Raw genomic sequence first — 72,089 nt, 5'->3', positions numbered from 1 at the left:
TTACTGCGCTGAAGCTGCATTTCCTGTATTTTATTTATGTTTTCTATTTCAATTGCTTCTATTTGTCTCATTATTACGCTTTTAAGTGTTGTTCTGTTTAGTTTATTCGCCTCATGTGAAATCCTTTGGATTGCCTCTTTATTTGAAATGTATACAGATTTACTTGCCTTTATAATAAAACAGTGAGATAATAATGATCAAGCAATTAAAGCAGCATAACTGTCATTAAGGAACACCTCGAGGGGAGAACAGGTATACTTGAAGGACAGATACAGAATTTGGTAGCTGACACTCTGAGGGCTGTAAGACAATGTCGCCTCGGCGAGTAACTCTCTCTCTCTCTCTCTCTCTCTCTCTCTCTCTCTCTCTCTCTCTCCATGTTTCTGAGCAGCGTAATTTGAGTAAATGACAGGGGAACATCTGCTGTGCATAAGAGAGAGGCCAACACTTTAACATGCAGATGTCTCTCTCCATCTGCATTAATTCAATAATTACCGCAATGGAGGGAGGGGAAAAAATCTTTTTTTATAGCTTAAGACAATGTTATCTGTGCCAGTTGGTATGGGGAGGGCAAAAGGGAGGGGGGTGAGTGTGTGTGTGTGTGTGTGTGTGTGTGGGTATGTGTGCATGTGCTGCTGGAGGTTTGTGAGAGGAGGGGTAGATTATTACACCATTTAGCCAGAGCAAGCTGTCACATTGTGGAGAATCTCACTAATTCCATTGTGCCCTTGGTGAGTCACTGGCAGACTCCAAGTGACCGATGATGCCCCAACGCCACCACTTTGTCACCGGACGACCAACATTTGTTATGTGTGTGTGTGTGTGTGTGTGTGTGTGTGTGTGTGTGTGTGTGTGTGTGTGTGTTCTTGCACGTGTAAATGCATGACAGTCGACCTGCTTCAATGTAGTGTTTGTGTGTGTGTGTGTGTGTGTGTGTGTGTGTGTGTGTGTGTGTGTGTGTGTGTGTGTGTGTGTGTGTGCGCGCGCAGTCCAGCGGCCGAGGTCTCTGAATCCCCAATTAAAGGGAATTTGAGGATGACAGGTCGAGGCTTTGACATTCCGCTGAATCAGTCCTGGTGACATTTCAAATGTCAGGCAATCATATTTTGGTTGGCACCATCAATTACAATAAAAATATTGGGCCAAGGAGAGCATTAACATGTAATGGTTTCCATTTAAATAGAGCTAATTACTTTATTGAGAGGTGGGCTCCAGTATCTCATTTTCATCAAAAGCATTTATAAAGCAATCAGACAAATCTGATTATAATGTCCTTGTTGGATGAGGGGAAGAGTTGACGTGTGAAAAATGGTTTCAATGATATTAAGAGGTTACTTTTTGCACAGTATAACTAGAAGTTTTGTTTGAGTAGTTTACCTGGAGATCTACACAGTAGCAGGTTGTGCAGTAGATTGATGAGTTCCATCAGAAATCAAACCGATGCTCCAACCACCTTTGACAGAACATGACCTCTCAAAGTACAGCTCACAAACAATTAAAGGATGTTTCACTGTACATATACGATTACACACACAAATACACATACAACCTGACATAATACCCATGAGCATGCACACACACACACACACACACACACACACACACACACACACACACACACACATATCGGACTCGTAGATGCCTGCCAAACATAGGGACAAAGGAAACTATTTGTATACTGAGCAGGCCAACTTCCTTTGATTACAACAGTGCTGCTGTAGGAAACAATGCACAGGCAGGCACTATTAATACACCAAGGAGAAAGAGAATTCCTCTTAGAGGAAAGCTCAAAGGAGCCATCGGCCGAGCTATTTGCAGACTTACTGACTGATTGGATGACTGACTGCTCTATACTTACTGTAGTCTCCGCATCTTGTCTTACTCGACTTCCTTCTTCAAGGACTCCGACATGCTGACACAATATGTGGCGCGTTAGCGGGTCGGTGGTGCATATTCTTGCATATATTTTCTTTTAGACATTTTCCTGACTGTTGTGGTTGTGACAGTTCCAGTTTATTCCAGATATCTCATTGAAGCGAGTGCATGAGAAATGTAACAGATCTCTTCCACTGCTGTATCGCCACCACAGGCTTGTGACATTTGACTGTTGGTAAATAGCTGCCCGGCCACACTTATGACCGCCTATCCTTTCTAAAAGTGCCCAGTTAAAGAGCATCAAATCCCCACTCGCTAAACCCACACAAGCCCAACCTTCATTAGCATAGCTAACAAACTCCCTGAAAGAGCAACAGTGAGGAGAGAGAACAATGGCAGTCTATTAAAGGGGGAGATGAGGGGGTGAGAAGAGGAGACGAGGGGCGAAGCTATTGTTCTGGTCTTATTTAGCCCTTGGTGTCACCCTGCAACTGTTGTCACTTCTAAGTTTAGCCGGACGGCTGAAGAGGACAGGGAAGAGAAGGAGGAGGAGGAGGAGGAGGAGGAGGAGGAGGAGGAGGAGGAGGAGGAGGAGAGAAAGATGGAGAACGGAGGGAGGGTGTTGGTGTGAGGAGAAAGAGGGGAGGATGAAGGGTGGAGGGTAAAATGGAAGATGGAAAGAATGCAGAGTGAAGTGATGTCAGTCTCTGTAACTCAGACATGTTCACAAAATCATGACTCAAGTGTCACGTTGGACACTTTAGTGATGTCACCATAACATTTAGGCTTAACAATATGATCTCTATTTATAGTCATTTCACAGCAGATGAATTGTTTCCCAGTAAAAGCAATTCATATTAGTATATATAAAGAATGCAGTCAGGATACAATTAACAGCCTTATTTGTTTACTGTTTCTTTGAATTGACCAAAGAACCGAAATGTCCGTATTGCTCTTTTCATTAATATGAGCAAAACCCTTCAGCTTCGGTCTCTTAAGCTACACAAACGTTAACAAGCAGCTCAGTGGAACACCTGAAACACTGACCTAGTCCTGTTTAGGGTCGCAGCGATCAGCTGATCATTTTCACAATTATTTGATTCATCTTTGTTTGTCTAGATGACCTCTTCAACTTTGACCAACAGTCCCAAACCAAGATGTTCAGTTCACCATCATATATGACAAAGATAACCCTGAAATGATCAGATTCAAGAAGCTGAAGTTCAGGTGCACCAAGTGTTACACATAATGTGTTACAGACATCACACACAACGTACCTCACATTACTTATTACTCTTTTAGAGAGTCACAGTCATTGTTAACAAGTCAAAGCCAACTCAATAAAGATGAATTTTAGTCGTGCAAAGCTGATTTAGTTGTGTTGTCCTGATGAGCCCAGGACCAAACCGGTTGATCTCCGGTGATTCCCTACTCTCATGGTCTTTCTGAACTTCCTATTGAGTCAGTAAAAAAACGCATAGAGACATGAAAATGGAGAAATAGTGTGTTTGTGTACCGTGGAAACAGAAACGGCAGTGTCAGTGTTTAGACGGCATGAGAGCAAACTAGGATACAAACAGACGACAAAAAAAAAAAAAGAGATGAGGCAAGACCCAAGGAGAAAGAAAGAGGGAGACAGATTAGCTCAGCTGTCTGCTCATAAAGCGGCCGAGGGGTGAGGCGCTAAGCCCTACAGTGAAAGCAGAGCTTAGGTGGGTGACACAGGGCAGTGGACCCCACTCAGCCCACAGTGGTCCGCAGCACAGGGCCTGAGCCAAAGCAAAGACACATGGATAAACAGTGGGAGATGAGGCTCCGCGCTCGCAAAGCCCACCGGGCTAAGACGGCCGAGCAGGCGGGCGTCACATTCCCCCCCCCCCCCCCCAGCCAGGAGTGGAGACAGGGGGGTTAAGGCTTAAGGCTTGGCTCCCTAACTGACTGACAAGGGACGAGGCGGGACGGCAGACATTGTCTCAGTCAGTGAGTTCATCAGAAGGAATGTAGATTTATCGTATATTGCTTGGGCTCGGCTCAGGAGAGTAGAGGCACAGTTACACAGGGTCTTGGCATGCACCCCCTCTCCAAACACAGCCCAGAATGATCACTTACTCTCTCCCCGCTCTCTCCACTGGACGCAAACACACAGCACCGTCCATCTCTCAAGCCGTGCCCCGCCGATGACCCCTAGTTAGCGCGGCAGCCTGGGAATGGCCTGTGATGACAAGGTCATCGGTGTGAGGTGAGGAGGCCTGGTTCACCACTACTGCAGGACCCAAAGTGGCACGGGGTCTTTAACCGCTCTGGATTTCACACACAACCCTCGTCCCCGACCTCGTGGCAATTGAGGCATTAGCAGCTGCTGTTTTATGAGGTTTCCCAAAGTGACAATGTACATCCATCAACAGTGCGTCATAAGTTATACCTACAGTGTATTCTGAGAGAGTGTTTACGTTGTTTAATCCTTGAAGAGTTGCAGGGTGAAGAGAGCTCTGACATGTGCAGATAAATTATGAGACAATAAAAGTGTAGATTTGCAATAAGCCTTTTAACACCGTTTATCTTTCCTTGGATATTATTGATAATATATATATATACAGAGAATAATACTGGTACTGCAAACCATTACATGTTTTCACTGGTTTACTTATGTTAACAGTACCACCTACCTTGATCAGCACAAGGCTCAGAAGGACTCCTCTCTGCTGTCTATAACTGAATGGTCAGTAAAGTAGGATGCCCCCTGTTGTCTGCGACGGTCCTCGTCTGCGTGTCGTCGTGTCATGTCTGCTTTGATTTCCAGCATCATTTACTGAAGTGAAGACCTGTTCTTCACGGCTTTGAGCTTTGAATACAAGGACTGAAACGTTGGACCTGGAGCCCATTCCTATCACACTCCGGTAAAAAGGCAGGAAAACAGCATTTCATCAACGTTTCTCACACAAAATTGAATTTGCAAATGATTGACGCTCACGTAAAAGGTGTCCCTATATATCTCCGGCATTACCGTGGACATACTCACCTGTTTCTGGCCGCTACTAAAATATTTTGATTAATCTGTTCATTATTTTCTGGAATAATAAAAGAATGATTTGGTCTATAAAAATAGTAGAAAACGGTATTCACAATTCCCTCTTCTACGACTGCAACTAGCAAATATTTTGATGAGTGATCCGCGTTGTTTTTATTTGTTGTTGGTTTGGTTTATTAAAATGGTTTAATCACAGTTTACATAGCCTGAAGGAATGTCTTCAAATGCAGTCCAATCAGCAGCTTAATATCCAAACGTAGTCCCTTCATTATGATATACGATGTGGAACACAGCTGATCCTCACTTTGGAAAAGCTGCTGCTACAGAAGCGGTTTTGCTTGAACGATAGCTTAAATATTTAATGCAAAAAGATGAATCAATTAATCAACTTAATCTTTGCAGCGCTACTGCTATCTGTAAATAAGGTCAAACTTTGGAACAACATAACTTTGAGTGTCAAATGACTTTGATATGAAATTTGTAATAACTGTGTTTAAAACAACGTCTGAACCATTAGAAATGTCACGGATTCATTCATTTGAGTTATGGCCGACTGTATCTATTTAATACCTCTGTCCTGTATCTTTTCTGTTCCGTCTCTTATTCCGTTGATTTCCCCTAACAGGGTTTCCTTGAGAACTAAATCTACTTAGGATTTATTGTTTCTTATTATTTCTCATCATTGGAAATAATAATCCTTTCACCTAATCCCCCACTCCCTCCCTCTTTTTCAGATCATATTCATCGAGATCATCCCCTCTGACAAAGCAAGAAATCAGCACAGTGGGGAGGTCTAGCAGATCGCGTACTGGAACATGGGGGCTTCTTCCAAATCAAATCAGGTTCCTCTGATGTAATCAAGACGAGACGCCAAAGACGACGACATAATCTCCCAGGGACATGCCTCTCTTGCTTGCACATTATTAAAAAATGAGGAGGAACAAATCTTTAGATTGAAAGACTGGAAAAAATGAAATTATAATGAATTGGGGGAAACTGGGGCAAGGTTGGATAAAGCCTTCAGACACAGATGATGGACAAATCTTCACTGTGGTTTGTGTGTGTGTGTGTGTGTGTGTGTGTGTGTGTGTGTGTGTGTGTGTGTGTGTGTGAGAGAGAGAGAGAGAGAGAGAGAGAGAGAGAGAGAGAGAGAGAGAGAGAGAGAGAGAGAGAGAGAGAGAGAGAGAAAGAGAGAGCAGACCCCGGTGTAACATGTTTGCATAGTTGCTTATATTTAATATTTCAATTTACTCAAGATCAAGTGTCTACCTCTGTGTACATCAGGAGAGCAGTCGTCCCACTAGAAGACTCTTACTGTTGTCGGACAATCTCTGTGTCTAGAGTGAGTGGGGGACTGTGATGCATCATGGATGGGCTTCTCGGTCATTGGAGGGTGCACTTGCAATCAACACCCACATGATGGCACAATATGACAAACGTGGACACCAGCTGTAGGAACTTGAGGGCTCTGACCTGATCTCTCAATGATGAACAAAGTACCACATGTGATGCATAATGGAATCAAGCCCAGTGTTGTTACAGTTACACTGAACGTTCATTTTGTGAGCTGATCTACAAACGCACAGCTGTCACAACACAGATAATTGTAATAGAGTAGGCATTAACTGCAATGGTATTTCTTGGCCTTCACCACCAGGTGGCCTGATCTGACCTTACCTTAAGCATCAACGCTGTGGAGGTATGTATGTTGGTTTTTGTTTTTAACACAACCTAAGCATTACTTGACACGGCAGCGGATGTTTATGGTGGAAGTTTAATGTCTGAGTGTAAAAAACAAATATTGGAAAATCATTACTGCTGGCGGTCTGCCTGCAAGTGCACGGTTTATTTGCTAACACGTTTTTTTTGACATGGTGACCTTATTATTATGGCCTGGGATTCTTGGTGCATGTCATTTCTTGTCCTCTCTTCCTTAATGTTTGTTTTGTATGGTTTTGTATGGTTGTAATGCCTTGTTGTTGTTATAATGCATGACACCACAATATGGAGGCTTTTATGAACAGTTTTTCAGCTAGTTTGGTGGCATTGTATATCTTATAGAGCACTCAAAGAATCTCTTAAGAATACTGTGGTGCTTTCTGTAACCAGAATGGATGGAGAGCGTCACAACTCCTTCATGACAACTCATTGTTGTGAAGTTAGGGTGAGCTGATATGGAGCAAACACGCCATACGGCTCAGAAAGAGGACATGGACATCATGGCATTTGCTAAACCTGAAACTAGTGCCCACATTCACAACGCCAGTGATGAGTATATCGGCCTACAGTATATGATACTTGATTTAAAATGATTTAGCTAATATTTGATTCACTGCATTAACAAAAAATATTGACACATTTACACAAAACTGTGTCATGACAAAAAAGTCATACTAAAGAATGTATTGAAAAAAGTCATACTATAGCAAGTCACAGAAAATGATATTGTATACTATGTCATAAAAACTGTATTGTTTGAGTTTGAAGTTTTAAAAAGTTGAATAAAGTCATAGTATAGGATGTCAAAAAAAGTCATAGTATAGTATGTTAAAAAACCCCATAAAAAGTCATAGGATAGCATGTCGAAAAAAGTCATAAAAAAGTATGTCAGAAAACGCCCCAAAAAAGTCATAGTATAGCATGTCGAATAAAGTCATAACATAGCATGTCGAAAAACATCATAGTATAGTATGTTGAAAAAAGTCATAGTATCACATGTCGAATAAAATCATAGTATAGCATGTCGAAAGCAGTCATAGTAAAGCCTATCGAAAAAAGTGAAAAACGGTCAGAGTATAGCATGTCGAAAAATGTAAAAAAAACGGTCATAGTATAGCATGTCGAAAAATGTAAAAAAACGGTCATAGTATAGCATGTCGAAAAAAGTAAAATAACAGTCATAGTATATTATGTTGAAAACAGTCACATTATAGCCTGTCAAAAAAATTTAATAAACGATCATAGTATAGTATGTCGAAAAAAGTGAAAAACAGTCATAGTATAGCATGTCGAAAAAAGTGAAAAACGGTCATCGTATAGCATGTCGAAAAAAAGTCATAGTAATAGTATTTTGGGGTTGAGACTAGCATAGCAGGAGCCGGGAATTGAACCAACAACCCTCTAATTGACAGACAGCCCTGCGCTCCACTTAGCCATTGACAGCATTTATTATATATCATGTAGAAAACAGTCATAGTATAGCTTGTCGAAAAGTTGAAAAACGGTCATAGTATAGCATGTCGAAAAAAGTGAAAAACAGTCATAGTATAGCATGTCGAAAAAAGTCATAGTATAGCCTGTCGAAGAAAGTAAAAAACGGTCATAGTATAGTATGTCGAAAAAAGTAAAAAAACAATAATAGTATAGTATGTCGAAAACAGTCATAGTATAGCCTGTCATAAACAGTCATAGTATAGCATGTCGAAAAAAGTGAAAAACAGTCATAGTATAGCATGTTGAAAACAGTCACAGTATAGCCTGTCATAAAAATTTAAAAACGATCATGGTATAGTATGTCAAAAAAAGTGAAAAACAGTCATAGTGTAGCATGTTGAAAACAGTCATAATTTAGAATGTCGAAAAAAGTGAAAAACAGTCATAGTATAGCATGTCGAAAAAAGTGAAAAACAGTCATAGTATAGCATGTCGAAAAAAGTGAAAAACAGTCATAGTGTAGCATGTTGAAAACAGTCATAGTATAGCCTGTCAAAAAAAGTGAAAAAAAGTCATAGTATAGCATGTCGAAAAAAGTGAAAAACGGTCATAGTATAGTATGTCTAAAAAAAGTCATAGTAATAGTATTTTGGGGTTGAGACTAGCAAAGCAGGAGTCGGGGATTGAACCAACGACCCACTAATTGAGAGACAGCCCTGCGCTCCACTTAGCCATTGACAGCATTTATTATATATCATGTAGAAAACAGTCATAGTATAGCTTGTCAAAAAATTGAAAAACGGTCATAGTATAGCATGTTGAAAAAAGTGAAAAACGGTCATAGTATAGCATGTCGAAAAAAGTCAAAAAACAGTCATAGTATATTATGTCGAAAACAGTCATAGTATAGCCTGTCGAAAAAAGTGAAAAACGGTCATAGTATAGTATGTCTAAAAAAAGTCATAGTAATAGTATTTTGGGGTTGAGACTAGCATAGCAGGAGTTGGGGATTGAACCAATGACCCACTAATTGAGAGACAGACCTGCGCTCCACTTAGCCATTGACAGCATTTATTATATATCATGTAGAAAACAGTCATAGTATAGCTTGTCAAAAAATTGAAAAACGGTCATAGTATAGCATGTCAAAAAAAGTCAAAAAACATTCATAGTATATTATGTCGAAAACAGTCATAGTATAGCCTGTCGAAAAAAGTGAAAAACGGTCATAGTATAGTATGTTGAAAAAAGTGAAAAACGGTCATAGTATAGCATGTCGAAAAAATTCAAAAAACAGCCATAGTATATTATGTCGAAAACAGTCATAGTATAGCCTGTCGAAAGCAGTCATAGTATAGCCTGTCGAAAAAAGTGAAAAACGGTCATAGTATAGTATGTCGAAAAAATGAAAAATGGTCATAGTATAGCATGTCGAAAAAAGTAAAAAAACAGTCATAGTATATTATGTCGAAAACAGTCATAGTATAGCCTGTCGAAAGCAGTCATAGTATAGCCTGTCGAAAAAAGTGAAAAATGGTCATAGTATAGTATGTCTAAAAAAAGTCATAGTAATAGTATTTTGGGGTTGAGACTAGCATAGCAGGAGCCGGAAATTGAACCAGCGACCCTCTAATTGAGAGACAGCCCTGCGCTCCACTTAGCCATTGACAGCATTTATTATATATCATGTAGAAAACAGTCATAGTATAGCTTGTCGAAAAATTGAAAAACGGTCATAGTATAGCATGTCGAAAAAAGTGAAAAACAGTCATAGTATAGTATGTCGAAAAAAGTCAAAAAACAGTCATCGTATATTATGTCGAAAACAGTCATAGTATAGCCTGTCGAAAAAAGCCATAGTATAGCCTGTCGAAAAAAATGAAAAACGGTCATAGTATAGCATGTCGAAAAAAGTCAAAAAACAGTCATAGTATATTATGTCGAAAACAGTCATAGTATAGCCTGTCAAAAGCAGTCATAGTATAGCCTGTCGAAAAAAGTGAAAAACGGTCATAGTATAGTATGTCTAAAAAAAGTCATAGTAATGGTATTTTGGGGTTGAGACTAGCATAGCAGGAGTCGGGGATTGAACCGACAACCCACTAATTGAGACAGCCCTGCGCTCCACTTAGCCATTGACAGCATTTATTATATATCATGTAGAAAACAGTCATAGTATAGCTTGTCGAAAAATTGAAAAACGGTCATAGTATAGCATGTCGAAAAAAGTGAAAAACAGTCATAGTATATTATGTCGAAAACAGTCATAGTATAGCCTGTCGAAAAAAGCCATAGTATAGCCTGTCGAAAAAAATGAAAAACGGTCATAGTATAGTATGTCGAAAAAATTGAAAAACGGTCATAGTATAGCATGTCAAAAAAAGTCAAAAAACAGCCATAGTATATTATGTCGAAAACAGTCATAGTATAGCCTGTCAAAAGCAGTCATAGTATAGCCTGTCGAAAAAAGTGAAAAACGGTCATAGTATAGTATGTCTAAAAAAAGTCATAGTAATGGTATTTTGGGGTTGAGACTAGCATAGCAGGAGTCGGGGATTGAACCGACAACCCACTAATTGAGAGACAGCCCTGCGCTCCACTTAGCCATTGACAGCATTTATTATATATCATGTAGAAAACAGTCATAGTATAGCCTGTCGAAAAAAGTGAAAAACGGTCATAGTATAGTATGTCGAAAAAATTGAAAAACGGTCATAGTATAGCATGTCGAAAAAATTAAAAAAACAGTCATAGTATATTATGTCGAAAACAGTCATAGTATAGCCTGTCGAAAGCAGTCATAGTATAGCCTGTCGAAAAAAGTGAAAAACGGTAATAGTATAGTATGTCGAAAAATTGAAAACCGGTCATAGTATAGTATGTCTAAAAAAAGTCATAGTAATAGTATTTTGGGGTTGAGACTAGCATAGCAGGAGCCGGGAATTGAACCAGTAACTCTCTAATGGAGAAACAGCCCTGCACTCCACTTAGCCATTGACAGCATTTATTATATATCATGTAGAAAACAGTCATAGTATAGCTTGTCGAAAAATTGAAAAACAGTCATAGTATAGCATGTCGAAAAAAGTGAAAAACGGTCATAGTATAGCATGTCAAAAAAGTCAAAAAACAGTCATAGTATATTATGTCGAAAACAGTCATAGTATAGCCTGTCGAAAGCAGTCATAGTATAGCCTGTCGAAAAAAGTGAAAAACGGTCATAGTATAGTATGTCGAAAAAAAGTCATAGTAATAGTATTTTGGGGTTGAGACTAGCATAGCAAGAGCCGGGAATTGAACCAGTAACTTTCTAATAGAGAAACAGCCCTGCACTCCACTTAGCCATTGACAGCATTTATTATATATCATGTAGAAAACAGTCATAGTATAGCTTGTCGAAAAAAGTGAAAAAAGGTCATAGTATAGCATGTCGAAAAAAGTAAAAAACAGTCATAGTATATTATGTTGAAAACAGTCATAGTATAGTATGTCATAAACAGTCATAGTATAGCATGTCGAAAAAAGTGAAAAACGGTCATAGTATAGCATGTCGAAAAAAGTCAAAAAACAATCATAGTATATTATGTCGAAAACAGTCATAGTATAGCCTGTCGTAAACAGTCATAGTATAGCATGTCGAAAAAAATGAAAAACGGTCATAGTATAGTATGTCTAAAAAAGTGAAAAACAGTCATAGTATATTATGTCGAAAACAGTCATAGTATAGCCTGTCAAAAGCAGTCATAGTATAGCCTGTCGAAAAAAGTGAAAAACGGTCATAGTATAGTATGTCTAAAAAAAGTCGTAGTAATGGTATTTTGGGGTTGAGACTAGCATAGCAGGAGTCGGGGATTGAACCGACGACCCTCTAATTGAGAGACAGCCCTGCGCTCCACTTAGCCATTGACAGCATTTATTATATATCATGTAGAAAACAGTCATAGTATAGCTTGTCAAAAAATTGAAAAACGGTCATAGTATAGCATGTCGAAAAAATTTAAAAAACAGCCATCGTATATTATGTCGAAAACAGTCATAGTATAGCCTGTCGAAAAAATTGAAAAACGGTCATAGTATAGTATGTCGAAAAAATTGAAAAACGGTCATAGTATAGCATGTCGAAAAAAAGTCATAGTAATGGTATTTTGGGGTTGAGACTAGCATAGCAGGAGCGGGAATTGAACCAGCGACCCTCTAATGGAGAGACAGCCCTGCGCTCCACTTAGCCATTGACAGCATTTATTATATATCATGTAGAAAACAGTCAGAGTATAGCTTGTCGAAAAATTGAAAAATGGTCATAAAAAAAGTGAAAAACGGTCATAGTATAGCATGTCAAAAAAAGTCAAAAAACAGTCATCGTATATTTTATCGAAAACAGTCATAGTATAGCCTGTCGAAAAAAGTCATAGTATAGCCTGTCGAAAGCAGTCATAGTATAGCCTGTCGAAAAAATTCAAAAAACAGCCATAGTATATTATGTCGAAAACAGTCATAGTATAGCCTGTCGAAAGCAGTCATAGTATAGCCTGTCGAAAAAAGTGAAAAACGGTCATAGTATAGTATGTTGAAAAAAGTGAAAAACGGTCATAGTATAGCATGTCGAAAAAAGTCAAAAAACAGTCATAGTATATTATGTCGAAAAAAGTCATAGTATAGCCTGTCGAAAAAATTTAAAAACGGTCATAGTATAGCATGTCAAAAAAATTGAAAAACGGTCATAGTATAGCATGTTGAAAAAAGTAAAAAAACAGCCACAATATATTATGTCGAAAACAGTCATACTATAGCCTGTCGAAAGCAGTCATAGTATAGCCTGTCGAAAAAATTGAAAAACGGTCATAGTATAGCATGTCGAAAAAATTGAAAAACGGTCATAGTATAGTATGTCGAAAAAAAGTCATAGTAATGGTATTTTGGGGTTGAGACTAGCATAGCAGGAGTCGGGGATTGAACCGACAACCCTCTGATTGAAAGGCAGCCCTGCTCTCCACTTAGCCACGGACAGCAATTGAGAACCACTGTCATAGTATCTCTATAAAAAGTTATATTATATATCATGTAGAAAACGGTCATAGTATAGCCTGTCAAAAAAAGTCAAAAAACAGTCATAGTATATTATGTCGAAAACAGTCATAGTATAGCCTGTCGAAAACAGTCATAGTATAGCCTGTCGAAAAAAATGAAAAACGGTCATAGTATAGCATGTCGAAAAAAATGAAAACGGTCATAGTATAGTTTGTCGAAAAAAAGTCATAGTAATAGTATTTTGGGGTTGAGACTAGCATAGCAGGAGCTGGGAATTGAACCAGCGACCCTCTAATGGAGAGACAGCCCTGCGCTCCACTTAGCCATTGACAGCATTTATTATATATCATGTAGAAAACAGTCAGAGCATAGCTTGTCGAAAAATTGAAAAATGGTCATAGTATAGCATGTCGAAAAAAGTGAAAAATGGTCATAGTATAGCATGTCGAAAAAATTGAAAAATGGTCATAGTATAGCATGTCGAAAAAATTGAAAAATGGTCATAGTATAGCATGTCAAAAAAAGTCAAAAAACAGTCATCGTATATTATATCGAAAACAGTCATAGTATAGCCTGTCGAAAAAAGTCATAGTATAGCCTGTCGAAAAAATTTAAAAACGGTCATAGTATAGCATGTCAAAAAAATTGAAAAATGGTCATAGTATAGCATGTTGAAAAAAGTAAAAAAACAGCCACAATATATTATGTCGAAAACAGTCATAGTATAGCCTGTCGAAAGCAGTCATCGTATAGCCTGTCGAAAAAATTGAAAAACGGTCATAGTATAGCATGTCGAAAAAAGTGAAAAACGGTCATAGTATAGCATGTCAAAAAAAGTCAAAAAACAGTCATCGTATATTATGTCGAAAACAGTCATAGTATAGCCTGTCGAAAGCAGTCATCGTATAGCCTGTCGAAAAAATTGAAAAACGGTCATAGTATAGCATGTCGAAAAAATTGAAAAACGGTCATAGTATAGTATGTCGAAAAAAAGTCATAGTAATGGTATTTTGGGGTTGAGACTAGCATAGCAGGAGTCGGGGATTGAACCGACGACCCTCTGATTGAAAGGCAGCCCTGCTCTCCACTTAGCCACGGACAGCAATTGAGAACCACTGTCATAGTATCTCTATAAAAAGTTATATTATATATCATGTAAAAAACGGTCATAGTATAGCATGTCAAAAAAAGTCAAAAAACAGCCACAATATATTATGTCGAAAACAGTCGTAGTATAGCCTGTCGAAAGCAGTCATAGTATAGCCTGTCGAAAAAAGTGAAAAACGGTCATAGTATAGTATGTCTAAAAAAGTGAAAAACAGTCATAGTATATTATGTCGAAAACAGTCATAGTATAGCCTGTCAAAAGCAGTCATAGTATAGCCTGTCGAAAAAAGTGAAAAACAGTCATAGTATAGTATGTCTAAAAAAAGTCGTAGTAATGGTATTTTGGGGTTGAGACTAGCATAGCAGGAGTCGGGGATTGAACCGACGACCCTCTAATTGAGAGACAGCCCTGCGCTCCACTTAGCCATTGACAGCATTTATTATATATCATGTAGAAAACAGTCATAGTATAGCTTGTCAAAAAATTGAAAAACGGTCATAGTATAGCATGTCGAAAAAATTGAAAAACGGTCATAGTATAGCATGTCGAAAAAATTAAAAAAACAGCCATCGTATATTATGTCAAAAACAGTCATAGTATAGCCTGTCGAAAGCAGTCATAGTATAGCCTGTCGAAAAAAGTGAAAAACGGTCATAGTATAGTATGTCGAAAAAATTGAAAAACGGTCATAGTATAGCATGTCGAAAAAATTCAAAAAACAGCCATAGTATATTATGTCGAAAACAGTCATAGTTTAGCCTGTCGAAAGCAGTCATAGTATAGCCTGTCGAAAAAAGTGAAAAACGGTCATAGTATAGTATGTTGAAAAAAGTGAAAAACGGTCATAGTATAGCTTGTCGAAAAAAGTCAAAAACCAGTCATAGTATAGTATGTCGAAAAAAAGTCATAGTAATGGTATTTTGGGGTTGAGACTAGCATAGCAGGAGTCGGGGATTGAACCTACGACCCTCTGATTGAAAGGCAGCCCTGCTCTCCACTTAGCCACGGACAGCAATTGAGAACCACTGTCATAGTATCTCTATAAAAAGTTATATTATATATCATGTAGAAAACGGTCATAGTATAGCCTGTCAAAAAAAGTCAAAAAACAGTCATAGTATATTATGTCGAAAACAGTCATAGTATAGCCTGTCGAAAACAGTCATAGTATAGCCTGTCGAAAAAAATGAAAAACGGTCATAGTATAGCATGTCGAAAAAAATGAAAATGGTCATAGTATAGTTTGTCGAAAAAAAGTCATAGTAATAGTATTTTGGGGTTGAGACTAGCAAAGCAGGAGCCGGGAATTGAACCAGCGACCCTCTAATGGAGAGACGGCTCTGCGCTCCACTTAGCCATTGACAGCATTTATTATATATCATTTAGAAAACAGTCAGAGTATAGCTTGTCGAAAAATTGAAAAATGGTCATAGTATAGCATGTCGAAAAAAGTGAAAAACGGTCATAGTATAGCATGTCAAAAAAAGTCAAAAAACAGTCATCGTATATTATATCGAAAACAGTCATAGTATAGCCTGTCGAAAAAAGTCATAGTATAGCCTGTCGAAAAAATTTAAAAACGGTCATAGTATAGCATGTCAAAAAAATTGAAAAACGGTCATAGTATAGCATGTCGAAAAAAGTAAAAAAACAGCCACAATATATTATGTCGAAAACAGTCATAGTATAGCCTGTCGAAAGCAGTCATAGTATAGCCTGTCGAAAAAAGTGAAAAACGGTCATAGTATAGTATGTTGAAAAAAGTGAAAAACGGTCATAGTATAGTATGTCGAAAAAAAGTCAAAAAACAGTCATAGTATATTGTGTCGAAAACAGTCATAGTATAGCCTGTCGAAAGCAGTCATAGTATAGCCTGTCGAAAAAATTTAAAAACGGTCATAGTATAGCATGTCAAAAAAATTGAAAAACGGTCATAGTATAGCATGTCGAAAAAAGTAAAAAAACAGCCACAATATATTATGTCGAAAACAGTCATAGTATAGCCTGTCGAAAGCAGTCATAGTATAGCCTGTCGAAAAAAGTGAAAAACGGTCATAGTATAGTATGTTGAAAAAAGTGAAAAACGGTCATAGTATAGTATGTCGAAAAAAAGTCAAAAAACAGTCATAGTATATTGTGTCGAAAACAGTCATAGTATAGCCTGTCGAAAGCAGTCATAGTATAGCCTGTCGAAAAAAGTGAAAAACGGTCATAGTATAGTATGTCGAAAAAAAGTCATAGTAATAGTATTTTGGGGTTGAGACTAGCATAGCAGGTGTCGGGGATTGAACCGACGACCCTCCGATTGAGAGGCAGCCCTGCTCTCCACTTAGCCACGGACAGCAATTGAGAACCACTGTCATAGTATGTCTATAAAAAGCCATATTATATATCATTTGGAAAACAGTCATAGTATAGCATGTCAAAAAAAGTCAAAAAACAGTCATAGTATATTATGTCGAAAACAGTCATAGTATAGCCTGTCAAAAGCAGTCATAGTATAGCCTGTCGAAAAAAGTGAAAAACGGTCATAGTATAGTATGTCTAAAAAAAGTTGTAGTAATGGTATTTTGGGGTTGAGACTAGCATAGCAGGAGTCGGGGATTGAACCGACGACCCTCTAATTGAGAGACAGCCCTGCGCTCCACTTAGCCATTGACAGCATTTATTATATATCATGTAGAAAACAGTCATAGTATAGCTTGTCAAAAAATTGAAAAACGGTCATAGTATAGCATGTCGAAAAAATTGAAAAACGGTCATAGTATAGCATGTCGAAAAAATTAAAAAAACAGCCATCGTATATTATGTCAAAAACAGTCATAGTATAGCCTGTCGAAAGCAGTCATAGTATAGCCTGTCGAAAAAAGTGAAAAACGGTCATAGTATAGTATGTCGAAAAAATTGAAAAACGGTCATAGTATAGCATGTCGAAAAAATTCAAAAAACAGCCATAGTATATTATGTCGAAAACAGTCATAGTTTAGCCTGTCAAAAGCAGTCATAGTATAGCCTGTCGAAAAAAGTGAAAAACGGTCATAGTATAGTATGTTGAAAAAAGTGAAAAACGGTCATAGTATAGCATGTCGAAAAAAGTCAAAAACCAGTCATAGTATATTATGTCGAAAACAGTCATAGTATAGCCTGTCGAAAAAAGTGAAAAACGGTCATAGTATAGTATGTTGAAAAAAGTGAAAAACGGTCATAGTATAGCATGTCGAAAAAAAGTCATAGTAATGGTATTTTGGGGTTGAGACTAGCATAGCAAGAGTCAGGGATTGAACCGACGACCCTCTGATTGAAAGGCAGCCCTGCACTCCACTTAGCCACGGACAGCAATTGAGAAGCACTGTCATAGTATGTCTATAAAAAGTTATATTATATATCATGTAGAAAACAGTCATAGTATAGCCTGTCGAAAACAGTCATAGTATAGCCTGTCGAAAAAAATGAAAAACGGTCATAGTATAGCATGTCGAAAAAAATGAAAACGGTCATAGTATAGTATGTCGAAAAAAAGTCATAGTAATAGTATTTTGGGGTTGAGACTAGCATAGCAGGAGCTGGGAATTGAACCAGCGACCCTCTAATGGAGAGACAGCCCTGCGCTCCACTTAGCCATTGACAGCATTTATTATATATCATGTAGAAAACAGTCAGAGTATAGCTTGTCGAAAAATTGAAAAATGGTCATAGTATAGCATGTCGAAAAAAGTGAAAAACGGTCATAGTATAGCATGTCAAAAAAAGTCAAAAAACAGTCATCGTATATTATATCGAAAACAGTCATAGTATAGCCTGTCGAAAAAAGTCATAGTATAGCCTGTCGAAAAAATTTAAAAACGGTCATAGTATAGCATGTCAAAAAAATTGAAAAACCGTCATAGTATAGCATGTCGAAAAAAGTAAAAAAACAGCCACAATATATTATGTCGAAAACAGTCATAGTATAGCCTGTCGAAAGCAGTCATAGTATAGCCTGTCGAAAAAAGTGAAAAACGGTCATAGTATAGTATGTTGAAAAAAGTGAAAAACGGTCATAGTATAGTATGTAGAAAAAAAGTCAAAAAACAGTCATAGTATATTGTGTCGAAAACAGTCATAGTATAGCCTGTCGAAAGCAGTCATAGTATAGCCTGTCGAAAAAAGTGAAAAACGGTCATAGTATAGTATGTCGAAAAAAAGTCAAAAAACAGTCATAGTATATTGTGTCGAAAACAGTCATAGTATAGCCTGTCGAAAGCAGTCATAGTATAGCCTGTCGAAAAAAGTGAAAAACGGTCATAGTATAGTATGTCGAAAAAAAGTCATAGTAATGGTATTTTGGGGTTGAGACTAGCATAGCAGGAGTCAGGGATTGAACCGACGACCCTCTGATTGATTGGCAGCCCTGCTCTCCACTTAGCCATGGACAGCAATTGAGAACCACTGTCATAGTATGTCTATAAAAAGTTATATTATATATCATGTAGAAAACAGTCATAGTATAGCATGTCAAAAAAAGTCAAAAAACAGTCATAGTATATTATGTCGAAAACAGTCATAGTATAGCCTGTCGAAAAAAGTCATAGTATAGCCTGTCAAAAAAAGTGAAAAACGGTCATAGTATAGTATGTCGAAAAAAAGTCATAGCAATGGTATTTTGGGGTTGAGACTAGCATAGCAGGTGTCGGGGATTGAACCGATGACCCTCCGATTGAGAGGCAGCCCTGCTCTCCACTTAGCCACGGACAGCAATTGAGAACCACTGTCATAGGATGTCTATAAAAAGTCATATTATATATCATTTGGAAAACAGTCATAGTATAGCATGTCGAAAAAAGTCAAAAAACAGTCATAGTATATTATGTCGAAAACAGTCATAGTATAGCCTGTCGAAAACAGTCATAGTATAGCCTGTCGAAAAAAATGAAAAACGGTCATAGTATAGCATGTCGAAAAAAATGAAAACGGTCATAGTATAGTATGTTGAAAAAAAGTCATAGTAATAGTATTTTGGGGTTGAGACTAGCATAGCAGAAGCGGGAATTGAACCAGCAACCCTCTAATGGAGAGACAGCCCTGTGCTCCACTTAGCCATTGACAGCATTTATTATATATCATGTAGAAAACAGTCATAGTATAGTATGTCGAAAAAAGTGAAAAACGGTCATAGTATAGCATGTCAAAAAAAGTCAAAAAACAGCCACAATATATTATGTCGAAAACAGTCGTAGTATAGCCTGTCGAAAGCAGTCATAGTATAGCCTGTCGAAAAAAGTGAAAAACGGTCATAATATAGTATGTCTAAAAAAGTGAAAAACAGTCATAGTATATTATGTCGAAAACAGTCATAGTATAGCCTGTCGAAAGCAGTCATAGTATAGCCTGTTGAAAAAAGTGAAAAACGGTCATAGTATAGTATGTCTAAAAAAAGTCGTAGTAATGGTATTTTGGGGTTGAGACTAGCATAGCAGGTGTCGGGGATTGAACCGACGACCCTCCGATTGAGAGGCAGCCCTGCTCTCCACTAAGCCACGGACAGCAATTGAGAACCACTGTCATAGTATGTCTATAAAAAGTCATATTATATATCATTTGGAAAACAGTCATAGTATAGCATGTCGAAAAAAGTCAAAAAACAGTCGTAGTATATTATGTCGAAAACAGTCGTAGTATAGCATGTCGAAAACAGTAAAAAAAATAGTCATAGTATATTATGTCAAAAAAAAACCTTGGCACTTAGACACGTAAGGATCAAACCTTTGACCTTGCAATTACCAGACAACCCTCTTAACCCAGTGTTCCACAGTCACCCACACACTATGACATGTCGAAAAAAGTCATAGTATAGTATGTCGAAAAAACCCATAAAAAAGTCATAGTATAGTATGTCGAAAAAAAACATAAAAAAGTCATAATATAGTATGTCGAAAAAAAACATAAAAAAGTCATAGTATAGCGTGTCAAAAAAGTCATAGTATAGTATGTCGAATAAAGTCATAGTATAGTATGTCGAAAAAACCCATAATAAAGTCATCGTAGAGCATATCGAATAAAGTCATAGTATAGTATGTCGAAAAAAAACCTTGACACTTTGACTCAGGACACGTCCTGTTCAGAAAAAAAGTCAAAATGTCGAAAAAGAATTATTAAATACACTGATCCTATTTTTTTTCAGTCAGTCAGTTCATCAGATATTGTTTCCGTTATGGATACTGATACAGAGGACCGTGTTTCATTAACCAGCCTTATTCCTGGATGGAAGTGACCGGATCATTCTTGTTATGTGTAGGAAACATCAGGCTCGACTTACTGGCTGTCCTAACTTTGTAAAACATTGTAACACAGAATAGTGTGCTGTTACAAAACAATCATGATAGGCTAGTATTTCAAGAAGAAACGCAGTATGTTTGGTGAATAAGTCATGTATCACTTTGTAAAACCTCGTTGCTTAAAACAACAATAGTAAAACAATGGACCACTCTGCACGTTGCAGTGTTTCATTCATCCTTCTCCGGTGAAATCCGGTGTAGTTCCACCAACACTGATGCATGTGCGCGCTCCTGCAGACAGGGGCACACTTCGTATCAGAGGGAATCCACCTCAACGTGACAGCTCCCGGGTCCTCGTGAGTGAAGAAGTCACTGCGGAGGAAGACGAGCGAAGAAGCCGCTGTGATGGGCAGCATCGCGGGACTCGAGAGGTTTGACAGTCCGGGTAAAGGACGAGGTCTCCGCGTGACCAGACCCTTTAAAGTGGGAGAGCTGCTGTTCTCCAGCCCGGCGTATTCGTGCGTGCTGTCAGTGAAGGAGAGAGGCTTCTACTGCGAGTTCTGCTTCACCAGGCAAGTGTCCCTGCATGACGTGACAGCGCGTCTCCTTCTCTGTCTGCACGATACTGCAGACACGTGCACGTTCACAAAGAGTTTCATTTGTCTGATGAGACGCTAATCTATTGAACTACGAGCCATATTCTCTGTTTTTGACCGTATTGACCAGCAAACACGCGCGCGCACACACACACACACACACACACACACACACAGAACCATATGCTCTTTGTCATAAAAATGTCACTCTATGAAATCTGTTTTGGTTATCATATCCTGTCCTCTCTGAGCCACTGCGGGAGTGAATCGTGAACATTTGCAAAATATGTACTTATGTACGTACTTTGTGATTAATGATGGGGCTTTAAATTGCTCTATTTTTGCTGACACATACTATTCTATTATGTGTAGTGATGGAGTGATACATACAATATTCTCCTGAGATACTGTAAGTGCAAAGTGACACACAGCTACATTAATGGTCGTAATAATAATCATAAATCATGTTGTGACATGCCTTTTCATTCAGCTCTGGATTGTCTGTGCTTGTGTTATAGCATCTATATATATATATATATATATATATATATATATATATATATATATATATATATATATATATATATATATATATATATATATATATATAGCCTAGACATAATAATAACAATGAGAAACAAACTTCAACTGTTGATAAATCAATATTTCAGTATTCATACAGTCAATCATGCACAGGTATGAAGTCTTTTCTGTGAGGTTCATCATGGAGGATTTACATTGACGCTACTATAAGTTGTCTTTCTGAATCCGTAGATGCTGTTGCTTTAATGATCCGACTCAAAACTGAAAACTTGCTGAAGTCTAGTTATGTGCACAGTCTGGATTCTGTAAAATGTCAATCTTTATATCTTGATATCAGGTGAAAAGCCACGAGCCTGATGCAGTTACACACAACACATTGTGAGGGAATCCATTATGTTTGATACCCTCACTTCACTTGGTACTGTGTGTAGAGCAGGTCTGGGTTGCACCTGCACTTTACATCAGGTAGTGTGTTTCCAGCCAATCAAGTCCACCAACCACTAAGCAGCATGTTGGACTTTTTCTTTGCTTTCCAATGTGGCGGAGAGAGACAGCTGGTCAGTCATAAGGTCGGCTCTATTAATACCACAGAATGTGTTAAAGCGCTTCGTTGCAGCAGTTCCGACCGGCCAGCAGCAACTGCTGCGTCTTGTTTCAGAGTAATGGAGCAGGATTTACAGCAGCTAGATACTCCAGTACTAGAACACACTCACATACTAGAACACACTCACATACTAGTACACACTCACATACAGATACGGTCTGATACCTGCAGGTCGATCTTTGTATGCAGGTCGATGTACTCTGAGTGTTGTTTCTGTATCTGGAGAAGTAACTTATACAAGTGTGATGATCTTTAAGTCACTTTCTAATCATGTGCCGTTCACTATCCATGAACTAATAAACCCGGTTTTTGTTTCATACACAGGAAAGAGAAGTTGGCAAAATGTGGGAAGTGCAAGAAAGCCTTCTACTGCAATGTGAAATGCCAGGTAGTGCACTACAGACTGTGATGTCATGACTCCTGTGAACGATGTTGGACCTTGTATTGTAACTATTTGTGTATTGAAAAACTAACAGATTCCCTCAAGGAATGATATTGTTGGCTTGTGGACATTTTATCAGGAGTGAAATATCTCAACAGACAAGATGTCCTTCCTCACATGTTTGCCAGATCAGTAGTAAAGAGGTTCTACAAGTTTCACCCCTTTTTCATTCATCTTATTATCTAGTTTTCTGGTGTATAAGGAGCATAACCATGGTAATGATAAACTAAATCAGAGAATGGATAGGATAATACAAAATAAAGATTGTTTGCTCCACCTTCGATGTTCACATTTGAATCGGCGTTGAGCTCCAGGGTTGTGTGTTTGTGTGCAGAGAGCGGACTGGGCCATGCACAAGCTGGAGTGCTCTGCCATGAATGCATTCAAAGAGAACTGGTGCCCATCAGAGATATCTCGCCTGGTGGCCCGGATCCTCGCCAAGAAGGTTGGACAGTTAATAAAAGACAAAGACTGACACGTACTGTGGTTCACTGAGCTCGTTCTTCTGTTAATCGGGCCTCTTTTCCACAGAAAACGCAGAAAGAAAGATGTGTTTCTGAGAAGATCCTGCTCATTGAGGAGATACAATCACGTGAGTAATTGTCCTTTAACACACATGTTTGTGATTTGACTTTAAATGCTCTTTGGGTGAAAAACCGTGATAAGCTCTCCTGGAAAGCGTCAGATTCAGCATAAAGTGTCCAGAGAGTCTGAGTTTGTACTTCAGTCCTGAGGGTCACTAGATATCCTCTTAAAACAGCACAACCCATTGAGATTAGACTGAGAGAACCCCAGGGCCTCCTCTATATATATCCTGTAGGTGTGGGTCGAATGGCCATCAGACAATGTAACTGAGTGCAACAACTTGAATGGGAAGGAGCACTTTAGACTAACACACAAGGGAACTGGTGTTTGATGGAGTTAGTCTTCTCAAGAGAACTTATAGTTGAGGTTCGGTTCAAACTCATGAATCAATATTCCCTGACGTTAAAGAATAATACATGTATAAAAGTGTATGGTGTATGTGGCGTACAAATCTAATTCTAGGCTGTTAAAGTTTGATGTTTCAACACATACAATGCAAAGACATCGACTGTGAGAGATGGTAAATCATAAAGATTTGAAGACAAACTGCGCAGGTTTTGCTCAAAGCTCTGGACCGGTCAGTTGTTTTGTGCAGATAAGATTTCCTACAAATTACCCAAACTAGTATTTCATATAATAAAGGAAATCATGCGCACTATGCTTGTTAAATACAAGTTAATAAAGACACATTATGTGTCTGTCCCCCCTGTAACAGACGTGGAGGACGTAGATAATGAGAGACGAGAGATGAACGAGGCAGATGTTGCCGGACTGCATCGTTTTTTCTCCAAACATTTGGAGCTTCCTGACCATAAAGACCTTCTCACACTCTTCTCCCAGGTACCGCTCACAAACACACGTGCTAACAATGATATCTAGAGATTCTTACTCTTAGTCTTTTTGTCTGTCCTCATCAAATAGCCCTTAGCATGGATTCTGTGATATTAACAATCCGCTTGTCCGTGACTTCCCCATCAACCACTGGAGCGAAGGAGGAACAAAGACAAGTGATGTATGTTCTGATGGAGAAACGTCAACAGAACTTTGACTCTTTCCTGTGTCTTCTGTTCAACAGGTTGCCTGTAATGGTTTCACTGTAGAGGACGATGAACTGTCCCACATGGGGACTGCACTCTACCCAGAGTAAGAAGGACAACTCACATGAACACATTCTGTACTGATTCAACAACGCAGGCACAGTACATCACACACTCCCTACATTATATATGTGTGTGTGTGTGTGTGTGTGTGTGTGTGTGTGTGTGTGTGTGTGTGTGTGTGTCAATGTCTCAGTGTTTGTCTCTCAGTGGCTTCTTTGGACATGTGTTAGTTCCCTCATTTTATTTTGGGACAGTGGTCATTTCATTTGGACTCCAGTCATTGTTCTTGAATAAAACACTCTGGAGAGAGACAGCCATGTTATTCCATTCCTGTGGTGGTAAAATCGTCTCCCTGCTGAGGCTCTTAAGTTTTTAAAAAGGCTGTGTGAGGGTAAATTATTTAAGTTATTTGAAAAGTTGTTTCCATCCTGCCACCCAGATAATAGGACGGTCACCAACATATTTAAGGGTCACACATCTGTAGAGAAGTTGTCACTTCTCTCTCTGCTCCTACTTCTTCCTTTGTAAGAACGTAGAGAGCTTGATAGTTCGTCTCATCTGTCTCTCTCTGTCCGTCTCTTCACAGCGTGGCTCTGATAAACCACAGCTGTCTTCCCAGCGTCATAGTCACATACAACGGGACGTCGGCGGAGGTTCGGGCGGTGAAGAACATGAAGCCTGGAGATGAAGTGAGGAAAGGGGACAGCTGCCATTAGAGGGGGGGGGGGGGGGGGCGTGTCTGTCTGTGAGCTCCATTCAATTCAAATTAGTGGTTCAGTGCGCACCAATAGAAACAAAGAACAGCATGTGTGTTGTGTTAAAATGATGCAATACTTCCTTGTGATCTTACAGTAATATACAGGGATTGATCACATTTGAATGATGTGTAAGTCAGGCGTTGTTTTCTGATTTAAAGTGTGAGTTTAAAGGAATAATTCAACATTTTGACAATGTGCCTTCTCGCTTTCATGATAGAACAATTAGAACAAACCACTCTCCACGATTAACTTAGCTTAGCATAAAGACTAGAAACGGGGAGCTTCAGCTAGCAAATGTAAAAAAAAAAATCTACGCTAAATAATGAACACATTATGTGTCACTTGTTTTGACATTTTGGGGTTTACAGGGGTTATCTGCCAGGCACAGTAACTTCCTGGAATCTTGTCATCGGCATAAGGTTGCAAGGCAACCCAAACACAGTGGAGATCAGGTTGTTACAGCTCCTTTGCACACAGTCAGGTTAGCTGCTCCCTGTTTCCAGTCTTTGTGTTACGACAGTCTAAAGCCTGCTGCAGTTAGCTTTGTATTCACGTTCAGACATGACAGTGCTGTCAATCGCCTCCTGTCACTCTCAAGAAAAAAAGCGAATAATCATATTTCTCAAAAATGTCAAATTATTCCGTCAGATCTCCAAACAGGCTGGATGGGTTTGTGGTTCTAGTCTTTTTTTTCAACACGGGTGGCTTTGGAGTAAAACACATCGTGGATGAGAGCATCTTAAAGTGGAAAAGACTATGGAGACAGGAGTGTGAAGTACAATGACAGTCTACTGTCAGTGTGACACGGCAGCGCTGTAGAGGAAGTGTGTGTGTGTGTGTGTGTGTGTGTGTGTGTGTGTGTGTGTGTGTGTGTGTGTGTGTGTGTGTGTGTGTGTGTGTGTGTGTGTGTGGCAGCTGATTCAAGAAGCCAGTGGGGTTATTTTCAGACTGATCTTTAACCTGCTGTTTAAGATCTATGTGGCAGCAAATTGAGACATTCCAACAAAAACAAAAGGTCCAGTAATGACAGCGTTCATTCCCAGTGTTTAGGACTCTCCTGTGTCGTGTGTCATTTCCACCTCTAGGTGCTCATCAGCTACATAGACCTGCTCTATCCAGCAGACGACCGCAACAACAGGCTGAGAGAGTCCTACTACTTCACCTGTGACTGCCAGGACTGCAAAACCAAGTCCAAGGTAAGAGGTGCCGAGTGGACAAAGACACAATCATACAATCATAGAGCTGCTATTAGAACTCATGTGTACAATACAGAAACAAAACTTCATAGTTTGGTTGTCCTTGTCTTCATCTCTAGGACAAGGACAAGTTAAAAGTGCGTAAGCGGAGTGACCCCATAGAGCCAGACGTCATCAGCAACATGGTGCGGTACGCCAGGAAAACCATCAGAGAGTTCCGGGCTCTGAAGCACACAAAGAATATCCTCTCACTAAGTTACACTGACTCTGACACAAGATCTGCACTTTTACTTGAATTCAAGCAGACCTGCAGCTAGGTTTAGTGCTTGTGAAGCTTTCTTAAGACGTTGTTCTTCTGCAGTAGCTTTCGAGTCGAGACGAAACATGTGAAGCATGGGATTACAGGATCAGAGGCCCTTTGACTGTCAGTAAAACCTCAGCTTGTTTCGACACAGTCCTTGACTCTGTGGCACCCCCTAGTGAGTTGCTGGAGATGTGTGAACAGAGCCTGGAGGAGATGGGAGCCGTCTTTGACGACGCTAACGTCTACATGCTCCACGTGATGTACCAGGCCATGGGGGTTTGTCTCTACATGGAAGACCCATACGGAGCTCTGAGATACGGCGAGAAGATCATCAAGCACTACAGGTGACGAAGGCCACATGGAGCTAAGCAACAGATGCTTGTAGATTGCATTGTGGGAATTGTAGGTCTCAGTGTTTTTTAGAGATCAACTCAGATCAGGAACTAAAAGTCAGGATGTCTCTGTTTGTTCAATTTGACCTCTTTTTAATCTGCCATTGAGTCTAATCAGCAGCTATGCTGTTTCCTATGCAGCAAGCTGTATCCCCCCTACTCTCTGAACGTGTCCTCCATGTATCTGAAGTTGGGCCGGCTCTACATGGGCCTAGAGAGGCGCTCAGTGGGTGTCAGCTCTCTCAAGAAGGTAACAGTCACCGCTGACCTTTGACATCAGACTTTTATTCTCAAACACAACAGCTACAACAAAAAACAAACAAGTGAATACAAGTAAACACCAGGAATCATTTCAAATTTCACAATGATATTACCTTTACTGATATTACTTACCTTTGACAAAACCAATGTTTCAAAGTAACAAAAGAAACCTTCTCAAGCAGCCATTCAATAGGAAACTGTCCATCAAGCAACGATTACTGAGCTTTTAGAAACTCAACAGTTTTCATTACGCAGTTCTAGAGACACAGTTTCAGTTGGTACCAAAAAGGGAGTGAGGTTCGATATACCCAGACCTAGATGACGTACAGTACATAGCTTCATGCTGTATAATGCTATTAAATTATGTTCGTTTGTGTGTAAACAGGCAATGGCCATCATGGAGGTGGCTCATGGGAAGGATCACTTCTACTTGACAGAGTTGCGCAAAGAGATGACACAAAAATGAGGAGAGAGTAAAGAAATGATGTAACGTGGCTGGACCCGAGGGACTGCATCCACTCCTTCACAGAACGTTTTGGTACTGAAGCAAAGATAGAGAGCATTCATGTTTTTATGCAAAGTTCAATGCATTAAAAGTATTTTGGGATTTTCGGAGGTTGGACTCTTTGCATCAGTGTTGTGTATGCAAGAATGTATTAGTTTGTTGAATGCAAGATATGTTTGTACCAAGCATGCATTTAATGTGAGAATCTGACCTTGTGAACTAAATTTTGGACTCAGGTTGAGCATCAGATTATCCCAAATTGTTGATGATTTCATGCTTGTTGTGGCTTGTGACGGACACGTCAGCTGGAGCCTGTCATCCATCAGAGTGGAGTTGTTGACGTGTGTGTGTGTGTGTGTGGGGGGGGGCAACAAAATCCCTGTCAGCCAATCAGGACAGCTGCCTCACGACAAGGGTCCTATTAAAGCTCCCCGATCACCATGGAGGGCTGGTCCTCAAACAAGCTGCTACTGAGAACACAGCGCTCTGCACCAACACACGTCTCCAGCACTACGAGAGAAACCCTCTCCAACAGACGCACACTATTACCAACAGACGCACACTATTACCAACAGACACATACTATTACCAACAGACGCACTCTATTACCAACAGACGCACACTATTACCAACAGACGCACACTATTACCAACAGACGCACACTATTACCAACAGACGCACACAGACGTACACTATTACCAACAGACACACACTATTACCAACAGACGCACACAGACGCACACTATTACCAACAGACGCACACTATTACCAACAGACACACACTATTACCAACAGACGCACACAGACGCACACTATTACCAACAGACGCACACAGACGCACACTATTACCAACAGACACACACTATTACCAACAGACGCACACAGACGCACACTATTACCAACAGACGCACACTATTACCAACAGACGCACACTATTACCAACAGACGCACACTATTACCAACAGACGCACACAGACGCACACTATTACCAACAGACACACACTATTACCAACAGACGCACACAGACGCACACTATTACCAACAGACGCACACTATTACCAACAGACGCACACAGACGCACACTATTACCAACAGACACACACTATTACCAACAGACGCACACTATTACCAACAGACGCACTCTATTACCAACAGACGCACTCTATTACCAACACACGCACTCTATTACCAACACACGCACACTATTACCAACAGACGCACACTATTACCAACAGACGCACACTATTACCAACAGACGCACACTATTACCAACAGACGCACACTATTACCAACAGACGCACACAGACGCACACTATTACCAACAGACACACACTATTACCAACAGACACACACTATTACCAACAGACGCACACTATTACCAACAGACGCACTCTATTACCAACAGACGCACTCTATTACCCACAGACGCACACTATTACCAACACACGTCTCCAGCACTACGAGAGAAACCCTCTCCAACAGACGCACACTATTACCAACAGACGCACTCTATTACACTATTACAAACAGACGCACACTATTACCAACAGACGCACTCTATTACCAACACACGCACACTATTACCAACAGACGCACACTATTACACTATTACCAACAGATGCACACTATTACCAACAGACGCACACTATTCAAATAAATCAAAAATAAATGAATTGGTGACCACGGGGTAAAGAAAATAAGGCTTTATTGCATAATAAGCAAGTACGACAGCTTCATACATGTCTGGGGACAGAAAAACAAAAGGCTTGATGCACTGAAAACGCATATACAAAACATATGTACACAAACTTTGAAAGTTATTTGGGAGTTTTGCCAAAGGAGAAAATGAAGGGGAAAAATTAAATATGAACAAACAGTGGAATGCCGTGTGAGGGAACGCCGTCACGAAGAGAACAGAAGTGCAACGAAACACTTGTACGTCGAGAGAGCATAAAGCTTTTACTTATTTGAGAATATATACATTAAAATATAAAAATGCATGCATAGTTTATTATGTTGCGGTATTTTTAGGGTACCAAGTCAAAAAAAAAGAAACTATATAAAACATTTGTAGAAATCGTTTTTTCTCATGCCCATTATGTACAGAGTCACTTTGGACACGGCTGGCTTTGTGTCACGATTCATAAAAATACAAAAAGAATGTTTAAGGAAACATGTAAGAGGAAATTCTTGAGTGTAATTTGTATAAATGGGATCAAGGAACATGGCGACATATGAATCTATTGGGCTTGGATCAGAGACTAAAGGCTGCATATGTTTGTGTCACTTTTATACTATTGTCCTTATAGTATTATTATGGTATTCTCCTACTGTTCAAACCCTTAACCGAGAGTTAGATACATTATATGAAATGTTTTAGTTGTTCTTATAAGAAAACACAAATTATTAAATATCAATTTAAAGATTTAATCTTTAGGAGGTCAAAAAAAAAAAAGAATGACCAAACCCATCCAGAACCTGAAACAACGATCGGGCCGTCATCTCCTCCTGGTTCTGGTTCTGGTTCCATAAGGCACAATGATTCAGTGTAGACAGTATCAAGACCCACTTCTCTAATGACCACAAGCTGTGAAATGACACATTTATAAAAGATCCCAATCACTGAATAAACACGTTTTAGACTTCTGAAATGCTTGTAGGTGAGAATCCTTTATCATAAGCAGCTGCAGTATTAAAATGAACGCTGTGTGTTTGCATGAGGAGGAGGATCTCAACAGAAATGAATCAAGTTCAAAAGGTGAACGACGGACATGCTGGTCAATGCTCCGTTCAATGGCGACCACCATCTCCATAGAAATAAATAAAAACATTTGTTACAATGTTGAAGTAAATATTTGCTGTATTAATCAATACTCTGTTAAAAATAAAAGCAACATTTTAGAACAGTGATTTAAAGAATACTTTTGTTTGGCAAACTCTTTCAGAGTATAGAACCTAGTATTAATACTGCTGCCACTTCCTGTTCATGCAGCACAGTGACGCTTCTGAGAACGGCTGAGTCATGAAGGAGAAACGTAGCAGTAAATCTAAAGAACACATGAACACTTTCCAACAGAAGGACCACGTCCAAAAATGAAACCCAGGGGGAAAAATAACTACATACAAACATTAGGAGAAATGGTCGTCAACGTCTGTACAGGCCTACACAAACCCTTTCCTCCTCGGAGGCGAGTTCGTATGAAAACACACCAGAACTTCCATAAACTGCCACATAGAAAACTCAACATGAATCTCCGTCTCTGCTTCCACCCGTCAGTTACCTGCCTCCGTTGCACAGTCCTCAATGCTAATGTGAAGCACCATTGTCGTTTGTCTGGTGCCATTCTGCAACGACATGTAACTACTAAAGGTCAAAGGTCAGCGTACCGGGCTCAGATGAGGCGGGAGTTCTTGAGGAACTGAATGAGGACCTGGTAGACAAACTTGTACTGGGAGATGGTCTGCACCATCAGCATCCTCTGCTGCCTCAGCCCTGACAGCATGGTGGGAACCTCCACGGGCTGAAGGAGAGGGAAGAAGAGACGGGGGGGAAGTGAGCCACTGTAAAACGAGCAGGAACAAGGCTACAGGTATGCTGGCTGGACTATGGAACACGACTGCCCATTCCAACTCATTGCACACTGTAAGTCCACAGTCCACCCACCTCATTGTGCTCCAGGCAGCTGATCATGAGCTCAGTGAGGAAGACCACTCCGGTGCGACCCACTCCGGCACTACAGTGAACCACCACGGGAGGATTGAGGCTCTTTGAGGTGTCCAGCATGGAGTTGGTGTGTCTCCTTACAGACTGGATCTCCTCCAGGTAGGCTGCAAGAAAGCAGACGGCAGCAAGAGTGAGATGTGGGCATTGTGTGTCTGCCAGGCTGTAGAGGGTTTCTTTTTGTTGAATGCTGCTGTTGTTGTATAATAACATCTGGCTTCTTCACAGGAATGTCATTTACACACTTTCTTACTGAGAGGTAGATATGAATATCAATACCTTTGTCATAACTGTCTGTAAAACAGACATTAAATAATGATGGTATATTGATTGTGTCTTAAAATGTCACACAAACTGATGATGATGATGATGATGACACTCACAGAGGAATCCCTGGACATATTCGGGACAGCCCTGCTCAGGCCAGTCAGTGTACTGCAGGTGCCAGACTGTCCTCTCCTGGCCAGACAGCAGGTGCTTCACCTTTAACCCCGTGGTGGCGTAGCAGCCGGAGTCGGTGCGGAATTTGGTGGTCACCTTAAACTTGCCGTGAGTGGCCGAGTTGTGTTTGGAGCCCAGTTTGGGCCAGTAGCGGTGACTCTTGGATCGGCCACCCTCCTGGATGAAGACGGGAGGATGAGGATAGAAAAAAAAAAAAAGAGGAAGAAAAAGGGGATGAGGGACAAGAGATGGTGAGCTCTAACATGTATACACAAACACAAAGACACACACACACTCACTGTCATCCTACTTTTCACAGAGGCAGATGCCAGCTGTCTGACGCTGAAAAATATCCACATCTGCGTGTGCCATGTGTATATGCCATGTGTGTGTGCCGTATGTGTGTGTGTGTGTACCTCCTCGGCAGTAACCATGGCGATGACGTTGACCCCCTGCTCCCAGACCATCTGCCAGAAGTCGGCACAGGTGTTGGCGAGCGGGCCCTGGGTGGCGATGTAGTGCCACTCCTCCCCTCTGATCATCACCTGGGAACACACACACACACACACACACACACACACACACACACACACACACACACACACAAAGAATCAATTAGTGCACGTGGAGATTACAATGACTGCAGAGCAAATAATAATGAACCTACACATGAATAAACAAGCTAAACTGCTTACTAGCAGCCACATTTTAATTAAACAAAAGCATTTTTAGCCAGAAATGAACAACTTTCTAAATATATTCAATGTTAAGCTCTTATTTATACGTAGACAATACTGTCATCCACCACTGGATGGCAGTATAAACATCATTTTCATCCAGTTTGAGTCTGTTCCCTCATTTATAAAACCCTTCTTCTTTGGCTTTCTTTTGCTTTGCCTCATTAATAATCACAAGGCCACACACAGCACTGAAAAAAAACATCCCATCTTCAATAAACTCCAACCACGCAGATGTTGGAGTGCCGTTACACAATGAACATGTCCCAGCTAATTCCTCAGGCCACCTCGTGACTGTAAACACTGTATTAAGAGACGGATGGGGAATAAACAAGGTCTTTTGTTCTGCGGCAGCTCCCTTAAATGACGGGGAAGGTAAGAGGGTTACACCGTGATAGGCAGCGATTCAGTGCTGCTTTGGTGAAATGCAAACTCATGCATACACACAAGCTTGTGCACACATGCTGTTTGCAACTAAGCATGAATAGAACGCTGGTGAGAGCAGCTCAGGTTGACTTAAGAGGGTTTGGAGTTTGGACCGCATTCTTTGGGAATTCCACAAGCTCTGTGAGCTTAAAGGCACAAACAGCCTTCAACAGATGCCTTTCATCCTTTCCTCGGAGCCGTTGGCTGCTTAGGAATGACCACAACAAAGACCGGCAGAGAGCTGAAAGTGTCGAGTTCATGCTCTGTGTTTTAATTGATGGTGTGTGATGTGGGTGTTGCAAAAGACACCCACATCACACATGAACTTGAAGCACTTTGGTAAAACAGTCAAATGAAATAATAGGACACTTCATGCTTTCCCTCCTTATTGGTTAACAATTAAAACTGACGGATAATTCAATCCAGGCCGTCATGTTGACGACGCACAACCAATGTGTGATCTGATCCATCGACGGGTGTGTTTAACATGCACCTGTTTTTATGCACATTTTAGATTTGCATATGAAAAATGCAGACATTTTAATAAAGCAAATTTGACGTTCTGCTGAGGAGGGAAAGGTTGGTGTATCGATAAAGGCTGGTGATTAAATCATGACCTAAACGTTGGGCTGAGAACATCAGATCCATGTTGAGCGATGAGGAACAAACATGGACGCCATTTACATCGTTAAGGTTTTGACTCACAGAACTAAGATTCTTCTATCAGTAGTTGATAGAAACACACTTTGATTTGCATGTCTTTTAACAATGTTCTGTGTTTCCATACATTTGAATGGAAAACTGATTCATGTGTCACTGTCCAATGAACACCATGTATCTTGGTGATTTTAAAAATGTTCAGAAATCCGGTGTTGCTTCATGAATTTAGCTACTTAAGCTTGACAAATCATTCAGAGAACAGACCTCCTACCTTTGATGACTGAACAGTGAAAGCGTCACATGATTAGATCAAAGTCTGGATTACAAGGTAGGAGCTGTAATCATCACTTAAATTCCTTTAACACTTTTTTTTTTTTTTTTAACATTTTACCCTTGACCCCTCGAGCACACCTTGATATGCGAGGCATTGATGTAGCCCGTGTTGTTCTCTTTATTTGGCACAAGCTCGACCCGATTCTCTTCGTAAGGAACGACGTCACGGAATCGGTTGCGCTCCGTGTTTTCGGGAAGAGTCGCCGTGGTGAGAACACAGTCTGCCCTCTTCTTGGGCACCTGCTCATACTCAGTGAAGACCCGCTCCTCTTCCAGCTTCAACTCCAAGGTCTTACACTGGACACAGAGACAGAGACAGAGACAGAGACAGAGAGAGAGAGAGAGAGAGAGAGAGAGAGAGAGAGAGAGAGAGAGAGAGAGAGAGAGAGAGAGAGAGAGAGAAGGAGAGAGAGAGAGAGGGGGGGGGGTGTTAGTCATTCACATCATTCAGAGGTTCCTCTTTCAGGTCCCAGGGGGCTTTCTATTCGTTTACATTCCATCACACCGAAGAGACTATTCAGAGCAGAAGAATCCAGAAATCTCCTTATAATATACGTCAACATTTCTCAACTCTCGTCAGCTGAACACTGACTTCAACATCAAAGACCTCAAAGCATGTATAAAGCATCAGCAGAGCTGTAAGAACAGCACAATATGCATTCATTCTAATGGGGGCACATGTTTATTAGGCCAGTCATGTTTGAGGAGGGCAGCATCTCCGTCTCACTCTCTTTCAATCACTTTCTGTGTGGCTCGCTCGCTCGCTCTCCGCCGGGTCACATTCTTAACATACCGACGGGCCTGGAGGCGATAAGCACCACCATGCCACGCGTTCCACAGCCCACTTAGGGCTTGCCCCCTTTAGCTTAGCAACAGTCCGGACAATGGCTGGGTTTCACACCTCCACACTCAAAAGGGAGCCGACGGACCGGATTTGCAAAACTAATTGCATTAAATAGTGCGATTATCAGAGACCGTCTATGAGTTTTATAGAGACAACCTTCAGCCAAGCTTCCTTTATCACCGCCGACAGGTGACAAATGTGGGTTAAAAAGGTCTGACGTTAATCCTCCAGTCATAAAAAAGCATTTCAACCATAACACTTTTAAAGTTATCCATCAATCAACAGCACATATTGTCTACCTGAAAAAAAAAAAAACGTCATTTGCTTCGTGATACACAATCAAACACATGAAATCTTAGAAACTCAAGCAGCCCCACATATGTTTGACAAAGTCTGAGCGGTCGTCTTACCCGTTCGTCAGTAGCAGCCTTGGCACTTTCGTCTGCAGGACTCTCGGGGACCGGCATCCGGGCCACGTAGAGGCCGTTGAGCGCAGCCATCATCAGCGGCCTCTTCATGGAGTCCACAGACATCTTCTGTCTTTCCAGCGTCTTCAAGAGAGAGGAACATCCTGGTGTCATGGGTGCAGGTACCGGCAGCATCGCAAGGGTGACTGACCTGCACTGGCCTCAACACGCTGAGCGCGCACATGTGAGCGCTTCAAAGTGGGCGGGGAGATTTAACGTGCATATGAGCGTGTGTGTGTGTGTGTGTGTGTGTGTGTCCTGTCTGTAGGGCAAACCTGGCCGCACCAACTCACTCGTATTCAGTCCAAAGGTGTGAACTAAAAAGCCTTGAACAGCCTGTTAATAGTCGACCTGCAGCTTGACCCTTCACCCTTCTTTCGGTGCTTTGATCCTGGTTTTGTCCTCTTTCACACAGTTTTCATTCCTTCAGCTCCGTTTGTTCCCACCTACATATCTGGCCTCCTTAAAGAACACACTCCGTCACCCTGTCTTTCTTCCTCTCGACCACGCTAGCCAAAGTCTGACCCCCGCATCGCCCGGTCCCTACTTCCTCCAAGGATTACCTCACCTAATCTCTGCTGCTACTAAAGCCCCAGGACAGCTCCACCTCCTTCCTTCCCTGTGGGACAGTCAAAACAACAGCTTGGGGGTCACCAGGGGTGTCCTCTAGATACGAGATAAACCAGCTGAGGGATAACGGTTTTGGACTTTGAAGTTCATTGACTCACGCTATAAACCACCGGACACACCAGGTCACTCTTGAACAGGGAGGCGATTACATGATTTAACTTACACCTGGACTCTGGTGCTGTGTCAAATGTCTGTGCCTCAACATGGAGCCGACCTACACAACAACACCCAACCCAAAGAATAATCTGAGGGATTTATGAAGGTTTTAGCGGACTGGGGGGACTCGGAGCCTAGTGCTACCCTCTCAGGTGCTGAACCCCGGATTACTGCTAATCAGGAGCTATGAAGCTAGCGACTAAACAACAGACCGAAATATTTAAAACCGTCTCAACATGGAGGGAGTTCTTTGTCTAGTGCAGGATGATGAGCTGCACTGAAGTTTCTGTTGAACGACGTTCATATGTTGAGATCTGTCATCGTGTTTAAAGCTTTGGTACATTTTCCTAACATCTCTAATAACCAATGAATGTTTATTTTGATTGATACAATTAATGCTTGAACACAGAAATATTTCCATGTGTGTAATATTCACATACATGTATACATACACACATATATAATTATAATATTTAATATATATCAAATATTGATTTTGGTCCCGTCTTTTTAATTATATATTATTCAACTATTCAACCTTGTCATCCTCTTGTTGTTCTGTTTATGTACGTATTGTCCCTTCTCTTGCAATAAAAAAAATAAAAAATAATAATATTCTATATAGATTGCAACAGTATACTAAAACCATAATACTCCACATCTGAAACGTTGGAAGCACCATCATCGTTTGTCGGTTTTGGGGGAACATTGTTGTCATATTATGTCAATTAACAAATCAATTAATCAACTTACCATTTCAGCTCTGATAACCAGCATGTATTATTAAAGAACTGTGAAGGCATTGAACTGCTGGAGGGTGGTCTTACCCTCTGAGCGATCTCCCGCTCCACGATGCTGTCCTCCAAGGAGAACATCTCCGACACCGGCCTCTCTTTGACCGGCTCCTTCCTCACCCTCTCCTTCACACTGGTCAGGTCTGGTTCTGAAATGGATGGACCTAAAACCGCCCCATTCACCCCACCCTGGTCCCCTCGGGTCAGTGTCCCACCGGCACCCGCACCACCACCACCACACCCAGGCCCGCCGCCACCTGGGCTCTGCCCAGCTTTAAGCGCTCTGCCCTGGGCTTGGTTTGGGTCCATCGGTCCCTGGTTGCTCTGTGGTCCTTGATTATGGTTGTGGTGGTGAGTGTGGTTGTGACTGTGGGTGCGGATTTGAGCATTGCTAGGAGGTCTAGGAGGACCAGGGTACTCTGGAGGGGGTTTGTTAGGCAGCTTGGCCAGAGCAGCCTGGAGCTGAGCGCTAATGCTGATGTCCTCATTGAGACCTGGTATCTGAACATCCAGCTCAGGCCTCTCCTCTTCCTCTTCCTCCTCTTCTTCGCTCTCACTACTGTGTATGAGCATGGTAGCGTTGGAGAGAGTCTTTTGATGCTGATAGGCCACAGCCCCGGGTGGTGTTACAGAAGACTTAGGAGATTTCTGGGCCGGCATCTGCATGGGCAACTCTTGGAGCTGCTGAGGCGGAGGCTGAGGTTGTGGCTGAGAGGATTGAGGCTGAGGGATGGACTGAGGCTGAGGGGGCATTACATGTTCTCTGAGAGTATTCCTCCGATGAAGGGGAGCATTAATGCTCTTCATCACAATGCCCTCCATGCCTCCTCCTCCACCTCCTCTCATGCTGCTGATCACCTCCATGCTGTGTCTCTTGCCCAGGGTGGAGCGGTGCTTTGCAGCTGCAGTTAGCGGCTCACTAACCTCCTGAAGGGACTGGTGCACCACGGCCGAGCTGTCCGGCTGGAAGGTCTTGACCGACAGCTGCACCATGCGGGTAACCAGCTCTGGACTGCTTCCCCCCATGCAGCGGTGACGGTGGCTGGCCAGGTCTGGCGTGCTGGTGGCCGGGCGGAAGGAGCTGGAAGGGTAAGGTGGAGGAGGGCGCGACATGTGGTTCCTCAGCATGTTAGCTGTAGCTGCGTAGCTTCCCGCATTGTTCCCCTGTTGCTTGGTATTCGCCAGCTCAGGCGTGCTGACCGTGTGGGAGATGGAGCTTCCTACACCTCCACCCCCGCCACCGCCCCCACCTCCATTAACGCAGGGTGAATGACAGGGGCCCTGGCTGCTGGCTGGTCCCCCCTGATGAGGGCCATGGGACACTGGCTTACTGTAGCTGATCTGCAAGGCAAACATTTAAAAGTAAAACAGTGTGAGATGTAGACAACAGCAATACATTTAACAGTATCAAACACGGATAATTCACCTCTACCTGTTTGCCGTAGGGTCCCGGACTAGGCCCCAGGCCATGATAGGGGCCCCTCTCCCTCATCTCTGGCTGGCTATACACCAGAGCCTCAGGCTGCCGGTAAGCACAAGCATTGCTGATGTTCAGACTGCGCAGCGATTGGCTGTGGAGGTCATGGTGAGCGGGGAGCATGCGTCGCTTCTGCCGCATGACAGCATCGTACTCGGGCGTGGGCCGGTAGGACGGAGCAATGATGGCGCTGTGGCGGTGGCTGGGGATGTAGTCGGGGCGCATGAGCTCGCTACCGGGGATGCTGAGGTTGGAGGACATGGGAGAGGGTGGGACGAAAGTCTGCGACTGATTGAGCGAGCTCAGGCTGGGGCTGCTGTACATGCTTCCATTGGGCACGGTACCGTTACGGAAGGGAAAGTCCACCGGGCAGCGGTCCAGACTGGTCTCTGACTTGTAGTAGGTGTCGTCATGGAAGATGCTGTCTAAAAACCAAAAGAGGGAGGGAGAAGGAATGACAATGCTGTTTTTGTAACAGTTAACACAGTGGAGAGTGTTCAAGCTAACAGAACTAATGGAAAATCAAGAGAAAAGAACATGAATAATATCAGGAAAAAAGGGAATCAACATTTCCTAACCCTGAAGTTGAGTGTACTGGAGCGGTTCTGGTGTTTTCCAGTGTTGTGATTTACGATCAGAAGCAGTAAACAGCATTTGTGGCACCCTGAAGGTGTTTCTGATGTGGCGAAAAGTGATCATTGCTTGGGTCTGGTTCACTGCAGTACCGACCACATTTGAAAAAATTCTGAATATTTCCTCCCAGTAGTTAACCGACGTGGAACAGGAAAGATTTGGAATATTTTCTTCCCACCATAACGGAGGAGAAAGTGGTATGCATATCATTCCTCTTTACTAAACAAATAGAGCATTCTCTCATGTGAAACCATCTCAAGCCCACATGCAGGCAGACGTACATCATCTCCGTCCACACAAGCCGAGTGTGAAGCCTGAGGTCACACTACAAAGTGATCTCACACCCACGCAACGCAGCACACCCAGAACGCTTTTTCCACTCGCTCCTCGGATTGTAAACGCCGCCCGAGTGTGTGAACAAGTCAATGAAAGAGTGAAGCGCAACAATGAGGTCACTGCTCTGCACCCCAAACGTTGGGCTCTAATTGGCTGGGAGGTTGTAAAAAAAAAAAATACAAATGGGCTGTGAGTCACACGGCTGACAGGAAAGACACAATTAGCTCCATTGAACTGCTTCACATATCATCAGGGAGGCTGAAATCTTGAATCACACTGCGGTCACAGCAGCGAGCTGGAGGAGTTGAAATGACTCTAAATGTGTGTGTGTGTGTGTGTGTGTGTGTGTGTGTGTGTGTGTGTGTGTGTGTGTGTGTGTGTGTTTTACACGTACCTTGGGAGCTCTGTGTGTCCTGATAATGCTCTCCATATTGGGAATGCATTGACTGGAAGTTACAGGACTGGGGCCGTGGCTGAGTGAAGAAACACATTCAATGCAATTAAGAAGGAGCAATTCATTTGTACACTCCATTAAATTGTGCACATCATAACAAGCTGCACGGCGACTCAGATCTACTCTACGGCGGTGGAGCCTCCGGACAGACGACCAGGCACTCGAGTGGATCGACTGAGCAGCTATTGTGCCACATTTAGCCAAGCCATTGTCTGGCCAGCAGGGAGGGAGACGCACAAATCACTGCCTTCATTGTCGCACCGGAAATCAGAACCAAGCAACACCCTTGCAAACTTTCCAACAACACCCACCACACCACCAACGCACGTTAAAACCAAAGGCTCCACGGCACAATTAAGTGCGGCCCTGAGTGGGAGAGCGGGGTCAAATCTCTAACCGCAGCCGTTTCTGTCTTCCCTCCCAAAATCCCCCTCTGCCCCCTGCCTGCTGGTCTCATTCAGTGTCAAACCACTGAGGAATAACCGGCGATAATGAACCACAACAAAGCAGGCAAAGATGGCCGACGGTACCAGAGACAGGCGGTGGGTCCAAGTGGGTCTCCTCCGGATTGGTGCAGGTGAGTGAGTGGGCCTGAAGAGAAACAAACATAAAAGAGGATTCACAAACGGAACGTTGTTTTTTGTTTTTACATAACTTGGTTGGTGATCTCTATTTTAAACATCAAATGGCAGATAATTCAGGATGTGTGTGATATAAGCGTTCTGATTGGCCGTCTGCTGGCCTCGAGACTCACTCTGCACAGATCTTGTTCTGTTTGTAGAATTTGTGTCTGGCCGTGAAAAGACGAGCGATGTACTTGGCCATTTCCATATCCTCCTGCAGATACAAACACAGAGAGAAAAACATTTGATGTTTTTGAATTAACACAGCAGTCGTATTTATAGAAAACCAAGACCAAATTTGCCAGTCTATTTGTGTCTGAGCACGGATTTCTGGGAACTACAAACCTTGTATAAAGCGTGTGTGTGTGTGTGTGTGTGTGTGTGTGTGTGTGTTTGTGTGGTGAGACCACCCGCAGACACAACACTCACCATGTGAAAAATGATGGTGTCGTCTCTGCTCGTTATCTCCACTGTGATGGCTGACTTGTTGTGCGCTATCGTACCAATGTCCTTCCACCTGTCACACACACACGGAAACACAAACAAATGCACACAAGGATTGAATTTTCCCACACGAAATGCATCATACTTTCTTACATATTCATATATCTGTATTAGCCCTGCGGCCTCATGATCACTAATAGGACGAAAATTCACAATGCGATGGAGGGTGAGGGGCTTACTTGTGGAGCATGATGGATCTGCCATTTCTGTGTTTGACAAACACCCCGATGAACGACACGCCGATGAAAATATCGTTGGTGTAGTTGTCCTGTAGAAGAAGAGAGAGTGAAAATCATAAAGTCCTCTCACATTCAAATAAACCGATGTGTGTGTGTGTGTGAGTGTGTGTGTGTGTGTGTGTGTGTGTGTGTAGGAGGCTGTTATTCGTCTACCTTTGCAGGAAAGCTCTCCTGCCCAAAGCCGTCCAGCTTCTCCACCTCCTTGATGTACAGCAGCTCTGCCTCAGCGGTCTGCATTCGACTGGAAAGAACAGACAGATATAGTAGCTGGTACCAGGTATCTCATCGCCTCTGAACCTTTTTATCCTCGCTATCTTTTCTTTTTTTCCCCACATGTTCACGCCTGAAGCCTGGCTGGGCGCCCTCACATGGTAGAGCTGGCGCCCCGTGTACAGAGGCTGAGTTCTTACTGCATCAGCCCGGGGTTTGAATCCGACCCTTCTCTGCATGTCATCCCGTCTCTCTCCTCCCTTTCCTGTTCATCTGACTGCATCATGAAGGCAAAAACAAATCAAAAAGAAAAAGAAAAGAAATAAAAAGGTGTACCAGTGACTCTTGTGCTCCTCAGCAACTTTCTGGGTCCACTCTTCCAGCACCTCGTCTCCATTAGGCCAGTTCTAAAGGGAAAACAAAGACGTGAGCACATAAGAAAGAGATGGAAGAGGTGAATATGAAAGGAAAGAGAAGCAACAGGTGATAAAGGATCTATGACAGAGACGTCACGGTGAAGAAACACTGTCACTTACTCGCTTTCACCACCCTGTCAAACGGTTTTACATCTAAACTGTGCACCAGGTAGCTGGCAATGTCACAGAGTAATATAGTGTTCCATTGATGTAATACATTTGGTATCCACTGGATCTCTGTCTCTCTATCGCTTTCTCCTGCCTGTCAATCAGCTATGCAGAGGGAGGAGGCACACAGGTGACACAGGAATGCGTGCCTTCAGGCAACACACAAACACACATATTTGAACAGCGGAGGTTTGAGGACTCACCACTGGGAAGAGCACATACTCCCGGAGGAAGTCCTGCGACATGAAGTGATTGAAGTCTCCAAAGTCAGCTGGAGAATAGAAACACAAACATGTTATGATCTTTTAGGGGGAAAGTCTATTTTAACGTGTATGAACATCATATAAATCACATCGTCTGTCGTTGTGCTCACTCATATTTTAAGAGGTAGGAAACTAAAAACAAACTGCAGGGTAACATTCACACTCCAGACTGTACGAACATTGCATATGTTCTTGTTTGCCTTCATCTAAAAAGTATTATCTGCAGAAGATATGGTAAAATTGAATACATTCCTAAAGGAATGTGGGTGCCAAAGATGTTAACACATGAAGATAACATGTAAGGATAGCTAAAACTTCCAATAAATGCCAACGTTACTATATTTTAATACCGAGTATGTTGCTGAATGTTAAATTGCTAAACACATATGGGGGGCAAATTTCGGTATATTTCAACTTTGGCTAATAGTCTTTTATTCAGAGTAACAAAAAAGTAGCTTAACTAGCAAACTAATAGTACTACTATTACTGGCGTAAGTGGCGTGCTACTAGTACGCCACTTATCTCCCACCTGTACAACACTTCCAGAACACCGTCAGGCCTCCAGATAGGGCCTTTGACTACATCCTAAGTACTGTTCTGCGGTCTGTCGGACAAAGGGAGGCGAAGCGGAGCATCCTCGCCTCCCGACAGATAAGCGTCTTCCTCGTGCTACTAAGGCTAACCTTGGAACTAGCGATAAGCAAACTGTCTGTTTACATTCCCCCTGAGACACAGACAGCAGCCAGGAACAAGACGGAGGAGATGGAGTGTGTGTGTGTGTGTGTGTGTGTGTGTGTGTTAAGACTGATACCAAAAGAACTCAAGTGGACTGGGCTCTCCCAGTGGTATGCAGCCATATTAGGTAGTGAAGTCGAGATGACCTGAGAAAGTGTGAGTTTGTGCTCACTCCTTCTCTCTTGTGCCGCCCGTCTCCCTCTGGTAGATAATTCACATGAGATGTTTGTTCATGCATGTGTGTGTGTGTGTGTGTGTGTGTGTGTGTGTGTGTGTGTGTGTGTGTGTGTCTTACCTTGCACTGCTAGGCCAGCTAGTCTGATCCCCTGCTCTACTGTGCAGTGGAGACGTCCGTCCAACACCTCCTTCTTCACCTGCAGGTAATACTGATACCTTGAGAGGAAGAAGTATGGAAAGAAAGAAGGGAAGACAGAGAGAGAGAGAGAAGAAAGAAAGCGTTATATTAAGATGAGATGATGGAGAGTGACACTGGCGTCAGAAATTAAATTTGACTTTTTATTCACGCCAGCCACTAGCAGGCTCTTGGGATGTCAATGTCTGTCGGTCAGTCCACCACTTTGGTCCAGACGGAAATATCTCAACAACCATTGGATGGATTGTGATGAAGTTTTGTACAGACGTCCGTGGCGCCCAGCGGATGAGTCATGATGACTGGTGATTTCCTCTTAACAACCACTGGGTGGATTGTTATTGTTATTCATGTCGCCCTCAGGATTAATTGAATTTATGACAAAATACCAGCAGATTATGACATTCCCATCAGTTTTGTGTTTAGTGCAGAGGTAAGCGTGCTAACACACTACATTATAATGGGGAACATGGTTAGGTATTACCCTTGCTACACATCAGCATCGTCACTGCGAACATATTAGCACGCTGGCTTTAGCCTTTAGCGGTGGCTACAGCAACTACAGCGACTGAAGACTCGTAGTCTTGCTGACACTTCACACCGCGGAGCCGTTCTACCAGCCGAACGGCACCACACATCTGACGAGCTGGGTGGTAGCATGGCCGCTCTTATTAGCTTTCAGGAACTCACCAGAATCTGGTTGGTGGTTCATGTTATTTTTCCAGCTAGCCACACTGTCTCTGAACACCACTTATATTAAATCGAGTTGGAAAACATGATGGGTCTCAGTTCAACACAAAGAAAGCAAGAAGAGTTGTGCTCAAGGCGTTGCACATTAGCAACAGAAGGATTGCAAACATCCAAAAGAGACACCACAGAGACGTACTCCTCTGCTTCTGGTTTGTGCAACAGAAAGTATGCGTCAAGACAGTATTGGCAACAGCGTTAGCCGTTTAAAACAATGCCAGAGAAGCCTGTTGCAGAATCCATGTGAGGAATGAGTGAATCACCTCCATTTGAAATACCAGTGAGTCATTTATGACTTGAGAGGAAAGCCAAATGTATACCAGTAGGGGCTAAACAAAACCATTTTATAGGTCTGTATGTTTTTGTCAAGTGACATGGAGCTGGCACTAATAAGGACCGAGTTTAATCCTAGGTAGGACCGACACAAGCTGGACAAAAGAGGAGTATTATAAAGTGAGGCAAACTGGGGACTCTGCACTGCGGTTCTGGGCAGTGGTGGCTTTGCCAAGCGTAAGCCGATATGATGACACAGTTCAGATTGTTGAGTCCACTTGCGTCGTTCACATATAATGTGGTAAAAAAGTCCCAAAACCCAGCGGCTGAAATACACTGAGCTCCTTCAGTTTCTGAGCTCCTTTTGTCCGCTGTTAGCCGCAGTCCAACTGGATGTTTGTCTTTTGGAGAATGGAGCGGCCACACAGGAGGAGAGAGAGAGAATCGTCAGGGTGACCGGGCTCAGCGGCGTAAAAACTCGCACACCGTTTCCTGTTTGTTGCCATGGTGAGTCTTTCCAATGTGGGCTGTGAGACACCTTTTCTGATGCACGCACACACACACACACACACACACACACACACACACACGGTCAGAGAGAGGGCTGTGAGTGCATTAGACAGTCCATGCCAGAGTACACAAACTTCTATGTGGGAGCTATACATGCTTAGCCATTCACTCTGTCACACACATACTAGTCTTCTTCCTCTGTCATCTCAGTTGTAGAAGAAGCTCTCACTGTTTATCTCCCTCTGAACTCAAGAGTCTCCTTTATGTTCTTTACATCTCTCGTGTTCATATTCTTCTTCACATTCCCTCCACCACCACCACCACTTCTTCTTCTTCTTCTTTTCTTTTTTGAGCTCCACTCAGCATACTCCCAGGCCTATAATCTGACCCCGCCCTCCTCCCTCACCCTGTCATTACACCCGTTGGCTAAGCTGCCATTCCGTTCCCGTGGCAACCCCTTAATTAGCCAACCCCAACCTCCGCGGCTGCAGCGGTGGGAGGAGCCTGATGCGGTGTGGAGGTGGAGGAGCCTCGCAGGAACACAAAACCCTTCCAATGATTGTGGACTTTGTTTTTACAAACTCTCCATGTTCTCCCAGCGCGCTCCGTACGGGGTCTGGAGAAATGTTGAGGTCGACGGCGGTTGCTTCTCATTCTGAGGTTCAATGATATCAACATGATGGTGTTTACATAAATATATATATATATATGTGTGTGAGGCCAGCAGCGGAGAGGTGGACGGTGAACTGGTTGCAATAACTATGAACGAGTGAAAGCGGGACAGTGAGAGGCAGCGAAGAGAACAACAAGGTTTTGATTGACAGTCTCAAAGGCTGGAGAGCACTCTCATAAATAAGGTGCATTAATGATTTTTCTTTATATGTGTCAAAAGCTTTAACATATAAATTACCGAAAGACATTAATCTAGGGACACAAAGTATATTAATGCAAGAACTCTGGTTTACTGGCGAGACAAATAATCAGATTTACCTCGAGAACTGTGAATGAAATAATTACTATTTTGTCCATATTTTCTCATTTTGGCTCACTTGTGACACGTTTGTCCTGTTTAATTACAGTATACCCACTGAAACAGACAGAGGTCACTTCATTAGTTTTAGTAGCAACTGTCAGTTTAGAGATATTCAACTGTAATAAGTTCATTAGATCGTTAGAAGATCCACCACAGTGAACATAGAGTTCAATGCAAGTTCAAAGTAAAGCCTGGAGTGATGCATGAGGCTTAAAACAACAGTGAAAGGCATCTGGAACATGTTTGTGTTTGAAATGATCCACATATAAAGTCCACATGCTGCATATTGAAGGCTTCAATTACAGGAAGATATGCATCCATCTAAATGTCTCAATATTATACAAAAATAAAAATAATCCTGTCCTCAAATATGTTAATACTTTGCAGACAATGATCAGAAGATAAGGGTCTACCTGTGGAAAGTCTTTATAATCCACATTTATTTGACCAGAGTACTCTGGAATCTGTCTGATCTACAGAACACAATGTCAAAAGCTTTCACGAGACGATTTCTTTGCTAGTTCAGCTTGAAATAGTTGGCAGTCATGTTTCAGTGCTGAAACTAATAAAACCAAACCCGTTTACATGGCTAGATACCAACAGAGAGAAGTGAGAAAACATGTGTGCATGTAATTCGGGTGAATCTATCCTTAGAAGAGTCGCTAAAAACAAATCAAATGTACGTAATTAACAACTTATTCATGTTCCGGGCACAAAGGCGTGCACATACGTGTCCACAAAGACGTCCTAATGATGACACACACCTGGCACGCATGTCCGACTGACATCACTATGCTGTAATAACAGGTGAACACACACACACACACACACACACACACACACACACAGACATGAGGCAGAGCTTTCCTCACTAAGAGTTACTTGTGACTTCCACCATGGCAGAGTGCTCTGCTGGCACTCCAGGCAGCCACACAGGCACAAAGGGCCCTTTATATGCCCACGCATGTTCAAGCCCGCCTCGAGACATGCTGCCAGATGTCCAAGTGGCCCGGACAACAAGCCTGCAAGCATATGTGCATGCATGCATGAATGTGTGTGTGTGTGTGTACATATGCTTCAGCCCCTCCACCACCACCTCTGCAGTGGGATGACCCTGACCACCCCCTCAACCCTGGATGGGTCCAGACAGCTTGTGTGGGAGGCAGGAGGATTTCACTTTGAAATGTGTTGAATCAGCAAGGGGCACAACAGAGTACAGCTGTGTGTGTGTGTGCGTGTGTGTGTGTGTGTGTGTGTGTGTGTGTGTGTGTGTGTGTGTGTGTGTGTGTGTGTGTGTGTGTGTGTGTGTGCGTGTGTGTGTTAGTGATAACTAGCTGAACAATGCTAGGATTTCAAGGCTGTTGGTGCTGCTAGCCTTGGGGGCTGCTGAGGCCAGCTGGCCTCGCTCCGGTCAACAGCTCTCTGTTTAGGTTCCTCACTTTCTCTCGCTGGGCCTCTTTAACCCTCCTTCATATCAGGGAGACAGAAGGAGCAGCAGCTTTCAAACACACACACACACACACACACACACACACACACACACACACACAAACACACACACACACACACACCTTCTGCACGATGTGTGTGTGTGTAGTAAAACGGATCAAATCCAAAGAGGTTATTTTCACAAAGAAAAATAGAAGGAGGTGGTACAGGATATCTACTTACAAGTGAGTAGTTTATGGGAGGCAGTCTGGGATTAGTACACAAAGCAGTTTGGGGGTCAAACACGGTGCAACCTACTCTGGATGATACACACACACATCCACACACACACACACACACACACACACACACACACACACACATACATGCATGCATAGACATACACACAGATACAGTCCAGTTGGTTGTGACCAGTAAGGCATTACTCTGATATATATATGTTTACATGGATTATTCTGGCTAGAAATGCACCCGACAGATACTGTTACAAAGTCAGAGTTCATCCTCCAGTGTTCAACTTCAAATAAAAAAAGAAACAAATAAATAAATAAATAGAGTTTTAGTGCACTTACCAGCAGCATTTATCCGCAGATAGCAGCGTCCCCTTGTTTCTGAGAGACAACGACAATGTGTAAACTTAAAAACTAAATTAACAATGTATTTTTTAGTGCAGTGGCTTTCCCTGATGTAGGCTCAGTGAAATACTGTCATAAATAAGTAATCCGTCTCGTCAGCACAGGCCAATGCCAATTACCTCAAATCGACACCACATGCAGAAACTTGTGTGTTAGAAAACATGGTTAAAAACTCTACGTTTTTACAAAAACATAACCTGACAACAATCGTGAAGGACTCCACAAAGTGTGTCTTGCAGCAATAACTGCATCTATGAGCCTAATGGCCTCAACGTCACGGAGAACAGTGTTTACATGGGCTCCAGCTGTGCTGCAGCACTGCCTTAATTGCTTGATAACTGGATTATTGGTGTAAATATGTAGCCCCCCCCCCCCCACCACACACACACACACACACACACACACACACACACACACACACACACACACACACACACACACACACACACACACACACACACACACACACACACAAGCCCCCTACTTTGTGTCATTTTCACAGCTGCATAAAGAGACGGAGAGAGGGAAAGAGAAACAGATGAATGGATGGACAGGAAGAGAGGGAGATCTAGTATCAGGTTACGCATCAGTCAAACCCTGAACTTCAAAGACCTGACCACATAATAAAACTCACATTACTTTCTCAGTAAATCTCATTTACTCAGAGGGAGGCTGAGTCAACACTCCGTCTTTCTGCTTTCTGGCAAGAAGTGGAGATGAATTTCTTTGTTTTCTTTTCTAACTTCTGTTGCTGTTAAAATGAACAGAAGACCAACGGATCAGTTGGTAACAAACATTTTAAAGTCAATAAAGTTTGATGAAGCATTTTAATTTTAAAAGTAACTTTTAAAAAAAGAAAGGGTTTTGTGAAACAGTAAATCAAATCCACTCACTCCTACGCCGTTTCAGCTCACCAGCACAAACACACTGTTCTATGCGGACACATGAATGTGTGTGAGCTACAGCAGAAACCACATAAATAACAAGGTGCAACCCCAAAGCCAAGAGTCGCTGCCAAACTTTTACTTTCTCAAACGCCACTCGTCTCCCTTTTTGCCTCCGTCATTCCTTCCCTGAGTCCTTCCCTCCCCCCCCCCTTCACCAGACCAGGTGTGTAAGGAAAAACAAAAGACCTGCTTCACTGGATCTGACCCGAATCAACCGAAGCTCATTAAATGATCTATATTTTAAGAAAGAGGGTCATCAGCTGCAACGGTCATCATTCCCACGCATCGATGGAGTCCTCAGAGGAAAGGAAGCAGCAAAGAATGATTTTAAAGACTTTTTCAAACCCTGCGTGATTTTAAAAAAAAAGTGTGTTTTGAACTTCATCAAAAAAAGTTGTGAAGATTGTTTTCGACTTGATGTGAAGAAAAGGGGGAGGGGTGTTTGTGAACAGCTTGCCTCCGGGAGCGTGTGTGTTCTTACAATGTGGTGTATTGTGACTAACTCTTCTGACAGGGCTGCAGCTGGCTTCTGAGAGGATTCTTTGGAGCAGTGTGCGAGGTGTGCGAGGTGTGTGTGTGCGTATGTGTGTGTTTTATAAACCAGACATCCCCCCCCCAACACACACACACACACACACACACACACACACACACACACACACACACACACACCCCAGCCCCCTTTACCCCCAGCACTTCTGCTGGGAGGAATGTGTGGTCCGCCTCCTACGCTGGACGGCTGTGCCAACATTCCTGACAAACAAAAAAAGAGAAAGAGGGAAAGAAAGGAGGAGGACGAAGGGACGGAGAGAAAAGAGAGAAGAAATGTGGGACTGGAGTGATATGGAGATCTGCTCTTGATAAAGGAGCAGGAGTGACACTATGTAGAGGGATTGTAAGAGAAAGAGAGGGGGCTTGAGAAAAGAGGCGACCATTGTTCCCTAAATTGCCCCTAAGGCCCCATCATAACCCCTCCAACCCCATAACCCCCATATACACACACACACACACACACACTCACACACTCACACACTCACACACACCAAAAAAGCCTGCAGGGGTTTCCTGGAAAACCATCCCTTTACCAGAGAAGACCCTGACTTCTGTATAACAAACCTGCGGACACACACACACACACACACACACACACACACACACACACACACACTCGCAGTGAGTGTCAGAGTATTGGGCCAGTCTGTGAGACACGATGATTTCATTATTTTTGAAAATTATTTTGAAACACAGTAACAGCATGTCCAGTCCCGCCTCTCAACAAAGCAAGGAAATTCAGCAGTAAATGGTGAACACACACACACACACACACACACACACACACACACACACACACAGACAGACACAGACACAGACAGACACACACCTTAAAACTAAATCTAGCGTCAAAACATCAAGCTGTGACCTGAAATCGACCTTTCCCACATCCAGCAAAGCAGAAGCAGCAAATTCAGCAGCTCAGTGCGAAGCAGACCTGCGGGGTGTGTGTGTGTGTGTGTGTGTGTGTGTGTGTGTGTGTGTCTGCGTGTGTGTGAGTGTGAGAAGGAATCTGAGATGGCAGACTGTCCACTACACGCTGACCGCTGGATGCCCTTTTCACAGCTAGCGAAGGTGTTCATTCACACTCTTTCTCACACTCACAGTGATGATCAGACTGAAACAATTCGTCGATCTCATCTCCAACCTCACGCCTGACGCCTGAGCCCACCTGCTAAGCTGTGATCGGTCGCCTGACACAGCCATGAGCGGACACACTACTGGACAGCGGTGTCGTCGTTCTCGTAGGACAGTGAAGACTAGACTGTGTTGGTGTCTGACATTTACAAACTGGAAGTGGTGTTTGGAGACCGTTTACCTGGTGGCTTCTTGCTCCAGCCGGGAAACACTGGGCACGTAGAACATCACTCCGAAGAAGAGCAGTGGCTCGTTGCCAAACTTGTCCAGCTGCTTCTTGAGGGGTTTCTCCAGCTCCACCCAGCGATGGGCCGGGGCCTGGGTCTTTCCTTGGAACCACAGCCCGAAGTAATGGGTCTGCAGCCGGAGGGAGAGACAAGAGGGAGGAGGTCAGTGCGGCGCAAAAGGTCACGGGACGGAGAGATGACGGAAAAGGAAACGGGACAGGGGAGGTGGGATGAGGAGGAAACAAAGAAAGGATGAGTTACGTAAGCTGGAGAGAGATAAAGAGGGGGGAGAACAACAACATGGGGAGGCAGGAGGGGTGTGGAGGAAATGGCAGTGAATGGGAGAGACCGTGGATTGAGGGAAATCGGAAATTAGTTGAGAAATACTTTGAGCAGAGCAGAGAGGAGATTAGTGAACAGCTGAAATACAACAAGCACATATTACTCCTTCAAATCTGATCAAACCTTTGACGTCAACTCCATTAAACGTTAATATTAGACCGGACCTACCCCGGGACAACAGGCAGTGATCTTATCTCTCACTGAATCTCAATAAAAACTAAGTCTCTCGTCTATTACTTTATCTACACATTCATATGCTATTTGAACATGAAACACAACGCAGCTGAATAAACAGCAGAAACAACATTCACAGATAACGACTCAGGCCTCTTCAAATGAAACATGCTGGACTGATTACACACTGGTCCAAACAAGAGCGCGGTGAAGCAGATGAGATCCAAAGTGCTGCAACTAGTGTGGACCGCAAGAATCAGCAATTATCTCAACGTGGACTAAGACTAGCGGCTTGTTTTGGCAACTTGACTTTCACTGTTTCTGGTGTTCCAGATGCTAAACATCCTATAGAAGGGTAGGTTTCAACATCCTGGTGCTTTAATGGGACTTTGACATGATTCACTCATCAAAACAAAGTGCTGAAGCCTCTCAAATGTACCGGCAACACGACACTGCTGCCATTTGCAGTGTGTGTGTGTGTGAGCAGCGCTCTTTTGTGAAACGGGCCCCCGACCTGAGATTGTCTCCGAAATAAAAGATTCCACAAAAGTTTGTCAAACCATTTTTTTTTTTTTTTTTAGACCCACACAACTCACGGCCAGCCCTGTAATTTAGAACAACACAATGACGCTTCATCGCTGTGCGTGCGTGTCATATCACGAAGAGGTAAGCACACCTGTTCTGTCTGCGTGCTTTGTCTCTACTGTGATGAAAGTTGTAAAGCTGCAGCTGCAAGAGCGCACGCACACACACACACACACACACACACACACACACACACACACACACACACACACACACACACACACAAGGCCTCAGGTACATCAATAAAGATGAAAACAACAAATGCAGATGGACACACACACGCTCTGAAAGTGTCCTCAAATGGTGAGCATGCATGGGGGCAGACGCCGGCTGAAGCTTAGGCGTCACATCAGCTTATTTATAACATCGCTGACACCTGGCAAATACCGCAACACGGCGTGAGTACGCACATGTACACCGCTCCTCCGTCTCACTTTGTCAATCAGTCTTCAACCAAACACACATTCACCCTCCAATCTGTGAACACACTGGCCTCACGCACACGCAAAACAACTGCATCTGCAAACAACAGGCCCCGTGCAGCGCTACATACCTGTGTGAGTACAGAGCAAGGTGGTGCTTAAAGCCTGGATGTAGGAAATGTGAAGAGAAAGAAAGGGATGAGAGGAAACACACAGAGAAAGCATGGACGGGGGGGGGGGGGGGGAGCAGGATCTCTTTCTTCTGCACAGAAAAGAGGACAGAGGTAGACACGCCTCGTTAGAGACAGACAAGGACCCCCAGGAAGGGGACAGCAGAGGGCAGGGAGACACACAGGGTGTCTGGAGAGACGCGTGGCCATCACACACACACACACACACACACACACACACACACACACACACACACACACACACACACACACACACACAGACAGACAGACAGACAGACAGACAGGGATTTCCTTTTGCTTGATTACCAAACAAATGACTCGATTGATTTTCCAGAGAAGGAAGAATATTGTGACACTATGTAGTTTCCATATTGCCCAACCCTACTAATATCAATACTCATGCGTTGAAGCTGACAGCGGATGATATGTTATATCAGCATTAAACACCATGACAATTCAATCCTTTGTAAAACCCTAAAAATGTCAACGTGTCCCTCAGCATTGTGTTCTGTGATACGGTGATAGAACCTCTCCAACACTTGACATGTGCTTCTACAAGGTTAGCAGCTCCTCATCTCGCCTTTACGTGTTTGAATGAATAAATGATACAGAACTGATACGAAAACTGAAAAATGTTCCTGATTGCAAGCAGCTATCAGCTGACATTTCATGGACGTGGGTCACATAACGAAAGAGTCCTCCTCACCTCCCGCAGCTCCAGCCTCTGGGCCACCGCCTCCAGACATTCCTGTCCCGTACTCTCCACTGACAGAGTGCATTCGATCACAGTGCTGTCCAGCAGGCGAATCCGTGTCACAAAGTAGTTCTTGCTCAGGACGTTGTAGCGCCGCGTGCGCCGCAGCTTCAGCCGGAAGGGCATGGCTGGCAGGAAGTCACGGCTGAGTCTCAAAAGGGTCAAAAGTCACTTGGGAGCGAGCGAGCAGGGAGCGGGGTGGGCAGGCTCTATGACCTGGCCGCTGCCCTCCTCACTCTTGCGCGACGCCAGCCGCACCACCGGGTGGAAAGATGCACCCTGGCAAGGCTCTGGCCCATTCCCAAAGATGTCCGGAGGGGAGGAGGAGGAGGACGATGAGGAAGAAGAGGATGAACGGGTGCTGCAAGGAGAGACGGAAAAAAAAGAGATGGATTAGTCAACTAGAGTCTTTTCAAACGTTCACCTATGAGCCGAACAGGAAAACTCCATGTCGCTCTCCCTCATATCAAACCTTTCAACATCATATTTTCCACCAACCTCCTATAAACAACAGACGCACAAAAAAAACAACAGACGAGTCTGCTCAGAATCACCGGCGAAAACAGCAGCAGCAGCAGCAGCGCTGCCACAATGTTAGCAGAGGCAGGAATCACACGGTAGCAGACGGCTTCATCCTATAGTTATGGCAGTCTCTCTCTCTCTCTCTCTCTCTCTCTCTCTCTCCATGAGGCCCAGCGTCGGGCAAAGCTGGGAGACAGAGGCAGAGATGTAAGGCTATGGATGAATGGACATCAAACAGCCGAGCGCAGACATCCATCTGAACTCGGCAGCTGGCTTTGAGGAACTAATGGAGCTCCTAAGTCTCATATCTGCCTGTGTGGGAGGCCTCTCCTTTCCTTTTTATCTCCCCTCTACTTCTCTCTGCCCGACAGACAGCAGCACAGTGCCAGACATTGAAGCGTACAGCGTTGTAGTGTGTAGGATCACACACACACACACACACACACACACACACACACACACACACACACACACACACACACACACACACACACACACACACACACACACACACACACACACACACACACACACACACACACACACACGCTGGTGGCACAGATGCTTTCACAGACGCACTGTTTGTCAGCCACTGCCACGAAAACAGAAAATGACAATTTATGTTGTCAATAAGAAACTCATAAAACTGTTAATTACTCCAACAAAAGTTCAACGTTACGAGGAAAGCAAGCCAACACACACACACACACACACACACACACACACACACACACACACACACACACACACACACACACACACACACACACACACACACACAGTGGTTTTAAGGTTGAGGCAGGTCTTTGGGGAACACTTTGAACACATCTCTGGGTTAGACATCAGTTCTTAACTTTCATGTCTTTGACGAGGACATAGCTTTGAAGTAAAGCGCACACAAACAGTATATTTACTATATTTATATAGTCATATTTCTAGTATACCGTGTACATGTAGTACGCAACACTAAGGCAAACCACGAAAACCTTTCTCCCAACCTGAGCCACCAAGGAATGATGCTGATCTTGTCAACGGAAATTAATTCAGATTGCTAAAAGCGGTGTAATTTTAAGGGTGGTGGCCACTTTGTAGCCTTGCTAGACAGGAACTACTATACACCACAAAACCAAAAAGGGAAAAAACACAACCTCTTCTCCATAACAAAACTGGCAAACCATTATAAAAACATCAGGAAGTGCATGAAAATGAAATAAATGGCTGCAAGAGAGGGAAAAAACACGTGAACAATGAAAAGACCAAAATACAGCACGACAATGCTCCAGTGATCAGGAGAGGAGAAAGAGGGGGGGAGGAGTAGAGAGGGACGAGGAGGAGGAGTATAGATGGAGTGGATGTGTTGCTTCTTGTCCCGGGCTTCAGCAATGTGCTGTTGATAGTCAGCTTGGACCCCGGCCCAGATTCCTCTCTGCCCTGACTGGAAAAACAGAGCACACCTGACGCAAGTATGCACCACAAGGAGGGAAAGTGTGTGTGTGTGTGTGTGTGTGTGTGTGTGTGTGTGTGTGTGTGTGTGTGTGTGTGTGTGTGTGTGTGTGTGTGTGTCCGTGGGAGTGTGTGTGTGTGTGTGTGTGTGTGATAAGGCTGAGTGAGCGGGAGAGAAAAGACACAAGCGAGCGAGTCTTGAATGAAAAGGCTACAAACTGCTGACTTACAGCCGTGTTGTTTGGTTCCGTTTGAATCACGCTCGTCTTTTGTAACAGCCGAGCCCCTTTGGAAGCCGTAACGCATTCCTTACTCCTGAATTCATGTGAGACAGCTCACTGTAAGTGGCATCATCCTGGGTTCTGTTTTTTTGTTATTGGGCGTTCATGCCAACACACACACACACACACACACACACACACACACACACACACACACACAGCAAGCCACAGCAAGTGAATAATTGGGCTACACTGGGTGAGTGAAATAACTTTAGGATATGTGATCCCACTCGCCACCTGACCCAGACCACAGCCCCTCTGGCCCTGCCCTCGGGCTCGGGCTTAGGGGAAGTGACATCACAGGTTGGCGGTAAAACCTCCCCAAAAACGCCTCAAGAGACATTCCCAAGCTCTGCAGGGTCACCGTCAACAAGCCTACAGACGCAGATAAACACACAGGGACACAAATAAAGACGCATACTTTCACTGTGTAGTGTACAAACATAGACATGCATGAACAGAGCGCACCACACACACACACACACACACACACACACACACACACACACACACACACACACACACACACACACACACACACACACACACACACCAGGTTCGTCAGAGGTTAGCCAAAGGACCAGACAGCAGTTAGTGCAACTCTAAACTAGTAATCAGTGGCAAGGTTGGAAGTGTGTGGTTGAGTAAAACCAGACAGACAGACAGACAGACAATAGCCGAGGACCGATCCCTCTCCTCCACACACAAAAGAAGCGCTGCCTCAACGCCGCTACGGCGCTAGAGCAACATTCTCTCCCGACCTTCGTGTTTATTTCCAGCGTGCAAAAAAAAAGCGGCGTACACGTATATGAATTTGCACATTGTAATTTTGTGGCGTGGAGAAAACGAGAGGGAAAAGTGAGGGAAGAGAGTTGTTTTTCTTTTTCAGGATAGCGAGCTTTGGCTAAATATATCTGAAACCATTCCGGCACATTGTTGTGCTTCTTCTTCATCCCCTCCAGACCGGTGTGGTCAGGGGCATGAAGGTGGAAATAGAAAAGACAGGAGGACCTTTTTTTAACCTCGTATGCTTTAACCACATTACCACAAGTAGATCAAGGTGAGCACATCAGATACGTCCCACCTCTCAGACCTGGATGCTCTGAACTGAACACTACACTGAGTGTGTCTAACAGAACACGGTGCTGTCTGTATTGTTCACCTAGCTTTTAGCTTTATAACATTTCAATTGTTTATGATACGAAGTAAATAAGTAGATTCCAGAATGTTTTAATTAGTGTAGTTGCTGAACGGTCTTTGGCTGACACAAAGAGAGGTCAATCATCATAGACAGTCGGTTTTTTTACATGTTTTACATGTTTTTTTACAGTGTTTTATAGTAACACCAATATAGCGTGTAAAGAGTTTGGTGGTCTTTTCTTTTATCCCTAAAACAAAACAGGAGCGAAAGTGTAAAGAAACGATGAAACTGTGTGTTTATCTGTTCATTAGCTGCAGCCATTAGCATGTCCAGCACTACCAACAGTATGTTACAGCACAACATGAACTACCTGGGTTTACAACAGGAGTTTGTTGGGTTACAGGCTACCTTTTAAAAAAAAAGTCCTCTTCACAACTAGCACACATGTAGTGATTCTCCTCAGGGTAGAGGAAGCTCCTGGATGCCAGCGTAGCAGAGCTATGAATTGGTAACTCTTCCCCACTTGTTGTTGTAAACTGCACGCCGTGCCGTACGGGAACTGAGAGCTTGACAGGTGTTGCAACAGTGACTAATGGGGCCGGGGTTTAACAGTCAGTTGATGTTACGAGTTGACAGCTGACAAAAGACGGATATAACAATCAGGTAAATAACCATGTTGACACAGGTTTCACCCTCAGGCTGTGATGTTTTGCAGCCAGTCATCCTTCTGCTCCAGTCAGGTTCAATTCAGCAAAGACACGGGAGAATTAACCAAACTGTGGCAAACAACCACAGACGCAGCATTACGCAAGAAAACAGCTTTTCATCTGCAGGTAAAATCACCTAAAAATCACCTAAAATAACGACTTCGACACCGACTCAAAGACTAGTACATATTCCCAAGCATCGGCACGGTAACGGAGCCGCCGGTCTGTGTGCTCCGTCTCTCTCAGGGCAGCCCGTCTGTCACTTTGCTCCATTCACGTCCACACAATAGCGGGAACAAAACAGCACTTTGTCGCCTACTGCTAAGACCATTAGACGCAGTCCGCCGAGAGCCGAGGACGCAAGCGTAGCGTGTGTAACTCAATCAATCGGACCTCTGATGCTTGTCCCCGTCTGAAATACCAACACCACCCTCCGTCCTCCTCCCCTCCTGCTACACATGAGCGCTGGAGCAAAACAAAGGGGTTAAGTGGTTCACAGCTCGTAACTACTCTTCCTCCGGCGGCCCCTCTTTACGAGCTGAAACCAGGCCTGGGTCACGTAGGAGGAGTTCTAATCAAAGATCATTTAAAGTCAATGTGCTCAGGATGCTTCTCCTGACAACAGAAACACATGGTATTGATATTTAAATCTGCAGACTCTTTGTTCTACTGCATGTACTGTGTGTATCTAAGAACATCTTCTCCCAAACAGCCAGATTTGATCTTATGTTTCCAAAAAGAATGAATTCTTCTTAGGACTTTGATCCTCTGTTGCCCCACTGGTTTACCATGGAACCAGGACGAGCTCTCTGGTGAGATGTTTTGGGGCAGTGAGGCTGTGAAGTCTGCACACGTTCCTGGATGCTGGTCTGAGGAGCAGCAGGTACTGGGAGCTGACCCTGGATCACACTTGACCTGACTGAACCTTGCTGCCCGATCCACTGGGCAGTGAAACACAGACGGTGTCATCTTTTGCTAAATGAGAAAAAGGCCCAAACAGGAGATGAACATGCCTCCGCTGAACAATTGTTCTCCCAGCATGCCTCAGGGGCAGAAGGACTCACCATCAGGGCCCTCTGTTATCTGACTCTCTGGCCATGCATGTTTCTGTCTGAGCGTGTGTGTGTGTGTGTGTGTGTGTGTGTGTGTGTGTGTGTGTGTGTGTGTGTTTTCATTCTTTAAAAAAAACAAAAACACACACAGAAGACCTTTACTCGATTCAAAGGAATGGACTTTCCATTATATACTTTATGCTTGCTTAAAGTATATGTGTGTGTGTGCACGCGCACACACACACTCACACACACACACACACACACACACACTACTGTCTGTCACACACAAACATTAGCAGCTGCAAACAGATGGTGGAGCCAGGCGGTCAGACAGTGTGTTTCTAACAAGCGCATCTGTTTCCTCACTTTCCAGCTCTCTCTCTCTCTCTCTCTCTCAAAAGACACAAACACACACACTACTACATGAGAGCACAGGGACGGTTACAAACACACAACGCAGAGTGTTCGCACAGAGGTGACATCCAGACAGTGAAGGAGCCTCGTCTGTAGCTTGACACAGTCTCTCTCTCTCTCTCTCTCTCTCTCTCTCTCTCTCTCTCTCCCCTTCACTGTCTCCCCATCTATCTCCATCACACACACACACACACACACACACACACACACACTTCTGCACAGATCAAGGGGTTAAACTGGGGCTAGAAATCATCAAAGCCTCACTTAGAGGTTAAACAAAACTCCCATACATTTGAGTTTACAGACTGTGAATATGTGCTACCATCAAACAACAACTGTTCTGAAATCATACACGATATCTTCCATTTAGACGATAGCTTTGTACCCTCCTGTGCAAGAAGAGGCGTCTCTTCACATTGTGTTGAAGAAGATGGAGTTCATATATTTTGGCAAAAACAGAAGGTCTGTGTCGTGCATTAGGGATGCATAACAAAGCTGAATGATGTGATTATTGATAGTGAGTGTGTCTGACAGCATGCACACCCACACATGTTGTTCTAGAAAAGGAACTGCAGGAATATAATGGAGATACATGTTCTGGGGCTGCAGTGCTGTGCCACAGCTGACAGTAATAGAGGGAATGCTTCAGGCCGGCATAGCCATCGAAACACCGTCACTGGAACATGAAGAGGGAGACGATCAAAGAGGGACACAGCTGAACACAGTGGCTGGTTTTCCAAACCAACAATGACGTAGCGCTGCCGACTCATCCTGTGGCAGGGAAAACCGGAGATTGATGACATGGAAGGCAAGGAGATTTTGGAGATAGGATAGAGAGAAAGAGAACAGCGAGTGTCCCGACACCCGGTTGAGAAAATAAAGGCTCAAGATAAGCGAGGGTATGTGGAACGGGGCACACAGGGGAGAAGAAGTGCATCACCGGGGTTTCTCAGGCTCTTATCATGTTGGTACAGTTGGTCAGGACGAGGAGGGGGGGGGGGGGGGGGGGTGGGCTGAAGGGAGGATGGAGCGAGGGAGTGACGGAGAGCGAGGCCGATAGCGGAGGCTCTCTCCACCTCAACAACAGAAACACAGGACCGTCAAGCGTCGGGCCACCGCGTCTGCTCCAGCCAAACCGCGGCGCTGTTCACATTTTCCATGCCCCCTCCTCCTGGGAACCACATCACACTCACACCACCATACGCACAAACTCCAGACACACATGCTCAATCACCAGAAAGCCACCGAGCGTTTTCTCACAGCGGAACCCAGAGGCACCAGCACCAACGGGGAGACCTCAAACAGCACCGGGTTTACGGGCCTGTGAAAGCAGCAACAGTTTGCTACTGCTTACATCCGGCTGTACACAACACAACTCACACACTTTAACCGGAGATCAAATGGAAAATGTCTCCGCTTGACGCTCTATAAGGAGAAAAGAGAAGCGGGCTGAATCACATACACACTTCCTCTCAAAATACTCAAAAGTCATGTTTCTAAACTTTTGGGTCTGATGGGAGAGCGAGGGCTCTGACCCTTTTTTTTAAGGGGGCGGGGCCAGCAGCGATTGACTAGCACCTGGAAGGTGCCTATGGTGGAGTGTGGGAGAGTTGGGCAAGTCGCAGCATGCCGTCTGCTCTGTTGTTGAGAGCACAGCACTTACACAACAGCATCTCCAGTCTCAGTGCACTCAAACACACACAAGCTGCCGACTACAGTCACAGACGTGAACCCAGTCTGCACATTACGGTGTTTCATATTATTAGTGGGACTTCTTTATGAATATGTTTTTAATTCATGCTTATTTATTATTTAAAGTGCCCGTCACAATTCCCTACAGCCAAAGCTGACATCTTGCTGCTTGTTTGTGTGAACAACAGTCAAAATACAGAAATATATTTAATTTACAATGATGAAAATAGGAAACCCTCACATTGGAGAAGATAAAAACCACCACATTATAAATATTAAACAATCCATTTCTGAGAAATGTGCTTATTATTCATTTAGAAAACCTCAATGTTTATAATATCTCAACACAGGATTTCATCCCGCTATCAATCGACAGACGATCAGTGATCACCCGGCCTTATTAAAGGGTTCAGGATGATAAACCGTTGCATCACAACAACGTCATATCTTTCTTTCATTCATTCAAGAAAGGTCACCACCTTTCCTCTGCAGAAGGACAAGATAACACAACGAGACTGAAGGAACCCTGTACACTTCTGACAACAACAACAACCCGTTCTCCCTCCCTCTCTCCCTGACCACGGTGAGAGGTAGGTCTGCCCCTCAGAGCAGCCGAACGGCCTCATGACCACTGACTTATGACACGGTTCCTTTTCTATGCAGGCTGCATTATGCAGCAAACACTCTCACCATGCTGCACATAAACCAAACGTGCCTTTGGGGTGTAGAAACTTCCTCTTTTGTTTTCAAATGAGACAGAACAGAACATGGACGGCAGGAATTAAAAACATATATTAAGATATTTAACGCCTCGTCCTCTCGAACAAGCCTCACCTGAGGGGACGAGAAGCTTGGATGAAGGCGGAGCCTACGACTCTGACTTCCGGTCCTTTAAATTCTCCACCAGTGTTTTAAAAGTGGTGTGTGCTCCCAAGCCACTTGCTCTGGCACCATATAATTTACACAGCATGCCTTTGAGCTTATAAAGACAGCCAGATGTGTGTGTGTGTGTGTGTGTGTGTGTGTGTGTGTGTGTGTATGGCCTACGCCTCCTGCAGCTATGCTATATTTGCCCTTACAGAGCTCTCCTCTCTCTTTGTTTTACAGTAGTGGATGGTAGTCCAAGCTGCATGTCCAAACACATCTTTTAACATACTCTCACGCAAACACGCATGCTCGGTGCGCACGCACAGGGTGTGAGCAGGGCAAACAAAAAGTGATAATGACATCATCAGCCAGGCTCATTTAACCCATCACCTAAAAACCAGAAGTCACCTCTGAGACGCACGCGCCTGAGCTACTCTATGCACTGTCCACTAAAAACCAGGTCAGCCAGCTTCTGTTGATGCAGGTAGTTTTCAGTGTACACAGGTAGTAGTACTAGTAGTACTAGTACTAGTAGTACTAGTAGGATGTAGAGCATCCAGGTGGTGTAAACTTTGCCTGGCATGTGCGCATTTGCCTCCCCAAGAGAAGTCTACAGTGGATCCTAAGGGGAGGGTCCTGCAGAGGGCTCCATAAAGTACCTTTAAGACTATTAATACGGGTTCGGGTTCGGTTAGGCCTGAACTGAATGTTTGAGGCTGTTCTGATTGGAGGTGTAGCTTCACACCGTCACCTGCAGGTTGTTTAGTTCTTCAGTTAGTCCGCATCCTATCGAGAGGAGGAGGATCAGGGACCCGGTGTGTGTTTTAATGTGTGTTTATCTGGAGGAGGACCGGGGGGGGGTTTAGCATGAGAGTATTTGGGATCCCTGTCTGCCCTACGTGGCCCAGCCGTTCGGCCTACATTGGCTCGTTGAGGCTCAGAAAGCTTCTCCTCTACTCCAACAATGTCTCGAGGTTTTGGAGACAACAGAACGCATCACGCACGTCTCTCCTGGAGGAGGTTGATTTAGTTATTTTTGCAATAAGTCAACTCACCCGGAGTCCTGCTCTACATGCCGCGTTCTGCTCCCCTCGCTGGAGAAACTCCGCTTCGCTCGAAGGCGCTGAAGCTCACAGCGAGCAGAGAATATTCCTCATGTCGGTTTGTTCCTCTCGGAGTAGAGTCCCGGTGCAGAAGAACGGAACCTCAAAGAGAAGAAGAACCACACGAGCGCAACAAAGTAGCAAACTCTCTCCTGTCACTGCTTCACCTCCCACCTTTTGTTTTAGTCCGTTTGCTTTGTTTTTGTTTTTTTCGCGGAGCACAAAAGTCATAAAAAAAACAAAAATACAGTTAGACAAAGTCTCTTAACTGGGTCGTGGTCTTCCTCTCGCGTCCAGGACTTCGGTATGTTTATAGTAGTGGTCCCTCAGCCCAATGGAGGCGTTCAGGACCGGGGCAGAGAGTACCACACGCTGCATTCAAGAGCAGCGGGAAACGTGGGGATCTCAGTGTAAGGAGGCGTAAAGCGATGGCTCGGGACCCTCTTAAAGGGTCGCATAAGAAACCCCAAGGAGCCACAAGAGGATAAAGGATAGCAAGGAAGAAAATACATGTTTGTGAATGTATTGGATTTTCATACTTTTCTTTGCTTCATTGGTAATTAATGGGTATTGTTTTGGCTTTGCCTGCAAATTAGCCTCAGGAAAAAGGCTAAAATAAGGACATCCCCATGTAGGCTGTAGGCGTATACATCAGCACAACTCCCTGCTGTTAATTGGTCAAAAGAAATAAAACAAAACAAAAGGCTATAGTGGAAAAATATGAAGGCCCGAACATGTTCATTATCTTCACTAAAACAATTTAAAAGTGCGGAAAAAAAACCTACATAGAGTAGAGCTCAAAAGTCGCAGCCACGGCGAGGACCGTGAAGGCAGCATTCGGTCCAGATGCCGTCCCCTCCGCTCTGACATCAGACCGGAGGAATCTGAGGAATGCTGGGCTCCTGGGAGAAGTCCTCCTCGTTTAATGGTTTTACGGGGGCCACAGAGGTGACTAAACGTCGAACAAAGGAGGTCCCCTCACATATTTATGTCCCCCCCTTTGTGCCTTTTGGCCGGGGATGAGTTACAGCCACGGTGGGGCAATTTATTTGCATAACATACATTTTTACAACATGTAGTAGGTTATGCATAGGCACATTTATTTCAAACGATATATAGTTTATTTTTAATACTTTTATGTGAATTTACAGAAGGTTGTAGTATATCATATGTGGTCCATATGTCCCTGGTTCACGCTGGTGCTGCCAAAAAATGACATTTTCTGATTCATATTTTAACCTTTATTTAACTTTTTAGTTCTATATCTCCTTACAAAATGTGTGTTAAGCCTCCACATTACAAAATAGTTCCTGATTAGTCAGACAGCATCACTATGTTCAGTCCAACAAACATCTTGAAATCAGGCTCATGTCTAATAAACCTCTACTCTCAGTGGTGGGTTTGTCCCTGAGGTAGTTGTAGTAGTTTTAGTACAACAGTAAAGTGGTTAAGACATGTTGTATATATGGTCGTACATAGTGATAATAGTTTGTTTGCTGTCTATTTTTATACCTTAAACTGAAACAAATCATCTCTCAGTAAAATGTCTTTTGATATGCTGCTGATTTCTGTCTCCCACCTGCTGCCGTGTTGTTATGAGACCTTGTCAGTAGAGTCCTCAGTGGTCTCATTATACCTTCATCAAAGGAACCTATAAATACCACGACACATGATGAATCCCCGTCTCATCGCTGGGATGTTTAACGGTGCCACAGGAGAGGGAAAAATACAAGAAATAAGAAATTACCTTCAAGTTTATGAGGCAGGTATTTAATGTTCTGTTTGAGATGTTCAACAAGAGAAGATATATATAACGTATTGTGGTTTTCAGAAGTTACTCTTCAGCTCTTATTTAAGTTGAAATTGTGAAAATGACACATCTTCAACAACCAACATCACGTATTTGTGTTTATGTATGTGCATGATGATCAGTGACGAAGCGTGTGAAAAAGAACAATTCAACCCCGAGCAGAATCGAGGCGACTCTGACTTATTTGTGGCCAAATTGCACCCTCTTGTGGCTAAAATGTAACTTACAGCCAACGCAGTCAGTCAGCGTCCATCGAGTCAATTTATCCCACAATGATTATTATAAGTGACGCTTAAAAACATGGTTACAAAGATTCGAAAATAGTTAAACCAGATCAAACTTACAAACCAATATATTATGATATGTCTTTAGGGTTAAAGCAATCATTGCGTCACATTTCACCTTCATCTTTAAGCACAGACTTTGGAAATTCAGACAAATATTTGACGATGCATGACTAACATCACGAACAAAAATGCCCTCTTAGATTCCCCTCGGACAGATCAGACGTATTGCTGTGACCTCCAGGGTGTCCTTGAAGGGAGGGAACATGACAAAGTGTCCTCGAGGTCCCCTTCCAGTAGAGAACACATGATGCTGAGCCTCTAGGCGCTCTTCTGTGGAGGAAACATGACAAAGTGCCCTTTAGGACGACTTTACAATTGGAAGACGTCATGCAGAGGAAAACCTTCTACACACTGGTGCTTCACCACATGCAGCTGGAGCCCTATTCATGTAGTTTAGCTAGACGTGAAAAGATGCTGACTCTAGTTTTATTTTATTTTTTCTGCCATAGGTCCAAGAGAAACAACTGTTGCGTTCCACATCTGCAGAGTACTAATGCAGTATGCAGTATGCATAGGATTGGGACGCACCGCTGTGTCTGTCACTGAGAGGTCCTCAGGCCGTGTTGGTGCTCTCTCAGCAGCTCAGTCGATGTGAAGTGTCCCCGTCTGCTCAGAGGATGGTGGGTCAGATCATCCAGAAAAGCCTGCTGGCTTGATTACTGCAACATGTGACCGGCTGCAGTTGGATATTAGAATTCTGCATTTGATATAGTATGTATTGGGACATACTACATCATTTTCTGGCGTCCTAACTAGTGAGGTGTGGGTATTGAAACACACTCAATACGTTTTGTTTTTGCAGGCAGAGGACTGTGCTTCCTGAGACGTCCTGTGGGAGATGCTGTGGGAGTGTTGAACGCTGATATTGCTGTTATGAGACTTCGTTTCCCCCCCCCCCCCCCCCCCGCTGCTCCTCTTCACTGACAGTAAGGCGGCTTTGAGACACTCAGTAGGACACATGTGGCGTTTCCTCATGTGTGTGTCTGCACTTATAGTTGGCTTCGTCCTAAAGCGGGATTAACATGTTTTGAACGATTGGAGACCTGGCAGCAGCAGCAAAAGCATAAAGATGAAGTATTTGTAAAGTGTACAGCCAGTAGTCCAGAGGGCTGAAGATATTGTATTTTATAAGCTTTCTTGGTTAGGTCATTGTTATTGCCAGAGTTATTGTGCACTCTGTTATTTTGCAATGTCAGTTATTGCACACTGTGGGACGTCTCTGTGAAGGCAGAGGTTGATAATCTTCTCAGTTTAACCCTGTGTGCTCTGCTGGTCTGAAGCTAGCGAGACATGAAGCCACAGGTAAACAGTTGTCCGTGCTTCGTATATTCCACTTCATACGTACTTATGATGGAGAGCTGCGTCAATAGACACGACTTAGACCAAACCACGCATCATTTTATGGGAAAACTTTTCACAAAGCAGCCTGGCAGTCGCTACAGGTTTGAATGCCAGCACAGACGGGTTTGATTTATGAAACTATTTATAAAATCCTGTAAAGTCAAGGACAGATAAGCTGGATGAAGCTCATAAAAGTGACTGCATTTATCATTTTCATTTAAGTTACATGAGGAACTCTTGTGTGGGTCTGAAGGTCCAGAGGTCCAGCGGGTTAACATAGTCTGCAGCATTTATTAACATCTGCAACTCCAAACACGTGGCGTCAGACTTGGTGTTTTATTGGAGGGATTTCACGTGGAGCGACAATTGTTTGCACACTTCTGTGTGCTGCTTAGTTTACTTTAGTCAGATTTATCGTCAGATGATTCGGTGCAGCTATAAGAAGGCCTCTCCAGTCACTGCTGGTGTGTGACTTGATGGATCGGCGTCTCCTGTCTGACTTCAGCCTTTTGTTTGAATGAATATCTGAAGACTCAGCTCTTGATGACATGTTGTTGGAGACCAAAGGAGGGAATAATTTGGTTTTTCAAACTCTTTTGAGATCTCCAGGGACCCACAAGTTCACTGTGTTGTTCCTCACTTATGTGACCCAGATGTTGTTCTCCTTACGTATTTCTACGGGGGAGCAAATACAGTTTATTAAAATACAATAGATAAAAACAACTAAAGTAGTCCAGGCCTAGAGTCTCTTATGATGCAGGAGTCAGAGTTAAAATGGTGCATTCTTTACAAATGGCTCCTTTAAATGATGGCTCCTAATGCTTCACTTTATTGTCATGTTGTTTCTGGTAGCAGATTTAATAAATAATAATGAATTAATATTTATTTATGTAACTATAATGAGTAATCAAATTATCATTCACAACCCATAAATTAGTATAAAAGAATGTTGGTCCTTAGCTTCCGCGATAAGCCACCGTTAGTTCAACTAACAGAATTTAATTCAGTTTTTGGCGCCACCCAATTTTAGGAAAATGTTTAAAACTTCTGAATTTGCTATTAATCTATGAAATCTTAATGTGAGGGTTCTTCTCAAGCTGTACAGGGAACTATAACTTCATAAACACACAAATCAAACAATCATGTTCTTAATAAATTCAATATGTATTTGGCTACATAACTAAACTACTAAACAGAAAATGAATGAATAAACGATTAAATAAAGAAAATGAAAGAATAGGATGAAGAGTACAATGAATAACGGTGAACACATGGACCGGGTTACATGTGGTTCACTGTGAATATAAAGAGAGTCAAAGTCTTGTATGATCGGACCTCAGGTGGATTTTCATTTCTCAGGACGTCCGCGCAGCAAGAACTTCATTTTCTCCCATGTTAAAGAGAACGCCATGATCCCCCCACCGCATAACAAACCGAGGACAAGATTCTTTAAGCAGTGTTTTGGAAAAACTTCTAATTATAAATCGGGAGAAGAGTTTTGTTCACAAATTCAAAGTAAATGATGAAGACATCAAATGATTCAAAGTTGTTAATTCGCTTGCGAGGGAAAGATGCACCACAGCCGCCTCAGTCAGTGTCTGTGGTGAAAAGTTCAACGTCGTACAAGATACCAAACCGTTTCATGCACACATGAGTTCACGCCTTCTGATAAACACAGACAGGGAGTAGATGGCTATCGATCTTATCTAAACACATGCCAGGTGTGTTAACTGGGAGTCACTGATGGTTTTAAGGTCTGTCTCAAACTTGCCAAACAGAAAAAGAAGACACTACGTCTTCACTTCCTCTGTCCGAAGTGGGAGTGTGTGACCAGCCGTGAGAAACACGACGCCGTGTTCAATAAAAGTGATGAACTGCTTCTGCAGGACTGCTGTGTTTTGTCAGTGTTTGTGTTCCTCACTTTCCCTCTTTTAAAACATTTCATGATACTAAAATATATTTTTCCCATTACAGTAGTTCAGTAACAACTGGATGCTTCTCTATGTCCTCTGGAATGTGAGTGATCGTAAAAAAAAAAGCCCAAAGATGGGGTCATAGAACATGGTAGACTCAGCTTAACGATTTGAATGTTGAGTCTTATCTGCTCTGAGCGTGTCCAGACACATGGTTCATGAGTGCTCAACCATCAAGTGACCCACAGGTTGAGTGTGATCACTGGAAGAAGCTCATTAGTCCAGGTTGTGTCACAGACGTTTCACTTTCATGATGTCTCGGTGGACGTCCAGTCTAAGAGCACAGCCAGAATGTGTGTCTCTCCACGCTGAGTTCAAATCAAACCGCTAACAGTTAGCACAAACTCACAGGCTACAGGGCACAAACCACACACACACACATTCACACACACACACACACACACACACCTTGTGACACGTCCACGTAACGTGATCACCTGCAAATGTGTTCAGAATGTGCAGAGTACATTGAGACGCGTCTTCCACTGTTAGTTCATGCGGTCCTTTCTCAAAGAGAGGCACTAGGTGAAAGTCTACTTTTTAACCTCGGTTGCGTCTCCTTACACCTGGGCACAGCTTGGCTGCAGCACAGAGGAGAACACAGTAATGGAGAAAACGTGTCGCACATAGCGTGCAGTGAACAGCTGAAGACGGGGAAAGAAGATTATACGTGTTGAAAGAATCGGCTGAACTGTGTTTCAAAGCAGCTAGGAGAAATAAATGACAACGGATCAGTGAATGTAAGTCATTGTAGGGTTATTTAAAGTGATACTACATCATAATCTTAAAACTAGAATACTGTACACATCTGCAGCGTCCTTCTGTTTGCCCACGGCCTCCTTACGTTCTGGCTTCAAACCAGAGCAGCTCTTGTTTTGGGAGGTAGAGGAGTAACAAAGCCTGAGACTCAAAGACGTGTAGAGCTTCACCTGTGAAGAGCGTTTGAATATGAGGAGATGCAGATCACATCGACCAGCTTTGAACGCTCTTTCATCCAAGCCGAACTTTACCCGCTTACAAAAAACTCAACTTTTCTAGAAGTCTCTTCCAACGTGATCGTCTGAAATTCAAAACAGCTGCCTCACATGAATAGTTGGACAAAAGTGGAGCTATTCAAACAATCTGACTTTTTACAACCTTTTGCAGAATGTAAACAAGCCCTAATAATGTGAGGCAACAGAGGACATCACAAATAGAAGGTTATATTTAGGATTCATGTAAATCACAAACACTAATAAACCCAAAATGAAATGCACTGGTGAACATCTGGCATCCTCTAAACGGATCAAACGTCGTGTTCATATCAGGAAAGACGTGACGGTTATTTATGGATCTATTTTTTGTGATGTTATCACAGATAATTTACGGGCGTGTCACGCTGCCTTCAGAGATCCTCTTCTTGACAGAAAGTTGAATACGCTATATGTTTGGTGTTCTAAGAGGCTCAGCGGATTGCACCCGCTGATACTCGGCAGTAAATATTTCGATGGTGTTGAAGGTCTTTATGGGTTTCACTTCTTTCATCTTCGATGTCATGTTTGGGAATTCTTTTCTTCTGTCTTTGGCAGATTCTCTGACGAAGTAGTGAAAACCCCATCAGTGGTGTTCACAGAGCGGTTTGAATGGACTCCACACAACTCCACGGATCCAAAAGACTGGAGAAGAATCCCAATGTCCACCACTCCTAACCGTCATTGTCTGAAGGGGAAAACTGGTGACAATCAGTAATTACCAACAAATCAAGTTCAAAGACCAAAACCTGTGCAGCCCAAGAGTGATACATCTCATAATCACACTCAGCATGAATAGAATTCCTTCGTTGGCTCATTCATTGGTTGGACAGTTGGTTGAAGGGCAGTACAGTCTTAGTAAGGCAGTGATTCACACCCTGCAGCGCCGTGTCCGGGGGTTTACCTATTAATAAACGGTGGGAGTCAGCAGCATCAACAGGAAATGACATCATCTCATTTAGTTTTTAACCTTTATTTATCCATCGAAGAAGTAACTGGATTTGTTTCAGCGTTAATATCCAGTTATGACTATTACCATCACGCTCTAAAATATATACTTTAATCATCACGCACTCCTTATTCAAATGTTTGTTCTGCTACAGCAGCTCCTTTAATTTGAAAGTCTGCAGATGTAAAAGAATAATCAATATATTTCAACAACTTAATTTGAGTCATGCAAACAGAGCATTATGAAATGCCAGAAAACACATTTTACATACAAAAAAAAATGCATAACAATAAATATAGTATATTAGATGCTTAAGGGAAGGCTTGATTTATTAATGTTGGAAGGAGGAGCGGAGTGATAAGTCACCGGATGAGGCAACAGATTTCCAAGAAAGTAAACTCCCCTTTTAAGAAGTATGTGAAGTATTTATTAGATTAATATATGATATGTGTTCCACACTTAATTAGGGTGAGACAACACTAGAGACCTGTTTGGAAAAGCAGCCTGTGTTCTCATCCACGCAGCACACTGACGCCCTGAAAACACACCGTGGAAGAAAAGTAGACCCTTTCTGTGCTGTTGATGAACTCGGTTATGTTATGATATAAAACAGATGAACTATGAACAAGGCTTCACCCTGGAGGCACGTATTCCCTGTCATTACAAAAGGTTGTTGTCCTTCTCCTTTGTTGTTGTTGGATTTGACAAGAAAAATAATCACTTTTGACATCCTGGGAAAGAAAAGCTTATTGTCCCAATTAAAAAGATTCATAGAATTCATACATTTAAATCAGACAACAGTCTTGATTCCTGTGCACTAGTTTACTTTTCTCTCATTTCATCCAAGTCTTACTGTTTAGTCACTTTTAAGAACAGTGCAGAGTGAATGAACATGTGTTAAGGACAAAGCAGAATGAAGGAGATAAATGAACTAAACAGACAGCATTATGAAAGAGAAGTGCAGCGTCTCTTACACTTGTCGTCCTCCAGCTAACCCGAAGTTATTCTGTGTGTCGTCCTTGTCAGCGTTGTCCTTGCGCATTATTCCTTGGAAACATATAAAACGGACATTATATAAAATGTGTATGGTACTGGCATTCAACAGAAGAAAGGGAAGTGCTTCTTTTCAACAGCATAGCCTTTCTTTGTGTGTGTGTGTGTGTGTGTGTGTGTGTGTGCAGTCATGACGTATAAACAAGTGAGTCAGGTCTCCCTAATGAAGTTTCCACACAGGGATGCATGCACACCTTGTCTCCCAGAACCGGTGAAAAACGATCCGGTGGGTGAAATTGATTTGAAGGCTTCACTTCGGCTCTTGGTCCCGTTTAAAGGACGTCCCTCTCGGCGTCACGGCACTGACCTTTCCATGGATTTAGATGCAGGATTGGTCGGAATCCACTAATGACCTGCATTTGATTTGACCGGCGTATGATGATGGAAACATGCACTCAAAAAATACAACAGAGAGCGCCTGAACATGCCAATAATCCCCCGTTCAGGATTCAACCAGAGGAAGAGGCAGGAGGAGAAGAGGGAGGGCAGCAAGGTAGTTCACTGAGGCTTCACCTGTTGTTGTGGTGACGTGAGCTGCACCATTGATTAAACAGTGTGTGGGTGGCCTCTATAGACCTATCTACCTTACACACAAATACACAATCCTCCCCGTCCAGAGAGGAGCAGGAGACCCCTTACCTTAATCACTCCCCAAGGCCTTGAGACTCCAGACTCCACTGGTGCGTCTTTAAAAAGAGCTTTCCTCCTCTAAGGAAGCAGCAGACCCGCTCCTGCTGAGCATTTCACTACAGAGCAGACAGAGAACAGGAGAGGAGGAGAAGGATCACAGTGAAGAGTCGCCACTCTGGAAGATCTGTGGACGAACAACGAGGAGACAAACAAGAGGAGAGCAGAGGAGAGGAACGCTTCAGGAAAAGGTAAAAAACAAAACAGATGTCTTAACTTGTTTGTGGATTCTTGTTCTGGCGTGGCTCTCAATGCTCCTCACTGGTGTTAGCTTCTTGTTTTTATGAACCATTAAGGACTATTGCATCGATTAGCCACATTCACTGAGTTAGGATTTTCTCACATGT

General features: G+C 43.1%; 3 protein-coding genes and 1 long non-coding RNA gene across 5 annotated transcripts in view; 2 read left to right on the top strand and 2 right to left on the bottom strand.

Annotated features, from left to right (window-relative positions):
• Window positions 1-20,788: 20,788 nt before the first annotated feature.
• Window positions 20,789-27,839, top strand: LOC137882319 (N-lysine methyltransferase SMYD2-like). Its single transcript, XM_068724555.1, has 12 exons — window positions 20,789-21,018; window positions 22,514-22,577; window positions 22,966-23,076; window positions 23,163-23,223; window positions 23,932-24,056; window positions 24,292-24,359; window positions 24,903-25,005; window positions 26,160-26,270; window positions 26,390-26,510; window positions 26,744-26,918; window positions 27,108-27,216; window positions 27,613-27,839. The coding sequence occupies exons 1-12, from the start codon at window positions 20,852-20,854 to the stop codon at window positions 27,691-27,693; spliced, it is 1,296 nt and encodes a 431-aa protein (XP_068580656.1). The 5' UTR covers window positions 20,789-20,851; the 3' UTR covers window positions 27,694-27,839.
• Window positions 27,840-29,420: 1,581 nt separating this feature from the next.
• On the bottom strand, window positions 29,421-62,890 carry LOC137882292 (tyrosine-protein phosphatase non-receptor type 14-like). 2 transcript variants are annotated; one of them, XM_068724517.1, is made up of 21 exons: window positions 62,525-62,890; window positions 53,300-53,708; window positions 50,834-51,009; window positions 47,954-47,992; window positions 43,295-43,392; window positions 42,205-42,272; window positions 41,754-41,824; window positions 41,361-41,448; window positions 41,148-41,236; window positions 40,894-40,981; window positions 40,596-40,678; window positions 40,372-40,432; window positions 39,782-39,860; window positions 38,374-38,843; window positions 36,975-38,282; window positions 35,305-35,445; window positions 34,129-34,347; window positions 32,311-32,439; window positions 31,837-32,071; window positions 31,397-31,560; window positions 29,421-31,253 (listed from the first exon to the last, which is right to left on the bottom strand). In XM_068724517.1, the coding sequence occupies exons 2-21, from the start codon at window positions 53,471-53,473 to the stop codon at window positions 31,125-31,127; spliced, it is 3,909 nt and encodes a 1,302-aa protein (XP_068580618.1). In that variant the 5' UTR covers window positions 53,474-53,708; window positions 62,525-62,890; the 3' UTR covers window positions 29,421-31,124. The 2 variants fall into 2 exon arrangements, with proteins under 2 accessions (XP_068580618.1, XP_068580619.1); XM_068724518.1 differs by lacking the exon at window positions 47,954-47,992.
• A 6,766-nt stretch (window positions 62,891-69,656) lies between these two features.
• LOC137882312 (uncharacterized) lies at window positions 69,657-71,601 on the bottom strand. The gene is made up of 3 exons (XR_011103939.1): window positions 71,250-71,601; window positions 70,977-71,049; window positions 69,657-69,741 (listed from the first exon to the last, which is right to left on the bottom strand). It is a non-coding gene; the product is annotated as an uncharacterized lncRNA (long non-coding RNA).
• The window catches only part of LOC137882311 (pro-opiomelanocortin-like), a 5,851-nt gene continuing 5,362 nt past the window's right edge, over window positions 71,601-72,089 (top strand). Inside the window, exon 1 of the mRNA XM_068724545.1 lies at window positions 71,601-71,933. The gene's annotated coding sequence lies outside the window, so the exon portion shown is untranslated. The remainder of the gene's footprint in view (window positions 71,934-72,089) is intronic.

Source organism: Cebidichthys violaceus, unplaced genomic scaffold, assembly GCF_023349555.1.
Source record: "Cebidichthys violaceus isolate CVI_PGR_0920_01 unplaced genomic scaffold, fCebVio1.0.p SCAF_31, whole genome shotgun sequence".
NCBI classification, from domain to species: Eukaryota; Metazoa; Chordata; class Actinopteri; order Perciformes; family Stichaeidae; genus Cebidichthys; species Cebidichthys violaceus.
The sequence above is the reverse complement of the archived record's forward strand: the minus strand, read 5'-3'. Positions and strand labels throughout refer to the sequence as shown.

Excerpts from the sequence above, each read along its gene's own strand:
- LOC137882319 (XM_068724555.1), top strand. The coding sequence starts at position 20,852 with ATGGGCAGCATCGCGGGACTCGAGAGGTTTGACAGTCCGGGTAAAGGA. Across the intron at positions 22,578-22,965 it reads ACTGCAATGTGAAATGCCAG|AGAGCGGACTGGGCCATGCA; the intron begins GTAGTGCACTAC and ends GTTTGTGTGCAG. Across the intron at positions 24,360-24,902 it reads GGGACTGCACTCTACCCAGA|CGTGGCTCTGATAAACCACA; the intron begins GTAAGAAGGACA and ends GTCTCTTCACAG.
- LOC137882292 (XM_068724517.1), bottom strand. The coding sequence starts at position 53,473 with ATGCCCTTCCGGCTGAAGCTGCGGCGCACGCGGCGCTACAACGTCCTG. Across the intron at positions 51,010-53,299 it reads AGAGGCTGGAGCTGCGGGAG|ACCCATTACTTCGGGCTGTG; the intron begins GTGAGGAGGACT and ends CTCCGGCTGCAG. Across the intron at positions 40,433-40,595 it reads CAGAACAAGATCTGTGCAGA|GCCCACTCACTCACCTGCAC; the intron begins GTGAGTCTCGAG and ends GTTTCTCTTCAG.